This window comes from Ovis canadensis, chromosome 6 (genome assembly GCF_042477335.2).
Source record: "Ovis canadensis isolate MfBH-ARS-UI-01 breed Bighorn chromosome 6, ARS-UI_OviCan_v2, whole genome shotgun sequence".
Taxonomy (NCBI): Eukaryota; Metazoa; Chordata; class Mammalia; order Artiodactyla; family Bovidae; genus Ovis; species Ovis canadensis.
This window is the reverse complement of record NC_091250.1, coordinates 44,921,898-44,993,986: the sequence shown is the minus strand read 5'-3', so window position 1 is coordinate 44,993,986 and position 72,089 is coordinate 44,921,898. Positions and strand designations below refer to the sequence as shown.

General features: G+C 36.6%; 1 protein-coding gene across 2 annotated transcripts; it reads left to right on the top strand.

The window, feature by feature from the left end:
* Window positions 1-36,766: 36,766 nt before the first annotated feature.
* PDHA2 (pyruvate dehydrogenase E1 subunit alpha 2) lies at window positions 36,767-37,942 on the top strand. Of its 2 annotated transcripts, XM_069595020.1 has the most exons (2): window positions 36,767-37,295; window positions 37,389-37,942. In XM_069595020.1, the coding sequence occupies exons 1-2, from the start codon at window positions 36,767-36,769 to the stop codon at window positions 37,940-37,942; spliced, it is 1,083 nt and encodes a 360-aa protein (XP_069451121.1). The 2 variants fall into 2 exon arrangements, with proteins under 2 accessions (XP_069451121.1, XP_069451120.1); XM_069595019.1 differs by having other exon boundaries at window positions 36,767-37,942.
* The last annotated feature ends 34,147 nt before the right edge of the window (window positions 37,943-72,089 follow it).

The window sequence follows — 72,089 nt, the reverse complement described above, 5'->3', positions numbered from 1 at the left end:
CTTTAATCTTCTAATGACTAATGGAGTAATCCTCTGGCTATTTTTTATGTTTGATGAAGCATTTTTTATTTTATCTTTTTGGTTTTGCTGCATTTTCCTTTCAGCCCTTGATGTTCATTCTCTCTCATGTAATTTTATTTCTTTTTATTAAAATTGGCATGTAAAGAGAAGACCATTAAGATACACTCTGTACCTGTCCATCAGTGGACCCAGAAAGTTTCTAAATGATAATTGTTGATTCAGCATATTAGCTTGTTGGCATTATCTGTATGGCAGAGATGTCAGTATATTGTTTCCAAGCTCGACTTCTACATGCAGGGAGTAGCAGAGCATGTCCCTGCTTCTTTTATATTCCACAGGAGAGCAACCAAGTGGCATAATCAATTCTTCCAGCCTTTGTATTTTACCTGATGTTTACTTTGCACATTGCTTTAAGATGTGCCCTTATTTCACCTCTTTAAAATCTATTTGCCTTTTCTTTTAATCTTGTTGGAAAAATAAGATTATCTTACTGCAAGGTTATGGTGCATTTCATTAAACACTCATAATATTTTTTCTTTTCTCAGCACCCACAGAGCAGTGAAAAACTACCCTAATTACTAAAAGATTGTCAGGTTCTCTATATACAAAGAATAACCTTCTCTTATCAGGTACTGAGGGAATTGGAACTGTGCAGATGGCTTTGACACAGTAGCTTTACTGGTCAGTGACATTTATTATTGTAACTAAGAGAGATCAAACATAAGCGTCACATCTTTTGTGCTATGAATATTGAAATAAAGAAAGCATAGATTTGGTCTTTAATGCATGAAAATAACTCTGTGTTCCTTAAGAGAATTCAAAGGCAAAAAATTCTGTTTTTCATAAATGACCAAGCTGGCTTTTTCCTTTGGGTTCTCTGTGTATGTTTTCAGGTTACTTAATTAACAAGATCAGGATACCAGTCCTGGGTGTTAAAGGTCACATTAAGAAACCCCAAGCCTTTTCTTTATATTGCTGTGTTTTAGCAGCCAATACGTCACCTGGAGGAATGGCCACTATTGGGCCATGGCTTCTTTGGCAGTGACATTTGCTCAATAAAGTTTTTCATGGTAATAATTGAAAAAAGTAAAAATGGTGTGAAGAAGTAAATGTCATGTTCCCACAATGCAATATAAATGAAATTCATAAAGGTTCAGTGACTCACAAGACAGGTTAATTAAAGCTTCCATGTGGCACATGGAAGTTAGCACAAAATTTGCTTGACCATATTCTTTTCTGACTGCATAGAATGAGTCCTTTATTAGAATGCCTAGCAAAGTCTGTGATCTAGTATTAAATATAATCTATATTATTGCTACTTATTTTCTTCCAGATTGTTTTAATCCATTTCCCATTGTCAGTGATAATATTTTAAGGGCTAGTTTTTAATATAAAAAATTGTGTTGGAAAAAGTCAGTACAATCCTGCTCATAGAAGTTTTTCAGACTATATCAGGAATGGCATGTGAGTTCCACAGTGTAAAGAAGAAAAAGCAACTGGTACTGGGAAGGAAAAACGTCTCATGGAGTTGGAAAACCATGTTGTCTTTTAAGCATGATGATTGCTAATCTCTCATCCTTACATGTTCCCTACAGGGCTGTAATAAAATGCACCCTGATATCTGGAATTGGCTTGTCTGCTTTCTTAAGTCTAACAAGCAAATCGCAATAAGCAATAAATATCTCCAAAAGAGAAAGTATTTAGAAGAATTTGGGGCCATATTGAATCACTGGGCAAGCAGAGCAGCAACGCATATTATGTCAGCTGCTAGGAGTAACTGGCTGTTTTAGGGGTTCTGCCCACAGACTCTCTGGACAGCTCAAAGAAGGCAAGGGTAGGAAGAGGAGGGATGGTCTTTTTGAGCCTTTCACTGAGCCTTCTCACTGCAGGCAGCTTATCTGCATAGCATAGATGATAACATTACTGTTCATATATTCTGCCGAGACAGGCAGATAAGTGAAAACAATATAAAGTATTTTAAAACAAGTTGGAGACTTTCATTTGTTTCAAAGAAAAAGTAGTTGAATCTTAATAACAGCTTATTTCATTATAACCCAAATTATGAAATAATGTCCAATTTTAAATCCTGAAGTTATATAGCTTCCAAGTTATCTGTATAGCTATATCTATCTATCTATCTATCTATCTATCTATCTATCTATATATATATATATACACACACACATACATACTACTGTCTGAGCCATGAGGGTAGCCCTAAATGCATGTATGTATATATGTGTGCATATATGTATATATGTGTGTGGATATATAAACACACATGCACCTATAACATTATATATATTATCTATAATATACATAACACAAAAGAAAAACTGTATTTTTATCTATATTTATCTATCTATATTTGTCCGCATATTTCTTTGCATCAGAAACCACGGATTTCCTTTCCTGGTGCCCTTTCTTTATATATCTTTAGCCTGGCACACAGTTATGCAAAATATGAATGACTTGTCTCCATGCACAGCCAGAAGAGTAAATGAAAACTTGCTACTGCCTCTAAAACTGAAACCAGTGGCCCTTCTAGCCAAGGACTGTCATGAACAGACTTTTCTTCTATCTTAAGCCATTAATATTACATATTTTTCTGTTACTCCCAGTGAGGCAGAATCTCACTGTTAGATCATCATGAAACGATTAGGATGCTGTGTGAAGTATTCTGGATCCATAGTCAGAAGTTCAGGTCTGATTCTTGTCTTCGCCTCTTGCCAGCTGTGTGTCTTTGGGCAACTCACTTCATCTCAGTTGCTCCATTTGTAATATGAGGTGGTAGTTCCTACTTGACTGACTAAAGAATATACGAAATAGTGAAATTTTGAGGATAAGCAATTCCATTTCTACAAAATGATCAAATATCAACTAGCATGCAAATAACCCTCTGAGACATCTACCTAGACATTTAATAAGGGGGAAAAAAGCACTTTATCTAAAAACATCTTCATCTAAACATTTATGTAAGTAGATTTGAGTTGTTTTATAATATAAGATTAATATATATCATCAAGGACTAACATAAGAAAACTATCTTCAACTTAATTATCTTTTGGGAGATATGATTAATATTGAGGAGGTATTGGAAGAAATAGTAAACATTTCTAAAGTATTGTAGTTCATAAAAGACACATAAATTACATATCAAAAACTAATGTTTCCTATATGTTAAAGGTATTGCTTAGCATTAAGAGCTTCTAAAAAGACTGAAAAATCCTTCTTTAGTAATTCTTATTTATCACTATTGGTTTGTGTTTTATACATAATAAAAGGATGAGGCAAATTAGAATGGACAAACATCCCTGATGATGTACTCTGCATATAAGTTAAATAAGCAGGGTGACAATATATAGCCTTGCTGTACTCCTTTTCCTATTTGGAACCAGTCTGTTGTTCCATGTCCAGTTCTAACTGTTGCTTCCTGACCTGCATACAGATTTCTCAAGAGGCAGGTTAGGTGGTCTGGTATTCCCATCTCTTGAAGAATTGTCCACAGTTGATTGTGATCCACACAGTCAAAGGCTTTGGCATAGTCAATAGAGAAGAAAGAGATGTTTTTCTGGAACTCTGTTGCTTTTTCCATGATCCAGCAGATGTTGGCAATTTGATCGCTCATTCCTCTGCCTTTTCTAAAACCAGCTTGAACATCAGGGACTTTGCGGTTCATGTATTGCTGAAGCCTGGCTTGGAGAATTTTGAGCATTACTTTACTAGCGTGTGAGATGAGTGCAATTGTGCAGTAGTTTGAGCATTCTTTGGCATTGCCTTTCTTTGGAATTGGAGTGAAAACTGAGAAATATCAATAACCTCAGATATGCAGATGACACCACCCTTATGGTAGAAAATGAAGAGGAACTAAAAAGCCTCTTGATGAAAGTAAAAGAGGAGAGTGAAAAAGTTGGCTTAAAGCTCAACATTCAGAAACAAAGATCATGGCATCTGGTCCCATCACTTCATGGGAAATAGATGGGGAAACAGTGGAGACAGTGTCAGACTTTATTTTTTGGGGCTCCAAAATCACTGCAGATGGTGATTGCAGCCATGAAATTAAAAGACACTTACTCCTTGGAAGAAAAGTTATGACCTACCTAGATAGCATATTCAAAAGCAGAGACATTACTTTGCCAAGTAAGGTCCGCCTAGTCAAGGCTATGGTTTTTCCAGTAGTCATGTATGGATTTGAGAGTTGGACTGTGAAGAAGGCTGAGCACAAAGAATTGATGCTTTTGAATTCTGGTGTTGGAGAAGACTGTTGAGAGTCCCTTGGACTGCAAGGAGATCCAACCAGTCCATTCTGAAGGAGATCAGCCCTGGGATTTCTTTGGAAGGAATGATACTAAAGCTGAAACTCCGGTACTTTGGCCACCTGGTGCGAAGAGTTGACTCATTGGAAAAGATTCTGATGCTGGGAGGGATTGGGGGCAGGAGGAAAAGGGGATGACCCAGGATGAGATGGCTGGATGGAATCACTGACTCAATGGGCATGAGTCTGAGTGAACTCCAGGAGTTGGTGATGGACAGGGAGGCCCGGCATGCTGCAATTAATGGGGTCGCAAAGAGTTGGACATGACTGAGTGACTGAACTGAACTGAGCATCCCTGATGAGTTTTGATCACATCTTCCCTAGAAAGAGATTTTACTTTAGTTAGATATTCTTAGTCTGTTACCTAGGACTGTGAAAAAAATTAGGAAAAGATATATTCATTTCAAATTATAGGCATTGTCACTTTCTACACGCTGCACGGAAATATGCTTAGAAATCATTAATCCTGACTGTAAAATGATTTTAAATGACTCTTCTGCTCAGTTATCCTACTCTCCTTTTATTCTTCCTTTTCTGGCAACCTCCTCTAAATTTTGTCTGATTTTAATACTGTTATGTTTTAACTCATTTAGTCTTATATGACCTGGCTTCTGCCCCAAACATTTTATTAGATTTATTCTTTTGGAAAATATTCATCATCTCCTAGTAACCCAATAAAATCTTTCTCACTTCTTATCCTCCTAGACTGTTTTGCTATATGTGAGGTTGATAACTATCTGTTCTTTCTTGTCAAAAATATTTTCTAGGAACAAGTATCCATTCATTTATTAATATTTATTAGGACATTCATTCACTTTCATAAAAAGGTACTCTTTGGGTTTTGACCAGCTAGGCACAATGTTCAGAGGAAGTGATTGCATTGGCCCATTGGGCAAGGCATTGACTTCCACATACTCTGGATTTATGCCTGTTTCTATGATAATCACGTTTATATCGACTTATTAGATAAATATTTATGGAGCATTAATTATGTGCCAGAGGACTCCATGCTAGAGACAAAATGATGAGCATTCAAAATCTACTTGCTGCAGTGAATTCTTGAGGATTCATATAAACGTTCATTCATGCAGTCATTCACAAATATAATTTACAGAATGTGGATTATGTGTCAGGAACTCGTTTAGGCGCTGGATATATGGTGGTGAAGACAAAATGTCCCAACCTTCATGGAGTTTATATTCGGATAGGGAAGACAGACAATAAAATAAATGGGCAATATAATATAAAGAAGGTTATGCATGCTGTGAAGACTATCGACTGAAGATAAGGTTTAGAGGGTGAGAGACATGGATTTTTAGGTAGAGTATCTAGAAAAGGCCTGTTTAAAAGAGGTGTTTTGAAATGAGTTTGATGGAAATGAGGCAGTAAAGAATGTGAACACATGGAGAACACCATTTCTAGCAGGTGGGACATGAAGTGTGAAGTCTTCGTGTGAGCCTGTGTCTTGTGCATTTCACATACAAGGAAGTTACTGAACTAGATTGAGGAGTGAGGGAGCAAATGATGCAGAGTTAGAACCCGGTAAATCTCGGAGACTTACAGGTCATGGTAGGGATTCTTTATTTTAATTGTAGTGGCAAGCCACTGGAGAGTTTTGTGTATGCCTTTAACTGCCACACAGACTGTGGACAGTAGAAGAGTGAGAAAGGATGCAAAGGAACCAGTTGAAACCAATACATTAAGTAATCCAAGGAAGACATGAAGGTGGCTTACCTAGGGCAGTGGCAATAGCAGTTGGAAGACTTCTTATTCTGGGTACATTAACTAGGTAGGTTAGTGGCTGGTGGTTTGGGATAGTATTAATAAAGAACACAACTATGATCCTGGGGGTGGTTACCCAAGTGAGTGAAGAAGACTGAGAAAGACCAGATTTACTCATTCTATTTGCTAAAGTAAAAAGACTAAGAACAAACAGGTTTAGGGTAGGAAACCAAGAATTTGGGTTTGTTCATATTCAGTATATCAGGTATACTAGGTATCTGATGCAGCTATTTAGTGGGTTGTTGGGTATATTGCACTGGAGCTCAGAGGGAAGCTGAACATAAGAAATCTGTGTTTGAGAGTGGTCAGTCATGGGCCTGACTGAGAGCACCAAGGGAGTAAATGTTGATAGAAAAATCCAAACTGAGTTCTGGGCACTCTGACATTTAAAAATCTGTGGTAGGAAGAAAGGTAAGGAAGATAAAATGAGATAATAAAGAAGGAACAAAGTCAGGAATGCATGGTATCTGGGGATCTGAGTTAAGAAAGTATTTCAAGAGGAAGTCAGTCATCACCTCTTTCTAACACTGTGGAAAAGTTGAGTTAATTGTGTCTGGAGAATTGTTCATCAGGTTTAGCAATATGGAGGTCACTGGCACTCTTATTGTAAATGTTTTCATAGAAGTATGGATAATAAAATGAATGGGGAGGGTTTTAAAATTGGGAAGGAGGAAACAGATATAGCTAATATAGATAACACTATTAAAGAGTTTTTCTATAAAGTGGATCTTAGAAAAGGATTGATAGCTGGAGAAGAACGTTGGGTAAAAGGAAAAATAGGCATTTTTTAAGTAGAAAAAGTGATAGGATAATTTATGCTCTGAGAAATATTCTGGAGAGAGGATGAAATAGAGCACATAAGTATGTAAAGATAGTGCTATTGGTCACGGCAAACCCCACAGCAGTCTACCATCAAATCTCAGAGTGTTGGAGTTGATGAGATGACTGGAAATTATTTATATATCCCCCTGCAAAGACCTGTCTGTCCTAGAGTAAGTCTCTATATTAGTTATCTGCTGCTGCATAACAAATCATCCTAAAACTTATGACTTAAAACAACAGCAATCATTTGCTATCTCATAAGGTTGGGATAGTAGGCTAGGAATTTGCCAGTAGCTGATTTGGGTAGCTCTGGCTCAAGGTCTTTTATAAGATGTACTCAGATGTCAACTGGGCTAGCACTCATCTGAAGTTTGGAGTGGGCTGGAGAAATCTTTTCTTAAGTGGTTCGTGCACATAGAGGGCTAATTGGTTCTGACAGAGTGGATGCTTTCTACGGAGTTTCTTGGGTGTTCTTACAACATGGTGACTGGGTTTATGTGCAGAAAGTGATCTAAGAGATCAAACTAAAACCTTCAGTGCCTTTATAACCCAGCTTTGAATATTATATATCATCACATCTACCATATTATCTTGGCTTTAGAGGTAAGCTTTGATTCAGTATGAGAGGGGATTAAACAATGGCATAAATGCTAGAAGATAAGGATCATTCATGGCCATCTTGTAGGATAACTACCCTAATCATTAATGGTCTTTGAACTTAACTTTTCATTATCTTTCCTGTTAAATATGGAGATTTTACCATATGAGCTCAAGTTCCCTTCTAATTCTAAAATTTCATGATTTTATTCTTCACCTAGGCCTATGGCTCTCAAAGCATATGAAGGAGAGCAGGTTTAGTCAGCTGGAATCTTGTTTCCTAGCCTCCTACCCACTTCTGTTCAATATGATGGCTCTGCATATTCCAAATTGAAACAAGTAGTTTTTTGAACAGTAAAATGCTGATCAGCTGGTTAATAAAGTAGACTTGGCCATGTTTAAAAACAAAATAACCACTCCCACCAAAGCAAAAATCTCCCTACCATATACAAGTTGATTTGCTGAATCCTGATTAGGAAGCACAGTCTAAGGAATCCTCTAGGAACAATATTGTTCTTGTTCAGTCACTCGGTCGTGTCCGACTCTTTGCGACCCCATGGACTGAAGCATGCCAGGCTTTCCTGTCCTTCACCATCTCCCAGAGCTTGCTCAAACTCATGTCCATTGAGTCAGTGATGCAATCCAACCATCTCATGTCTGTCACCTCATTCTCCTGTCTTCAATCTTTCCCAGCATCAGGGTCTTTTCCACTGAGTTGGCTCTTCACATCAGGTGGCCAAAATATTGGAGCTTCAGCTTCAGTATCAGTCCTTCCAATGAATATTCAGGGTTGATTTCCTTTAGGATTGACTAGTTTGATCTCCTTGCCATCGAAGAGACTCTCAGGAGTCTTCTCAGGGCAATATTAGGATATCAAAAAAGAGAGTATAGGCCAGGAAAACAACCATTGGTGGTCTAATGGGAGGACCAAATACTTGAATTCTAGCTCTGTCTTAATGATCAGTCTTTAGCAATCATCTAATCTCTATGAACTTCAGCTTCTTAATATGTAAACAGGATGGTAACGGCTATTTCACAAGATTTTTTGGAAGAATTAGCCATGCTAACTTTGTAAAGTGACTATGACCATGTCTTTCTCATAGTAGGTGTGTAATAATTATTTTTTTCCTCTGGCCTATACATTTCCCCCTAACCTTATTTTTTTCCTCTAGCCTATATGTTTTTCCCTAACCTTATTAGGTACTCAGGCAGCACCATCATTGAAATAAGTATGTTTATAATGTATAAAAGCAAGGAACTTTTGCAAAAGGACCTTAAAGTATCTGCTCCATCAGATATGTAAGCCCCAAGACAGAATTGATGAGTGAAGTTTTCTTTCCTGATTCATATCTGACCATTTGCTATTCGGTCATACGACCAGGGACTAGATATATTCTGTCACAACCAGTGACTGAACTCCTCTTTAGTTTCCCTTCAAGACTAGAGTGGCTAAAGTGCTGAGACAGTATAAAACGAAATTCTCACCTGTGTCCTTCTTGCAGGAGAATTATGCTTCTCTACCTGTTCAACTCAAGTGCATCCACATCACTTTTTTCTGCAGGATAATGAGACTAGTATGTGCAGTGCCATGTTCAATGTTCCCTCTGCCCCTGAAGCTCTCAATGCTCTTGGTGGTGATTGGACTGTCAGTCCGCAGAGTGACGATGATGTCAGCGCAGACTAGAGCCTTGACTGATGATCACACAACAGGGAACAGGTAGAAACCTTTCTTTCTTTAAGCCACTGAGCTTTGGTGGTTATTTTTTATTTCTTGACTGACACATATGCCATGTATATTTAACAGGTAAGTAAAAATGGGACATTTTTTGCCTCATTTTTGACAGTAGCTCCAGTTTGAGGGGCCAACTTAAAGAGACAAAGTAACTTGGATAGAATTTTAAAGGCATTCAAGAGCTTCATGCTTTTGAATCCTATATCCATCTGGAAAATCTAAAATATCATTATCACAAAATAATTATTTTGTGAAGTGATCAATGAAGAGATTTATTTGGAGACAGTGGTTGCATTTCTGTGCTTCCTCACTATTCTTGTGCATTTTTGGGTAAGAGGAGGGAGATTTAGCTATCTTCTAGTGCTAAGGCTAGCTAGAAGGATTCAGAAAGGGATGCTTAGAGAACTTTGAAATGTATTCCTTGAAGTTGGCAGGCACAGAGGTTTGGAGCATGAATCCTGACTCTGAAATTTGAGATGGACTGTAGATTGGGATCTGACTTTTGCCTGGGAAATTTAGAGGGCAAGAAAAGTAAGTGCTTGATAGCTAAGTGAGGAGGGTGCTGCTTCACTGGGATCTGGTGGTCTGAAGTCCTACAGTTTGTCTAGGCAAGAGATGCATATATTTTTCTGGACCATAAGAGAGAGCCACCTAGAAGAAGCATGGGGGAGCCATTGTGCATCCCGCCTAGGAGGGCTTCATGGAGGGGCAAGAAGACCTCAGCAGAAAAAGGGTGGAGACCCTGGCATTCAAATGGCCACACAGAATAGAAAACATCTGGCAAGATTAAATGAACTTCAGGAGAAAGGGGCTCAGGATGGAACCTATTAAGGCCCCTGGAAACCTCACAAGAAGATGAGCCATCTTTTAACCATTATTGTGGTTGGAGTGAAGAGTTGCCCAGATAAATAAGAACTGTTTTACTCTTTACTGTTTTTCCTTTCTTCATATTTTTGACCTTTAAGAGAAACAGCTGCTAGTTTGTTGAGGGAAGAGAAGACTAGGAAGAAAGTGCATAGGAAAAGCACTCTGCCTCCATCTTCCTGCTATGGGAAGGACGCAGGGCCCAGCTATGTGATTATATGACTGTTCAGAGCTTACTCTCAACTTTGATCATAGTGTACTATAAATCCACTGAGTGGGTGAGATGAAGCTGAAACTGAGCCAGTGTTCCATTGGGCAAGCCCTGGCAGGGGATTCTGGTATGCTAAGAGAAAAGGGTATTTTTTACTGATTTCACAGAGATACCATACTGACTAACAGAGAGCCTGAAAAGTAGATTAATGGTAAACTAAGGTAAAATTTTTATTCATATCATGGACTTTATAATTTCCAAATTAGAACCCTGTTCTTGACTAACCATGACTATATGATGGTCTGTGAGACAAAAGGTAATTTGACACACACAAATTGTCATCAGAAGGAGGGGCAAGACTACCCCACTGAATAGAAAAGGACAGTGAAAGACAAACATAAAATGCAACTTTAATGTTATTTGTATTTCATGCTTTCTCACTGTAAACATAGAGAGATAGAAGGAAGAGAGAAGCATGCTTGGAGAGTCCTCTGCCCTACTGTCTTATTAACTCTTTTTTCCATATTCTGTCCCCTCTATCCACTGAAGACTTTTAGAACAATATGTTATCAAGTTAATCTGATGTTATCAGAGACAAGTGACCAGCATGAACGACGGAGAAGCTCTCTTGCCATTGTGTTTGGTGGTGCTTTTTCCTTTGTCGTGTGGGATATTTTGTTTTGTTTTTGGTATATTAGTTTTCCTGTGCTCAATCATGTCCCATTCTTTTGTGACTCCAAGGGCTGTAGTCCTCCACGCTCCCCTTTCCATGGGATTTCCCTGGCAGGAATACTAGTGTGGGCTGCCATTTCCTTCTCTAGAGGATCTCCCTCACCCAGGGATTGAACCCGTGTCTCCTCTATTGCAGGCAGATTATTTAGTGCTGTGCCAGCTGAGAAAACCTTGTGTTTGTCCCAGCTTGAAGAATGTAGGAATCCACCATTGCATCAGGTTGAATCCATAAGTTTATCACTCTAGCCTTGATTTCAAGGGATTGCAGCAGTATGGAATTATGGCAGAGGCCAGAGCAGAGGAGTTGCCAAAGAAAGTGGAATAGAGACCAAGGGAGAAATTGCTTCTAGGCACCCTTCCTAGTTGAATTTAGTCCAGATTCTAACCTGTGATCAATAACATTATTTTGCACAGTCCTTTGGATTGTGAGTTTGGCAGTGATCACCTGATGGATAAGATTGTTATTTCTGCTAATAAGCAGTAACTATTAATACATATTCTTCCCAATTTTTTGAAATATAGCTTTATCTATATGAGTGTAGATACATAAATACATACATACATATAAATGGAGATATAGTGATATATAAATGCAGACAGACACATAGATATATATTTCTAAGGAATTCATTTTATTTATATTTTCTCTACTGTATAAAGCAGTATTCATTTCAATTCTGTTCACCAGTGAGTTTGTAAAGGTGCTTCCATAAGAAAACAGCATAGATTAATAAAATGTGGTTAGTACTTTGGCTAACAATCACCTAAGCTGACCAATCAATTTCTCTGAGTCCAGGCCTATTTTTAAAAGGTAGACCCTCTGGAGAAAATTCTAGACTTTATCATGCCCAATGTTTATGGAGTAGAACTTGGTGATAGGAGAAAAACAATGATGATGTGTGCTGAAGTGTGAAGAAATGAAAAGTCTTCATATTTTTGATGGGAGAAGATTGTGAGGAATTGTCTGGGGGCTGAAATGAGGGAAGATGGAGATAAATTTTGAAGAAGGGCATTCTTTTACTGCTATATTAAGAGCTCATAATCTTAAATGATATGTATTTTTAGTAGGTATGACTTCAGGCTATCAATGGAGTAACCATGTTTATGTGTCCTGTTAGTTTGCTCTTTTAGCTAGTTCCTAATCTCTTATTAAAAACTCCAGTGGCTGACAATGGCATAGCCAGTGAAAGTGTTAGTCACTCGGACCTGTCTGACTCTTTGCAAACCCATGGACTGTAAGCCTTCCAGGCGCTTCTGTTCATGGAACTCTCCAGGCCAGAATACTGGAGTGGATTATCATTCCCTTCTCCTGGGGATCGTCCCTATTGAGAGATTAAACCTGGGTCTCCTGCATAGCAGGCAGATTCTTTGCAATCTGAGCTGCCAGGGAATATATTCTGGTATACATGTAGGCAATAAACTAGTAGTGCACATGGGGTAGTAGTGGAGGGCTACCTCACCTAGAGTACTGGCAAAGGTGTGAGGGTGCTGCCAAGTTAAATAATGGCTAATAAAGCAGAGTGGACTAGGGATCATCCAGGGTTATGTTATTAACCATGGCCTTCAATCTTGGAAGTTGGAATATGGGACTTTTTGACAGGAATCTCCTAACAACAGTGTCTCATTCTGAAGAAGCAGGAAGCCAGAACCTTTTTTTATTCCAGGAACTCTACTGTTCAAAGCAGACCCATAGGCATTGGCTATATATACAGGAAATAATCCCTATAGAAAAACTGGGACAAGAGTTAGGTTGTAAAAACCATAGCCAAAAAGTCTAAGCTTCATAGGATGGGTCTTATTGCGGCAGGAGATCAGTGAATGGGAGAGAAATCCACTCCTCTGGCAAGTCCTCATGACTGGGAGGCTGGGAGAAGGGAGGATAGATAATAGACCTCTGCAGCTTGCTGGGTTTGGAGTAGCCTGGGCTTGTTAGATTGTCAATTCCATCCACCCGCTGATGTCCTAAGCATGAATATGATTGCCTTTGAAAATTGAGATGGACAGAGGCTTGAGTTGGACAAGTTTGAGTAGTGAAATTCTCCAATACCTAGAGTTGAGACAGTCTAGAAAAAGCTGGATGATACAGGGTAAAGAAGGGTGGAATGAAAAAGAAAGTGGGAAAAATCCAAGGACATGTTCCCTATACTTTATGATGGAAGGCAAGGAAAAGAAGCCCAGTCCACACAAATCCTAAACCCAAATATTAAACATTGAACTTTGAAATGCTCTAGGGAAGAAATCCCTAAATGCATTATTTTCTAATGAAACAAATTCTCATTCTTAACTCTAGTCTCAGAAAGGGACTTAAATATCAGCAGTAGATGATAACACACCCCATCCTGGGAACTAAAAAACAGACCTTTTCCTATTTTTTCACAGTTAGACTCAGAAGTAGATTGACTGAAGTAGACAAATGCTTTCTCATTCTTTATCCTTCACCCACAGCCTTTATAAGGACCCTTTATAGAAATGAGCCCAGGATAAGTATCAGGCATTTTGAAATCAGACATGCATGTCTTAAAGGCTACCTATATTCCAAATTTTGTCTTTGCATATTTAGAATGCTTTAAAATTATGTTTAAAATATTTTCTTTCAGGAATATATCTAATTTGGTCCTTTTAAAATTTTTGAGGAAAAATATAGTAATAACAATAGCAAACCAGAAACCGTGACACCCATTTTAGTCCAATACTTTGTATCTCCAATCTCTGGAGAACTGAATGTGTTTTTAAACTTGGAAAATATGTTCTCCACTATTTAACCTAAATGCCACTATAATTATAACCATTTCAGACCTATTCCTATAATTCTTTCTGCAAGATATACAATTAGAATGAAGTGGTAATCTAAACAATGAAAATAAAATGGAAACCTACAATTACATAGTCAAACTTTTTTTCATGTTGAATGAAGAAAGGCATTATTTAATTAAAATACCAAATGCCAAAATCCATGAGAAAAACCAAGCATGACATAAGTACAGACGATCGAAGTTGATGTTAAAGACAAAAACCCCATGTCTAATATTTGGCATTATGTATGAACATGAATTATATTCCTATTCTCAGGGGTAACCATTAGTGACTGTATTTCATGTACATGATTTTTAAAGCATAGCATGCAGAAAGCAAATGTTGCCTGCATTTAAAGAGTAGCTCCTTCTTCTTCTTCAGCTGGACATGAGTTCCTGGTACACTGGTTTCATCCAGAGCCTGCTAAGTTACACCCAACCTGTTTTGCTCCTGTAACCAGTCATTTTGACATCAGAAGTTACAAACTTTGATTGCAACCCCATCTTAAAATGTCTTTTGTAGCTCCTTCACCCAAATCTAGAGTAACAGTGTTGAGAACCAAATAAGATCAAGAAGGAAACAGTCACTTGCAATCCTACTAACAATACTTTTAGGAATAACCCCTGCAGGTTTAAATATCTTATAAAAAGCAAAATGCAAGTACTTAGTTTAAAATGCTAATGAAGTTTACACTAAACATATTAGCTGACATTCTATTTTATATTATCAAGTGAGTCAGAAATTCCTGATTATCTGCAGGGAAGTCTGATCAAACAATTAGCAATTTGTAATTAATGTTTATTTAATAAGTAAGTAGGGAATATTCAGTTTCTAAAATTACCTTATTTGTACCATAAAATTAAAGAATACTCACATAGATGAATACAGGGAGTAAATGTGAAAAATCATAGTATAGCAATGAGGAGAATCACGTGTAATAAGAAACATTTAATGTAACTAGCCTACCCTGTCATGGATATACTGTGTATATTTTTCCAGGTTCAAGGGAAGATCCCCTGGAGAAGGAAATGGCAACTCATTCTAGTACTCTTGCCTGGAAAATCCCATGGACAGAGGAGCCTGATAGGTTACAGTCCATGGGGTCACAGAGAGTTGGACATGACTGAGCGACTTCACTCAAGGGTCAGAACTAATATATATATTATATTTATATGATATTATAGTTTATAATATTATATAATTATATATATGCAGGTTTAAAAGTCAGAAATTATTTTAATGCATTTATGCCACATAGGTAAAGTGTATATCATTAAGGTGTTTAAAAATGCTTGCCTTAAAGTGATGCAGACTATACTATACTTATCATCATTCAAAGTGATGATGATACATAATGTCCTAGGCATTCTGTGAGACAGAACAAAACCGTAAGAGAAGATGGAATTATAAATACAAAATTCTCCCTTAAGAAAAATTGACCCTGTCCTGCCTGTCCTCCCTATTGCATGGGACTGTGTCCATTCTTCTCCCTTTTTTTGATACTATCTTCTTTAGTTTGTAGAGCAACATATTCTTCAACATTTTTCAGCCCTCATTTTGTTTTTTGTCTTTTCTTCAGGATTCCTCTTCCCTTTCCTGCCCTTTTAATACTGGTTATCCCATTATTTCAGGTTTTTAGCTTCAGACTTCTTCTCTTGCTTATGGAACACACTTTTAGTAAGTGATCTAATTTTTCTTATAGTGTCAATGCCTATGCTGTTAAACCCTTGTTTATATTTCCAGCTCAAGTCATTGACATGCCCACAGTGTTAAAACTCAAATCTGTATTTCCAGCTCCGATCTTTATCCTGAGACATGAAGCACACCAAACAACCTAACTGCTTCATAGCACTTCAGATTTAACATATCTAAAATCAAATCCTTAATTTTTCTGACCTTATAGCTTGAAACTTTCTCTGCCCTTCTTGTTTCCTATCTCAATTAATGACACCACCACATACCTGGTTGAATAAGTTGGAAATCGAGATGTCCAGTTTGACATCTCCTGCCCCCACCACCACCCATTTTGGCACATTGTCTTGTCAGTTTTGCCTCTTTGACATTTCTCAGCAGTGTCCATCATTTTCTATCACTTTTACCAGGCTGTCTTAATTAAAGTCCATACTGTTTCTTATGTGCCTGGTTGAATATTCTAACTGATCTTTCACCTTCTGTCCTATCAAAGACATAATGAGGCCAAGATGAGCTCCCCAAAGTGCAAATATTATCATGTCATTTTGACTTAGTACCATGCAGCTGCTGTGCATAGTTGCTCAGCTATATCCAACTCTTTGTGACCCCATAGACTGTAGCCCACCAGGCTCCTCTGTCCATGGGGATTCTGCAGGCAAGAATACTGGAGTGTGTCACCAAGCCCTCCTCCAGAGGAGCTTTCCAACCCAGGGATCAAACCCAGGTCTTCCACTTGCAGGCAGATTCTTTACCATCTGAGCCACCAGGGAAGCCCAAGAATACTGGAGTGGGTAGCCTATCCCTTCTCCAGGGGATCTTCCCCACCCAGGAATTGAACTGGGTCTCCTGAATTGCAGGTGGATTCTTTACCAGCTGAGCTACCAGGGAAGACCTTTTAGTACTATATCACTCATCAAATCATTTAAGATTAGAATATTCCAAATTCCCTGGTATATAATAGAAGTTTCCTCACATATAGTTTGCAACTTTTGCCTGTTTTCCTGACACTCAGTTCTTGAAACTCTGAGCCCCCAGGGAAGCCCAAGTAAACGTTACATTGTACACTTACAGTCCTCCATGTCTTTGTGTACATTGTTCACTCTAAGACACTTTTCCTTTCTCACTTCCACTAACTTTCTCTCTCCCGCTCCTTCTTACCCTGCTTAACACCCACTCACACAAACACACATACTGCATTTGGATAAATAGGTTTTTTTTTTTTTTCAAAATCAGCCTGAATCTTGGAGAAGGTTTTCCCATGACAAAACCACTCAAAATATTAAGCTCCCACATGCTCTGATGAGTACCTCTTTTAAAGTCTTTTTACATTACATCTAAATAATCATTTTTTATTCTTTTTCTAAACTGAAAAGTCCTTGTTCATAGAATAGTTCTTGGCACATAGAAAGTGTTCAGATGGTAGTTTTAATTAATAAATAATATGCGGAGCACTTATTTAAAAATCCATCCTTCTTAAAATGTAGCTGTTACAAATCAAAGTTATGGTGTTTGTTACTCTTACTGGGAAAAAAAAGATTTAAAAAAATATTTTTGTCTAATTTCCTCCGTTAAATAGTAACAGAGTATAGTTCTCAGCATATTTTCAGCACAAAATGAAAATATCTAAGTACTATGATTAATTGTCTTTCAATTGTTATTAATTTACCTTTTATATTTACAGTTCACTATAAGTAACAATTTAAATATACTTAAGATATACTTCTTTTGAAATTTATTTTTTAATGAAGGATAATTGCTTCACAGCATTTGCTCTGTGGTCACTCTCCTGAAACTTTCTAGTAGACCCCATTTATTGCAAGTAAAATCCAAAGACTTTGCAGTCTAGAATCTCTCTCTGGTTACATCTTCTTCCATATAGATCCTCTCAATTAATATTATTGAGTGAACAAACTGTTGAATATGTTATATTTTCAGCATTCTCAGGAAAACAGTGTATGGAATTGCATTGAAGCATTCCTCAGACAAAATAATTGCTTATATTTTCCATGAATCTCACTTGCTGATGGTTTTAGCCATCTATTTAGCACAAGGCAGTTTTAGATATTTCCTTTACAATATAAAACCATCTTAAAATAAGAAATCCAAAGTGCATGTTTTGTTATGTTTTTACATGCTGTATAATTACTATGTAGAAAGCATATGTTGAGAATTAAAATACTTTAAGCTTAGACCCTAAATTTACTGCAAAATTATGTGTTTGGTTTCCTAGAAACTGATATAATGAACACTGAAGGCTCTGTCAGGTATTTATTTGAAAACAGCTTTGTACGTTTTGGGAAATTCTTTATTCTAATTCATCACTTAGGAGTAAAAGGAGGACTCTGAAAGTATAAAGGTATTATGGATAATTAGAATGAGTTAAGTTAAATAGAGGGAAAAAAAAGTAACCTTGAACTAGTTATGGTATACCAGGTATACTGAAATTATAGTCCCTCCATTGAACATAATGACTTACTTCTACAAGCAGCATTAAGTAGGACTTTTCCATGCATAGTGTGAGAGAAGTCTCTCAGTCGTGTCTGACTCTTTGTGACCCCATGGACTGTAGCACACCAGGTTCCTCCATCCATGGGATTTTCTAAGCAAGAGTACTGGAGTGGGTTTCCATTTTCTTCTCCACATGCATAGTGTATAAAGTTGTATATTGTTACTTGGTTAATCACCTTCTCTTGTCTTAAAAATAAACTGGATTTTTACCATTAAATGTTTAAATGAAGAAATGTAAAATGTTCAGTCTATTTCATCATAGTTTTGGGAGCAATTATGTCTTCTATGGAGAAGGCAATGGCAACCCACTCCAGTACTCTTGCCTGGAAAATCCCCTGGACAGAGGAGCCTGGTGGACTGCAGTCCATGGGGTCTCGAAGAGTCGGACACGACTGAGAGACTTCACTTTCACTTTTCACTTTCATGCATTGGAGAAGGAAATGGCAACCCACTCCAGTGTTCTTGCCTGGAGAATCTCAGGGATGGCGGAGCCTGGTGGGCTGCCATCTATGGGGCTGCACAGAGTTGGACATGACCGAAGCGACTTAGCAACAGCAGCAGCATATCTTCTATGATTTCTTTTTTCTCTTTTTGTCAGCACTTTAAAGGACCTGTCTATAGGGTGGGATTGTAGAAATGCACCATTAAGACAAGTCTTTATTACTTTGAAGAAGTGAAGAATTGAAGTCACTCAGTCGTGTCCAACTCTTTGCCACCCCATGGACTGTAGCATATCAGGATCCTCTGCCCATGGGGAGTAAAGAAGTAAAGAGGGAGTAAAGAAGAGATGTCCTTAACAAAAGGAAACTTCTCTTCACTCTGTTTGTTAATTAACTGAACACCTTCATCAGCAGATCTATGAAGCTTTCTCTCCTGAAGTTTTAAAGACTAAGCAATGTGAAAACGAGGTTCTTATGTGGTATGTGTTATGGAACAATTGGATTTATTTACATCTCATGTGCAATAACACGGTGTGAAATCAATGAAGAATGAAGGCGTGGGTAATTAAAAGATGCTTTGTCTTCATTTTATATAAAATGCTTTTATTCTTTGTGCAAAAGAAAATCCCATCAACAAATAAACAAAAAGTCATATATATACACAAAAGAAAAAAGTCCTGTGAATTAGAAAGGTGTTCAAGTTAGTGCAAACAGTGAGTATTAACTTAAAATGAACTTATTGTGAATGAAAATTATACAATAAAATGACTTTAAAACAGAAATCTCAACATGCCATTCCCTTATTAAACCACTGCATGTATTTTACACTAATGAAGACCCAATAAAGACATGGGTCCCTGCATGTATCACCAGCCTTCTTTGCAGCACTTCCCACACTGTCTCAACTCCAAGCTCAGAGGTGTTCTTTGAGTTCTTCAATATGCCCATGCTTCTCTAAGCCTCAGGGGCATCCGACATGTTTCCTCTGCTTGGAAAATAATTACTTTTCTCCAGTAATTCAATTTTTACTCATATTTTAGGACTCATAGTGGAGTCCTCTACTCTGAGAATTTTTATACATCACCTGTAGCAGGTGGGGGAGATGTTCCCACTTAGAAAATATTTAAGAACATGTAGAAGCATTTTTGATTGTACTAGTGAGTGATGCACTGAGCACTGCTGTCTTTTGGTGCTCAAGGACCAAGATGCTAAATGATCCACAATGTGAGATCAGTTTTACACACTGAAATATTGTCCCTCTCAAAATGCAAATATTGTCCCCAATTGAGAAATACTGATGGAGAAATAGTTCAAGTCCTTTAATTTTAAGTAAATAACTTTATTGGTTATTTAATATTTGGCCAAATAAAATTACTGGGTGAAGGGCAGGAATCTTTATTTCTGATGTATTCTTCTGAGTAGAGAGAATTAAAGAAATATGACTTCCTGACCTGTGAGTCAGCACTCAGAATGCTCCTTGACTCATTCTCCCTTATGGAAGATGAAAGGAGTCTTTGATTTGTAAATCTGGAAAATATAACCCAAGTATCTTGTTCAGTTTATTTCCTCCCTTGGGAATGGGCTGCCTACAACACTGCTCCTCCCTAGGGAAACTTCACAGCATTGCTCGTGTGTTGGTGAGTAAGTCTGACTAATTGTGAAATACAGTCCGTAAACCCACTTACTTTTGTCATGAAACTACATCTTCTACCAATAAGAATGATATTAACTTCCATCTGATACCTTTCCATACTTTTGACTTGTTAGACCCCCCCTTACTAAGGTCTGTCTAGTCAAGGCTATGGTTTTTCCCATGGTCATGTATGGATGTGAGAGTTGGACTGTGAAGAAGGCAGAGGCCGAAGAATTGATGGTTTTGAACTGTGGTGTTGGAGAAGACTCTTGAGAGTCCCTTGGACTGCAAGAAGATCCAATCAGTCCATTCTGAAGGAGATCAGCCCTGGGATTTCTTTGGAAGGAATGATGCTAAAGCTGAAACTCCAGTACTTTGGCCACCTCATGTGAAGAGTTGACTCATTGGAAAAGACTCTGATGCTGGGAGGGATTGGGGGCAGGAGGAGAAGGGGACGACAGAGGATGAAATGGCTGGATGGCATCACTGACTCGATGGACATGAATCTGAGTGAACTCCGGGAGTTGGTGATGGACAGGGAGGCCTGGCGTGCTGCGATTCATGGGGTCGAAAGGAGTCGGAAACGACTGAGCGACTGAACTTAACTGAACAAAATCCATCATTTCCTTCTTAGGCCAGACTTCCTTTTAAGAAAGAAGTTATATGGAGTAAAATTTTAGAAAGCAAAATGAATCAAGTATAAACAAAGAAACAAGGTTTTTCATATGGCCATGCCTTGGTTATGGACAAACAGAATATTTTGACTTGGGTTTTTCCAGTTGTGTGGTTGGATTTCAATTTCTGTTGCCTGTACAAAATGCTTTCACCCAGGCATGTGATCTTGCAAAGCAGTGCTTGAATGTTGGCTAGTGAGCAGACACAGGTAGGCCGGCAAGTAGAACTGAGGCTACAGGGACCTCAGTGAAGGCACCAGCCTGAGAAAGATTAGAGAATGAGGCAGAGCGTGAGCCTCACAAAACTACTGTGTCTTCCTGATGTAGATGGCTTCAGGCTTCAAGATTTGGCAAGCAGAGCTTTCCTGATCAGGTACAAGTGAGAAGAGGTTGCCTTTGAAAAAGAGAGTCTGTCCTGTTGTGGGTCTCTTGAACATCAGAGGAAGGAACTATGCTTTCTCAAATCTCAAGGGTGGGTAAGCTCGCTATATGCCAGAAAGCCCCAGGGAATCTCTAGATTCAAGTCATTAGACAGAAATCCAGGTAAGTAGCATGATGTCCACTGCCCAGATTCTATTCTAAATTCAGAATCACGAAAGAAAATCAGGAGGAGCATTGGAAACCACTCACTACTGGGTGTGAGTCAAGGTGATCTGGTCACTGTAACTCGGTCTGCAGGTTTTCCCCTTGCTCTAATAGAATATTCCCCCAAACTTTACGGATGCCAAAAATGGACAAATGGCCAACTCAGCAGAAGCACAAGCTTGTGGAATTGTTCCTTCCCAACCCCAGGGGCCCAGACTTCAAAACCTTCAATAGCAACTTCAGTTTGGAAAGGGAGTCACTGGCAGCAGCAACTGGGCACAGAACTTAAACTGTCTTTTCAGAAGAAATGGTTATAGCTGTATTACTAGACAAATCTCACCTGAATGCTGAACCAAATGCTAGGGACTCAGAGCTGGAGGGGTGGGTGGGGAAGACATTAAAAGAGTCTGGAATAAGTCAACTTAGAAAGAAAAGCAAATGTAAGATTGGGCAACTGTGTCTATCACTGCTTTGAAACTCTCAAGAGCCAGTTTCTGAGAGAGGATATGGTAGACATAGGAACCTTCCACCATCCTCCTCCCCTGATACGTTAAATGTACAGTACTAAAATTCACTTTTCCTAGAGGTTTCCCTATTAGTTCAGGTTCACGGGTCTTTTTTTTTTTTTTTTCTTTTTTTCCTGTCTGTATTGAATTTGTTACAACACTATTTCTGTTCCTTGTCTTGGCTTTTTGGCTGCAGCAAGGCACGTGGGATCCTAGCTTCCCAACTAGGGAAGCACACCCCCTCCCTACCCTGCATTGGGAGGCAAAGTCCCAAACACTGCACCACCAGGAAAGTCCCTGGTTCACAGATCTTAATTCTGTAAAAGTTACTGCATTCTGATGAGGCTAAACCGAAATACATTTTTTATACTTACTCCATTTCTTAGATTATCTTAAAGTACTTTCGTATTCTTTAGCTAAAATTGAGAGCAAGATTTTTTACTTTGTCCTCAAATTTGTTTGAGCTTTTCTTATCAGAATTTCTTATTATCTTTTTTCAGTCTCTTGCAAAAATCTCTGATATGGTATATTAGAAAAGTGCCTGAACATAATTTGGGACAATGAAATTTTAGCCTTTGTAACAGAATAGTCTTTAGTCTTAATTTAATTTATTCAGTGACAAAATAATAGGTACATATTCCAAAATCCATTCTTCTCTTCTTCTTTAGTAATTGCATCCTGTATTTTATGTACCTAATGAAAAGACTATTTTCCAGTTTCCTGCTATTCATTAAATATAGCCTTGTCATTAATTAAGGGCCAATGAATGTAAGTATAAAAATGTGTAATTTCAAGGAAAATTCCTTAGATGGTGCCCAGCATGTCCCCTTTACCTGTTTTTTGTTCTTTCTTCCTCTCCCTCCATACTGTTCCTTGAAAAGTAGATGTGGTGGCTGGAGATCTAGCAGCCAACTTAGAATATAAAAACAAGGGCTACATTCTAAAGAGCTGGAAGCAGAGCCTAAAAGAAGCAGCACAGGGTTGCTGATGAAGCTTTACTTGAGAGAACAGAAGTTTTTATATACAAGGATATTAGGGTTCTCTAGAGAGAAGGATCCATTAGGATAGATACGGATATCAAAACAATGAGATTTATTACAGGAGTGGGTCCAGGGTTATAGAAACTGAGAAGTCCCACTATCTGCTCTCTGTCACTTGCATAACCAGGAAAGCCAATTATTATTTTATTTTTTTTGGAAAGCCAATATTTCTGTCTTTGTGCCAGTACCATACTGTCTTGATGACTGTGGCTTTGTAGTAGAGCCTGAAGTCAAGCAGGTTGACTCCTCACAGGAGGAAAGCCAATTTTTAAAATGTTTCTTATTTTTTATATGTATTGCTTATGTATGAATCCTTTACTATATTCCCTTTCATTATTTGTCTTATTTTTAACTGGTTCTTTATATTCTAATTAGCCCTTTAAATCCCATGTATTGTACATACTTTGCAATTTTTCACCTCACCATAATTTTCCTGAACTTAAAATAATTATTTGGTAAAGTTTATTAGTTTTTCCACCTTCTTTGTTATTTTTAGGTTTTATGTCAACTTTCTTCCCCACTTATCACAGTTTCTTCTAGAATTTTTATATGATTATTTTTGGTAATTAAATATTTGTATCACTCTGAAGTTGTTTTTATATAAACAGCATGTTCAATTGACAAATTTATTTTTTAATTTAACTCTTCTTTGACTTAATGTATAGTTATTTGCCCAACATGTTCCAGTATCCTTATTTCTTTACAAATAATATTTTATCTCTTTCATGTACTAATCTCCATATATGTATGTATAGATGTAAATATGTATATATGAGACATCTATTTTTTTACCCTATCAACAATTGATCTTTCAGTCGATAAAGACCAAACACTTTGGTTACTTTTCATTTTTAAATATTTAAAATGTAGATCAGAGGTAATCCCTCTGTAATAATCTTTCATCAAGACATACCTGGAAATTTTCCTTTGCTTAATTTTTTAGTTTAATTTTTAAGCTTCACTTTTATTTTCTTATCTACCTTCTTAACCCCCCCCCAAGAAAGTCAAGTTATTTTGTTTTAGATAACATTTATTAAATTTAGAACTGATATAACCAAAATAATATTTGTGATTACCCCAAAACCAGATACATATTTCCATTTTTCATACATTTTAGGTTCTTTTGTTGGAAGTTTAGGATTCTACATAAAAGAATATTTCTCACTAAAAACTTTCCAAGCTGGTTTATTTTGTTAATATTATAAAAGGTATCCTTTCTTCCTTTATATTTTTAAATAAAATACCATGTAAAAGCTATTATGCATTATAAGCTCATTTCATGACTAATATTTGAATTCATTTTACTTTTCTCAAAAATTATTTGATTCACTCTTTTGTGTCTTTCAGGTACAAAACATTCAGTTCAGTTCAGTTCAGTCACTCAGTTGAGTCTTACTCTGCAACCCCATGAACTGCAGCATGCCAGGCCTCCCTGTCCATCACCAACTCCTGGAGTTTACTCAAACTCGTGTCTATTGAGTTGGCGATGCCATTCAACCATCCCATCCTCTGTCATCCCCTTCTCCTCCTGCCCTCAATCTTTCCCAGCATCAAGGTCTTTCCCAATGAGTCAGTTCTTCGAATCAGGTGGCCAAAATATTGGAGTTTCAGCTTCCGCACCAGTCCTTCCAGTGAATATTCAGAACTGACTTCCTTTAGGATTAACTGGTTTGATCTTCTTGCAGTGCAAGGGACTCTCAAGAGTCTTCTCCAACACTACCGTTCAAAAGCATCAATTCTTCTGTGCTCAGCTTTCTCTATAGCCCAATTCTCACATCCATACATGACCACTGGAAAAACCATATCCTTGACTAGACGGACATTTGTTGGCAAAGTAATGTCTCTGCTTTTTAATATGCTGTCTAGCTTGGTCATAACTTTCCTTCCAAGGAGTAAGCGTCTTTTAATTTCATGGCTGCAGTCACCATCTGCAGTGATTTTGGAGCCCAAAATAATAAAGTCTGCCATTGTTTCTACTGTTTCCCTATCTATTTGCCATGAAATGATGGGACCAGATGCCATGATCTTAGTTTTCTGAATGTTAAGCTTTAAGCCAGCTTTTTCAGTCTCCTCTTTCACTTTCATCAAGAGGCTCTTTAGTTCCTCTTCACTTTCTGCCGATAAGGGAAGTGTTATCTGCATATCTGAGGTTATAATATTTCCAAGTATCAATGTATTTCTTCTATTCCCACATCCACAGTTCACAGAGTTCATCATCAGCATTACCTGCCCACACTGAAGGAATCCAGTCATCCAATGAGGAAATGGAAGAAAAGAGAAACAATGTAACAAAAGGAGCAGGATGCATAATTTCCCAGTTGGGAAAAATAAATTAACTCGAGGGTGGCCAAGAAGGAGCAGTTAGGATAAGAGAGCAAGGAGAGGAAGAGAATTGGTACTTGTAATTGAATGGAACACTTCTTGGTTTTCTTCCTCCTTTCAATCAGTGACTTATCTAGATGGCAAAATTGGGAAATACAAATTAGACTAGACTCAATTCCTCTCTCTTCCTGTTGGGAATGAATATCCCACAAGCAGCAGAACTTCCTCTCTGCTCTTCTCATCCCATGACCCCAACATCTGGGTCCAGCATTGCCTGTTTCTGAGGGGGTAAGTCTGCTTATTCCTGGGTTGGGAGACCAAATTTATTTTCAAATTGAGATATTTTCCAAACTTTACAAAAATGATGATGTTTTTGGCCTCCATTTTGGAATCCTTTGTTTATATGCCAATTTATTTAGAATCCAGGCAGGAAAAATGTATAATTTTATTGGGCCTCTTGAGACTTGGACAAGAATTTAAGCTCCCTGAGGGCAGAGATCCTATCTCTTTTAGTGTCATTCTCTCTCCAGTGTACAGTGGTTAAGAGTGGTTCCAGAATTCTGGACTCAGACTAAATTGGTTTCACTATCTGGTTATACTATTTACAAACTCTATTGTGTGTGATAAACATCTTCAATAATCTCATTTTAACCATGAGAAATATGGTTAATTATATAATATCTAATAATACTATTATTATATAATAATATATGCTCATTAATAAAAGCCTGCTTCAAAATTAAACTGGCTAACCAATGATAAAGTTTAGATAATGAGCATTACATGCTAAGTGCTCAATAAAAGTTGACGATTATTATTATGACATATAGGTGGTAAATAATAAATATACCTTAAATGAATGAAATCTATCAAGAACAAAAATGGACTAGTCATTAGGAAACTTGAACTCTGGAATCCAGATTTGTGCAAGGACAAACATAATCTTCCAAAAAAGAAATGTCTCTAATAGAAAAGAGATTTTTGTGAAAATTAGGTTATTCAAGGAGAGTTGGTTATTAGGAAATCTAGAAATATAAATATAATATACATAAGAATTGTGACTCAGCTGGTAAAAAATCCATCTGCAATGCAGGAGACCTGGGTTTGATCCCTAGGTTGGGAAGACCCCCTGGAAAAGGGAAAAGCTACCCACTCCAATAGTCTGGCCTGGAAGAATTCCATAGACTGTATAGTCCATGAGGTTTCAAGGAGTCAGACACAAGTGTATGTATGTTTGTGTGTATATGGTATATATATATGTGTATATATATATCTCATATATCGTATATCTATCCATCCATCCATATAGTCTCTTGGGTGCCCTCTGACCCATCTATGTGGTTGATCAGATTCCCAGAGGAACTATAGATCATCTGCCTATGAGGTCATCCCTGGTCCCTGTGCCTGGGCATCAGAGCTATCTGAGTGACTTGGCAAGTAGACCACTCTGCTGACTGGCATGATGTGAACCAAACAAGCCTGTGTTGTCAGAATTGTACTGACACGCTGATTTTGTGTGACTTTCACTCACATGGGACACAGGACAAATTCACAGCCCACAGTTCAGCACCAATCCTTGGGTATGAGCACTGAGCAGGCACTGGCTCTTGTACATCAGGATTATGACCATGGTGCTGCCTCCAGTCTACAGCATCCCAAAGTGGTGAGGATAGAAATAGGCATTCTCTCCTAGAACTAGTCATCACTTGTATCCAGTCACTCACTCACTCTGGAAACTCCACTCCACCAGTCAGGCAGCCTTCCTGGGGTGGATGCTCCTATCTCTTCCTTGGACTTTGCAGCAGTTGCTCTACAATGCCATCAGACCCTTCTTACACACTTCCTCTTTTGTTTTGAATTGATGTTGTAACATTGTGTTCTCCTTGGTTGGTCTTAAGCTGTGCCACAGACAGCACAGCCATTCTTTGCATGAATATGATGGCTCATCTCACTTCTTCCGTGGCCCCTCTTGCTCCTGGCAATGAGTAGGTGACAGGAATGTAATCTACATGGAAAGAAATCACATTCTAGAAATGCAGTAATAACAGCCTAAACTACTCAAGAGAGGACGTGGTTGGAAGATAGTTCTATATTTATGCCATAAGTATCCGAAAGGTAAATTGAGCATGACTAGAAATAAATCTGGAGAAGGAAATGGCAACCCACTCCAGTATTCTTGCCTAGAGAATCCCGTGGACAGAGGAGCCTGGCGGGCTGCTGTCCATAGGGTCGCACAGAGCCAGACATGACTATAGTGACTTAGCAGTGGCAATAGCAGAAATAAACCCTCATTTACCTTTACCTGCATACTTTGGGTAAGACTTGTATTTATGGTAATCACCAATAAAGTACAGGAACAACTTTTGAGACGCTAGTGTTTATGTTAGTAGTTGGCAGGGTATATGCTCCAGCATCACAAGTAATGATGTAACCAGAATTAATTAAATGGTATTAAGGAACCATAGGACCAAGAAGATCTATATTATTTCAATACAGACAGATTCTGGAGAACCACTGCTTTGTGATTAACAACAGGTGCTACCTGTCTCTTGAAGAACCAAATAAGGAATTAGCTAGAAATGATGCACTTGGCAGTAAAGAACAGGAAGAGATGATTCTTGGACATGAACAAGAGTAGACTGTGCCTTTTTAACTCTATCGAGAATCTTCACAAGCTCTGATTAGACAATAAATATGGAATTACCTCTTCTCTACCCATTATTCTAAATGATCATTGATAAATCACTATCCTGCATGGACCCATGAATTTCGTAGTGCATTTTGGAAATCTGCAAAAGTGTATTTTTCTGGGATCCCACACACCACAGGGGTGGCCTTGAATGACAATGTACCAATAAGTCAAATAAAAAGATATGACGCTACTATTTCAAATAATATGAAAATATATTAAAAAATTTTTAAGTAACTTATTTGTTAAAAACAGAGTAAAAGTTGAATTTAGATTGTTTCCTTAACTAAACATCTGTTTCCATCTCAGAGTTATCATCATATTTTTTGACAAAAACATTAGAAACTTCGGAGTTAGACGATCTGGATTTGAGTCCAGTTTCTATCACTTATTGCATTTTGGTTCCTGAAAATATTTACTATTAAAGTCTACGTTTTCTTATCAGTTAAATTAAGTAAGGCAATCTTATCTATGTCACAAGATTGTTGTGACAGTGAAGTAAAATATTGTTTGCAATACACTTAGCAAAGTGCCTGGACATACTAAGAAGTCAATAAGTAACTGTCTATTAAAAACACCATCACCCAAGCTGAGAAACAACTTTACACACAATGGATAGAATATTCATAAGGAAAAGGAAAACCACATGATTCAGTCTGTTAAATTCTAAGTTGAGAGATGCATAGACTTGAATGGCAAAACTAAATATTGTAAAGATAGAGCTCTCTCCTATTCATTTAAAATGTTTATGGAATTCTATTCAAATACCAAATTATTTTAATTTAATATAATTAACCTAATATACATATGAAATAGTATGTAGGCTATAAAATCTTAATGGATTTTGAAAAAGATGTGTAATGATTAAGGATTGTTCTATCAAGAAGGTAATTATATTATGCTCTAATTAAAACAGGGAAGTGTTCACATGAGAATCAACCAAGTGATAATAAAGCTGAAGAGTTTAGAAATAAAATTTTTAACTTACAGAGATGTAGCCATACATATAGATCTATAGATAGATATGAAGTCAGCATCCCCAAATAATAAAAATATAGGCTATTAAATCTATCACTGTGGAAGAATGGAGTGGACAAAATAAAATTGGAATATCACCTCTCTGTATTGTCTGGTAACATCCAGATGTCTCAAACTCTAAATAATAAAATAAGCAGTTACTTACTCAAAGACTAAATAATAAGTAATAATAAACTCATTATTATGTGCAAAGAGTGAAACTATCACAAAGATTAATTCATTGAATATCTTACACTTTTGCGTTAAAAATTTTATGAACTAAGTTTTAAAAGCAGTACTTTCCTTAATACACAGTGCCAAGAAAATAGAATAAGCTCAGTAATAACACAAGTGTTCAGTCTTAGGGGAACATTTTAGTTAGTCATGGTTCATCCATATGATGGAGATTTTTTTGGCAGCCACTGAAATTGTCTTTTTAAATAGTTTTTGATTATTTTGAAAACAATTACACTATGGTACTAAGAAAAAATCTATAGATATAAAATGCACAGTGTGATCCTGATTATATCAGAAATAGAAAATAATAAAAAAGTAAATCAAAATTTGACAACAATTATCTTGAGATGATTTACATGTTTTATATTTGCACTTTTCTGCATATACAGGGCAGAATTTTTAAAAAGACAAAATAGTCAAAGTATATGATAAATTTATAAACCAGCAACAGGACTCTAATGAACACAATAAAAATGGGAAGGAAGATATTTTTATTCGAATGGGTAAAAAGTAAGAACTCTTTCATTTTAGAATTTTTTTGAATTTAAATAAGTACAGGGATTTCAGATACATTTTTTCCCCCTGGTAGATTAGAAAGGATGAAGGAGCGTTAATGTTGAAAATGTAACTGGCAGTGCTCGACTGGTGAGAATTAAACCAATAAATCACATACAACTCTGTGGATAATCATTTAACTGGCAAGAAAAAGAGTGTATGATATTAAACTTTAGACCTACATTTACTTTTTGGGTCAAGGTTGACATATCAGGAAATGAAGTCTGCAGCATAAGCAGCATAAGAACATGTTTTTTCAAGTTAGGGTAAGGGAATATCCATGGAGAAACACTTAAGTTATGTGGTAGAGCGTTCCAGAGAATGATACTGAAGTTGTCATTAAATTTAGCCAAGTCCTTGATGTGAGAAATTTCAGCTCATTGTTGATGACACAGATTGCAGAAGCATATGGAAGCAATTAGAGGAAAGTAAATGGAGACTGTGGGTATAGGCTACATGTTTGTGGAGCTTGACTAGATAAAAGGAACAATATAGGATGAGATCTAAAAGAGGCAATGGAGACTTGGGTGTCTTCTTTCAGAGTTGAGGAAATATGAGCATGAAAGAATTCCAAAGGAGAAGACAAAAATTGATGATTATCTGGTGGAGCGGCGGGGTGGGGAATAGACAAGTAAGAGCAGTGTCTCATTATGAGCCAGGAGTAGATTCTGTAGCAGGGGCTCAGGGGTTAGATTTCTAGATAAGAAGAAACCTCTTCTTCCACTAATATTAGTGGGAAGGAAGTTCTGATAGATGTAAAACTTCATCAGAAGATAAACAGCTAGGGTGGGAGGAGCAGTGAAGTATGTGAAGGCAAGGAGCACTGGATCAAATGAGCCTGGATCTCCATGAATGAGATGTACGATTTGAGACCTAATGTTTGCTGGACTTATTAACCTTGTTGAGTCTGCTTCTCCTTAAACCAATGGGGATATTATGCATTCCATATAATTTTCCATTTGAATTGGAAAAATTCTATAAAATATGGGAAATCCCTTAAAAAGTTGTAATGCAGAATCAGTAGAGTAATTTATCAGGAAATAAGGTAGAAGAGGACTAGATGAAGGCAGATAGAGATTAAGAGTTTTTGAAGAAATTCATCATAAATTTTAATGTAATGCTCATAGCCTAAGAGAATGGAAGAGCTAGTAGCCCTGACAGAAGCTTGTTAAATTCCTCTGACAATCCTCCAACAATCTTGCTTTCTGAATATGATACTTTTGATGAGTGCTTAATATGTCTGCATTTAAAAACTCTTCTTACACACTATCTTCATTTAGCAATGTGGATGGTGTTTGTTAGACGTCTCATTTAAAAACTATCTGAATCTTCTCTAATGGTAGCCTCTTAGACATACAGTACCGGGTACTATGGAAATATCTTAGAATCTAGAGGCACAGTGGGTCTGTGGGAACAGAGAGATTCTCACGCACAAGAAGCTCCATAAAACATCTACAGCATTGTCTTAGGTTGCTTGGAGAAACTGCATTCATATTCATAATGTATTGCATAATTATGAGATCCTGATTTTCATATTTCCCAGTGTACCTTTTCAGCTCTGCTGTATTACCAAATTAAAGGAGGTAACACAACTTTACAAAATTAGAGCATTCTGTTTTGTGTTACTGTTTGACAGTACTCTATTTTTAATTTGTTCATCTTTGATCCTAATAAAGACAAACTGTCATTGTAACCATTGCCCAGAATGCAATATATTAGTTTTATTGCCTCTATAACAGATGTCCATGCGTTGCTTCCTCTGTCATTCAGTGACGATGTGTCCTTTTCTATGTGCAATGCCAGAAAGAGCTCATAGCAGAACACCTCCATATAAACTGGATTAAGTAGAGGGAAATCTTACTGTGTTTCATCATTTTATTTCTGTTGCTTAGTACAGAAAAGGGACATATAAAAGGAAAGCACTTCATTATATGTGCTGAATAAGTAAAGAATTAATATTATACTTTTTGCTAACTTTGTAATTTTTGCCTTTCACCTAAACTCTCCAGGCTTAGTTTCCTCTTATAGAAATTGAGTATGATAAGAAATTGCCTTGATGTCTTTGTAAGAATCAAATGAGCAAACTTTGAATCCCCAGCAAAGATATGCAAGCTTATCATAAACCTGGGCAATGTTTATAGTAGTTCCTTAAATTTCAAACTAATGCATTTTACAGCTTCAAATTTCATGTTCATTATTTTTAAAAATATTATTGAGCTGAGAAAATTTTTGTTTTTATGACTGTATATAGTCACAGGGATCTCTAGACAGAGCCATGGAATGTGTTATGAGCTAAGCTGAGCAGGTGATGGGTAGCCCTGTGCATAAGCTTAGATAAGAAGAGGGCGCAGAAAAGCAGCGGTACAGCCAACACTAGGTTGTTAAAATGGGGTGTGAGATCTCAGACTCCTTTTCTCAAGATTTGTCTTTAACAGTCAGAAAGTTGTGCTGCTCAAACTTTCTTCTAGGGGGCAGCAGTGTCCTGGAGTTTTGCCAACATCCTTTGTTTCTTTAAACCTTAATTCAGTGGCTCAGATCTTCAAAGAAGCAAAGTCAAAGGAAATGAATGTGCTAATTATGTTATCACATAGTGATATTAGGAAAAGGTAATAGCCTACCAAAGTTGTTACAGGAAAGTGTTGTTGGAGGGCATTAATACAGAAAACATTATGAAATGGTACAGTTAAGAATTTAATATTTTACAAAAGACTTTTCAGAGGAAAGAAGCCATTATTTCACTATTAAATATATGTAAAGTTTATTTTTACTTATGTTTAATGTATACTTTATTGCTATTAAAGCTACTAAAGATAAATATATATATTTATTTATAGAACAAAAATATGAAATATGGCTTTTTAAGTATCTGAGAATTAAAATCTTCCGAACAAAAAATTTTTTTCTAAAAAGTGTAAATAATAATTTTTGGAAGCCTGACTTGGGCTTCTTGATAGCTTTGACTTGTCAGAAGCAGATATTGAACTTATGATTTTTACTTTGAAAGGGGTTTATGATTTTACAAAACAACTCCAAGTACTGAACAGAAATCACTTTACAGCTTTTGACCTCTGTACTAGTTCTCTCCTAGTTGAGACACTAGGCCATAGTAAATTTTGACAAAAAGTTACACATGAATTTTTATTTCTTATGTCAGTTAGCCCAGGTCAAATTCAGCTTGTTAAAATGTTTGGAAACTTTTACAGTTTTGTGTAATGACACCTTTTATCATTATCTTCTAGACCTTGGTCATAAACTCAAGGGATAAGTGTTGGGTATTGTGGGCATGATGACTCAGATAACTGCTCATCCAGCAGAAGAAGGTGGCTCCAATTAGTTGCCACTAAAAATTAACTCATAAGGTCTTTTCTTTCTTTATACCATCATTATTTGAGGGGAATTAGGAACACCTTCACGTTACCTCTAATTTTCAATTAAGTCTTCCTTCATGATAATTCACCTCAAATTTTTATTTAATGATACTTTAGAATTATGATGAGAGTGAGGAGAACAAAATACTGTTGTCTGCTCAGGGCTCTGAACTGTTCTGACATAAACTCACATATTATAACATTAATGAGGGACTTTGCTTGATTATCATTATTTTGCAGAATATATGATACTGACATTTTCCCTTTTCTCCAAGGGAAATAAATAGACCAATGGATAAAATCCTCCTCTGAGTTATATATAACTATTAATTTTTTTTACCAAATTCTCTTATTCATCACTCTTAATTGCCAAATCTTAGAGCTATGAAAAAAAAAATACATTGCCATTAATCATATAATGAGATCTGATATTATTTATGTAGAACATTCTTTAACAGCTTTCTTTATTTAACATTTGGTGAAAGTGTATAATTATTACTGGAGCAATTTAAATATCCTTCAGATATGTTGCTCTTTTTTAATATTTCTTGTTGCTTATTAAAAAAATTTTATATGCTATTGTTGCAATGGAGGTGACACATTTGATATAAATTCAGAAATCCTCCTGGAGAAACAACTATTACACATGGAATGTGAAATTCTGTCATAGTGACATTAATGACTGCTACTATAATCATTGACTCCCCTTTTATTAGTATTTTAATTAATTAATGTAAAATCTACCATTGGCCTTATAAAAGTGCTCATCTGTTTTCCTTTAATTTCAAATAGATTAAAAGTGAGATTTCATGTTAATTAAAAACTTTGAATTTATGAGGATTTTAATTGCAAACATTTCAGTGGTGACCATGTAGATGACTGACTTCTGTTTGTTAATAAATATGGTATCAAACAATTACAAGATAAAAAATACATCATTCACAGAAAAGTACAGCCTCTTTGACTCTATTGTCCATATGTGTTAAGTCCTGTCTAGTCAGGGGCAGATAAGAGGAGAGGCTCAGCAGCTCAGGATTTCCTTAGGGGTTTTAAATTTTTACCCTGTCTGGAAATGTTACTTTTACTTTGAAAATGTGGATGAGTTTTAGGAACACTAAAGGTAAAAATTAAAGAAAAATCATCAGGTTTAAAAAGTTTAATGGAAATAGTTTGACATCATGTTCTGCAAATATGATTTCATCTATCTTTAAGCTGAATTTAGGTTGCACAGTGTAACTGATGTCCAAAAGATCCCTACAAGTTTCACATTTAATTGTTCATTATCTTAACCAAAGCCTGTTGCAGTAAAAGGTCTGTCTTCCACGGCAACCTGTAGCATGGGTATTTTGCAGTTAGCACCTTTGCAGGTTTTCCTCTGGCATGAGTCAGGTTTAGCCTTGTCACACTGGGCTTTTAAGGGGAGCTCTATCTTTGCAGCCCAGGTTACACGTGACAAGATTAAATTGGTACACTTTACTGTATAACTCTTGTGTTTCTGGCAGTGCTAGCCTGGTTGATACCTCTGAGAGAAGGCTCAGCTGTCATTCAGTGACCCATTAACACTACTGTTCCATCATGCAGTGTCATTTTTCTCATTCTCATGGAGATAATGCTCCCTGGAGATCTCCAGTACCTGCAGGAATGAAAGAGAACAGCAGAGACAGACTAACTATCAAAGAAGGAGCAAACAGCACAGCAAGACCATGAATTCCAAAAGCAGAATTTTAAATTAAGTGAACAGATGAAGCCCATTTATGAAGGCTGGGTTGGAAAAGTGGGAGAAGGGTTGAGTTTTAAGAGATAACTTTTTAGCAAGCTATTTTCTTCTTCCTGCCTGAATACTAAAAGTATCCACAGTAATACTTATAACTAGATTAGAGAAGGCAGCTGCTTTGAACATGTCATAGAGATTTGAGTGAGAATTTATTTACAAATGGGGGTTTTTGTATTTTATTTATTTGCAAGCAGGTGGTAGATATGAAGGGGAAGTCTTCCCTGGTGGCTCAGTTGGTAAACAATCTGCCTGCAGTGCAAGAGACCAGGGTTTGATCCCTGGGTAGATACGAAACAGAGCATGCATTAAGGTGAGTTTTTTTAATAGTCTAAATAGAACAGGATCCCTCTGTATGGTTGGCTTATTGGAGTACAAAATTACCTTCCTAGTAAAAGCACGAAAGAGGAAAATGATATGTGATCTTTCTAACACTAGGCCTAAGACTTCTTTTCACCTATGTTTAAACCAACTGCTTAAGCAAACTCTGTTGCTCTTCAGTCCAAGCTATATACTGTTCAGTGGGTCACTTTATGGGAGAAGGCAATGGTCACTTTATGAGAAGTTATACTTTCTAATGGTTACTATATAAGGAGATGTTATAAGAATACACTTCTTAATTTCCCAGACTAAGACTGGTTCAGTTTAGATTGATATGAAAGCAAGAAACAAAGCCATCTGAATCTTGATTTTTTTTTTTTCCCTGAGAAAACCTGTTGGAGACATTATAGGAACAGACTGCTTCCCCCATAAAAAATTTAGTAAGGAAATAGGGATAAAACTGAACAGGATTCAGGATTACAATAAAGGGCAAGAAAAGTGCCACAGCAAAACTTGTTAGTTGCTACTTCAACCCAGATTGCCTCTGGAACACACAGAACATCCATCCCACCCACCTTTAGGCCATCTCAACCTTGATTTCAATTTTCTCACAACAGACAAAGCTTGCTGTTGTGTTTAAACTTCTAATCTCAGGTAAGTGTTTGTGTACCATCCCCTATCCTCCCTACCACCAATCAAATGATACAGGGGTTAAATCCATAGGATAAGTGTGCATATTCTTCTGGTGGACCAATTATTTCTTAAAAGTAATTTTTTAAAATAATTTGAAACTTTATTTTCAAAATACTCTGTAATTTGAATTCTTAAAGAAACATCATCTACTTTCCTTCCACACACATTTTGTCCTAATAGGCCCCATATGTGTGCTCAGTCACACCCAACTCTTTGTGACCCCTTGGACTATATAGCCCGCCAGGCTCCTCTGTCCATGGAATCTTCCAGGCAAGCATACTGGAGTGGGTTGCCATTTCCTACTCCATAAAAGTATTTTTTTTATTAAGCCACACATGATTTACATCTTTTACTTTAAGTATGATGTATTGTGGAATACGATATAATATTCATATATACTTAGATATTTTAAAAAATATTTTAAAGAAATATTGGTAAGAAGATCGCTGGTTTAACCTATCAGAACTCTTGTGTGCTTTAGAGATTATATTTTGTCTCTTCCATTTAATACCATGTTCAAGAAGGCGTTACTTAAGCGTTTAGCAGGGAAAAGAGACTCAGATTATGATGCAGCGATGGCGTTAACTAGAAGCATGGTTTACTTCAGCCACGTCTTCCAGGAAGAGAAACAACCTGTGTTCTTAATTTTACAGTTGGAAGGCACTGTAAATCAGTTGATGCAGGCTGCGGCCACGCGCAGCATGACTTCGCCTCTGTGGCCAGCGAGCGGTCATTGTGGCGCCACGTGCGTCCGACGTCCGTTCAGTGAGCAGGGGGCTCGGCTGGAGACTGGGGGCACAAGCGGTCCTGGTGGTTGGAGACTCATAAATGCCCTGACTGTGCTCCATGAAGAAAATGCTCACTGCTGCTGTCTCTCGCGTGCTGTCTGGTGTCACCCAGAAGCCCGCTAGCAGAGTGCTTGTTGCCTCCTGTAAATATTCAAACAATGCTACCTTCGAGATTAAGAAATGTGATCTTTATCGGTTGGAAGAGGGCCCCCCTGTCACCACCGTGCTCACCCGGGAGGATGGACTCAAATACTACAAGATGATGCAGACTATTCGTCGAATGGAACTGAAGGCAGATCAGTTGTATAAACAGAAATTTATTCGTGGTTTTTGTCACTTGTGTGATGGTCAGGAAGCTTGTTGTGTGGGTCTTGAGGCTGGGATAAATCCCACCGATCATGTCATTACATCCTATCGGGCTCACGGCTTATGTTATACGCGGGGACTTACTGTCCGATCAATTCTTTCAGAGCTGACAGGACGGAGAGGTGGTTGTGCTAAAGGAAAAGGAGGGTCCATGCATATGTATGCCAAGAACTTCTATGGGGGCAATGGCATTGTCGGCGCTCAGGGACCACTGGGAGCTGGTATTGCTCTTGCCTGTAAATACAAGGGGAACAACGAGGTGTGTTTGACTCTGTATGGTGATGGCGCTGCTAATCAGGGTCAGATATCTGAAGCTTACAATATGGCGGCTTTGTGGAATTTACCTTGCATTTTCATCTGTGAGAATAACCGCTATGGAATGGGAACATCTGTGGAGAGAGCTGCAGCCAGCACTGATTACTACAAGAGAGGCAATTTTATCCCTGGACTAAGAGTAGATGGAATGGATATTCTATGTGTTCGGGAGGCAACTAAGTTTGCAGCTGACTATTGTAGATCTGGAAAGGGGCCCATGCTGATGGAGCTGCTGACATACCGTTATCACGGACACAGTATGAGTGATCCTGGAATCAGTTACCGTACACGAGAAGAAATTCAGAGTGTAAGAAGTAAGAGTGATCCTATTATGCTTCTCAAAGATAAAATGGTAAACAGCAAGCTTGCTAGTGTTGAAGAACTGAAGGAAATTGATGCTGAAGTGAGGAAAGAAATTGATGATGCAGCTCAGTTTGCTATGACTGATCCAGAACCACCTTTGGAAGAATTAGGCCATCACATCTACAGCAGTAATCCACCTTTCGATATTCGTGGTGCAAATCAGTGGATCAAGTTTCAGTCAATCAGTTAAAAGGAGAATATACTCCTGGTCAAAGTTAAGAAGCTATGTACCCAATTTTGTTGAGGAATAAACCCATAAAACAAAAGTCTTTTAAACTTTTATTAAAGGGACTTGAGATGATTAAGAGGTTATGGAAAGAGATTAAAAGAGATCATAGAAGGATATACATTTGACTAAAATGGATATTACATTCAATTGTATTGCACTAAAAGATACTATTTAATCATTCAGTATTGTTAAAAGATAAACTGAGGCACATTACATTTTTCCAGAGTTTATTTGAGCATACATCAATCAGAATCAGGCCAAAGGTAGTGTGTTCCACCAATAGGAGCTGGGGGACAGGTTTATAGAGAAGCAGAGCAAGGAAATTATTTGATTGGTGATAGCTTAGTCAGTTGGAGAAGACAATGGCACCCCACTCCAGTACTCTTGCCTGGAAAATCCCATGGACGGAGGAGCCTGGTAGGCTGCAGTCCATGGGGTCGCGAAGAGTCGGACACGACTGAGAGACTTCACTTTGACTTTTCACTTTCATGCACTGGAGAAGGAAATGGCAACTCACTCCAGTATTCTTGCCTAGAGAATCCCAGGGATGGGGGAGCCCGGTTGGCTGCCATCTATGGGGTCACACAGAGTCGGACACGACCAAAGCGACTTAGCAGCAGCAGCAGCAGCAGCAGCAGCAGCAGCTTAGTCAGTTGCCTTATTTGGGAAAGCCTGTTAGTGATTGGTGGTTCTTAAGTTTCATTTACTTAGATTTGAGGGCATTGACTCTGGGTTACCTTTTGGTTTGCTTACATAGGCCATGCAGGCCTTAGGACCACCTTAGTCTGATTGCCTCTTTAATTATTTAGACGTTGTAGATATCTTAAGGATTATTTTAAATTTACACAAGTGTAAAATAGGAAAAACAGAGAAAGGATTATTTAACTTCCCACGTTATTTCCTATAATAGTTTTGCTTTTAGCTTTATATTATATAATTTTAGTAAATAGTCTGATTTAAAGGAAAAATAGTTCTATTCCTGTTCCACCCTGCCAGAGGTTTGAGTGTAAAGTTGCTATTCTGAAGTAGAGAGGTAATTTCAAACCATGTCAAATAGCAGGACCCCTACTGCAATGCCATTTAAAATAGTTTATCTAAATTAACCAATAACATATCCTACTAAATAGTATGCATCTGCAAATACATATGCATAAATATTTAATATTGATGCTAGAACCAGTTAGAATGACTATTTTTCCAAATAAAACATGATGTTTAACAGAGCAGGGGAAATATGTCAAAGTAATTTTTTCATGTACTTAATTGCAGTATTTTTAGTGTATCAATTTAAAGTAAAAATGTAAGCAAAGTTAAAATCTAAGGGAAAACTGCATTTTGCTGTACCCTTCAAGTTAATGTTACAGTTCACTTATACTATTATTCTGTATTTTAAAGAACTCTTAGTACATTTCAGAATGAAAATAATGAAAAGATATGGTGGCACCAAAGAAATTAGGCAGAAAAGGTGATATTAATAAAAAATTGCAAGTAAAATTGGCCTTGGCCAGTACTGAACATTCACAGGTAATTTTACCAAGAGAAAATCGAACTTGGATCATACAGATTTGGTTTTCTCTACAATAGTCCACTACTGTGTCAGTTAGCAGGTGATGACAGTGAAAACATCATTACTTGGTTATATTTAATGTCCTAGAATCCTATTGAGCATGATGTTTGGCATATCTTACTCCTTTGAGATAGATTCACTGAAATCAGAATTTGCCTGTGATTTAAGCTGGTTTGTAGACAATGCCAAAATAATCAGTTGTGAAAGGTCAAAATCCATCACAAGAAAAAAATAATTGTAACGGTGTATGATAATGGATGTTTAACTAGATTTACTGTGCTTATCATTTCATAATATATGCAGGTGTTGAACATTATGTTGTATACCTGAAAATAGTATCCTATTACATGCCAATTATATCTCAGTTTTTTTCAGAAAGGTTAAAACCTTTTGTTTACAGCTTCTACTTCTACAAAGAAAAGTGTAGATACTTTCTAAGAACTCTAACAGAAAACCACAATTTTAGCAGCCTGAGAGTACATGAACATATGAACACACATGTGGTGGCTTAATCTCCAAACCTTCAATTAAACAAGTTTTAAAAAGTAAGCCTAAACATTCTACATTCAGAAATCAAAGATAAGCATTGATTTGTTTATAAGTCAGTGATATTGCTAGGTAGTGTGTTTTGGTTATGCAGCTTCAGTCCACATATATCTTGTCTGAATCCCTTCCATTAAAAAAGTAATTCATCAGATGGTCAAAATAATCACATCCTTTGAATGAAAAAGAATTCTTATACCTTTTATTTATTTTAACATCTTATAATTCCATAAACTTGCAAGTGGAAGATAAAATGCTCAAAACTATTTTCTTTTTGTCTTTAAACTAGAATTTATTGGTATACAAAACTCCATTTTGTAGATAAAATGGCACACTTTTTGCAACTAATATTGCACTAAATATTAAAGATTAAAAACAAAAAAAAAGAAGCATTTGGTTTTGGAAACACTGCCAATAGCCTAGTACAGTACTTTGGTAAATAAACAAAATGGTTCAGAGCAACACGGGTTTCCTAGGTGGTGCTAGTAATAAAGAACCTGCCTCTCAATGCAGTAGATATAAGAGACTTGGGTTCAATCCTTGGGTCAGGAAGATCCTCTGGAGGAGGAAATGGCAACCCACTCCAGTATTCTTACCTGGAGAATCCCATGGACAGATTGCTTAGTGGGCTACAGTCCATGGGGTCACAGAATTGGATGCAACTCTGCAACTAAGCACTAGCACTCAGAGTAACACAATCTGAAGAAGAAATATCCTGGAGTAAATGAACTATGAACATCAGGAAATGATCACAATTCTCCCCATCTAGCTGCAAGGTGAGACTTGCTAAGTTTATGAGTCATGACCCCATGGAAGTCTTAGGCATCTCCAGACTGAAATGATAACAAGTATAGTGCTGGAAAAAAGTCCGATCTTACTATAGCAGAATAAAAAGATATGTTTATCACAATATACATTATCAAAGTCCATTAAGGCAAAGAGTTTTGAATGTTTTCTATATTAAAAAAAATTTATAGACATTTGTGTGTATAGTCATGATTGTAATTTAATCGTATCACTGGTTGCACATAATTCTGTAAGGATAAAAAAAAGTATAAACAAAAAATCCTGTTGTTTTGATTTAGGTCAAGCAATAAATTGATAATAACAGTTTATTTATCAAGATGTTGATCAAAGGGGTGTAGAAATGCAGCAGTTGGATGCTATTTCCTGTCTAAAGTATTATGCCCCTTAGACTATTTTATTCATATGTTAGAAGATATACCCCATGATGACCATAAAACTTAAACTGTCACAACAATGTGGAATATCTGAGAGAAGGAAGATTTCCTAGTGATACTCTGTAAAGCTAAGGGACAGTATGCATATCTGTGGAATAAGATGAGAAAGAAAGGAGGTTAAGTGGATAAAAGAAATACTTAGAACCTTAGAATTATTTTTTTTAATTGATATGTCTGACAATCTAGTATACAAAAAAAACAGAGCAGATATTACTGAAATTTAATCCGATATTTTGTGAGAAAGCTAGTTTTATAGAATGTGAAATATAAGTCATATGCCATAAAATTGATCCTTTTAAAAGTGTACAGTTCAGTGGCTTTTAGAAAATTCACAGAGTTGTGCAACCATTACCACTGTCTAACTCCAGAACATTTTATCACCCCAATGAGATAACCCACACCTATTATCAGTCGTTTCCAATTTCTATTCATCCTCTGGAAAGTCCAAGTCTGCTTTCTGTCTCTGGATTTGCCTCTTTTGGACATTTCCTATAAATCATACCACATGTGTTCTATTTTCTTTTTCTTCTTCCACTTAGCATAATGTTTACATTTTGCTATAGCATATATCAGTACTATAATATATTCCTCCCACTGAGAAGTGGGATTTGTGTTCCTTCCTCTTGAGTGTGGCAGGCTTATGGATGCTCTGCTTAATAGCAGCAGAAATGATGCTGTGCAGTGTCAGGGCCCAAGACATAAGAATCAAGCAGGTTTTGCTTCGTATCTCTTAGAACTTCTATCCAGGAGTTATGATTCTCCATTTAAGAAGTTCAAATACACTGAGAACTTCCTGCTAGAGACTGATTGCTAGTCCCAGCTGAGCTCAGCCTTCAGCCCAACCTGCAAAGACAAACAGATATGAGAGTGAAGGTCATCTTGGTCCCTCCAGATAGCCCATTTGCCAGCTGAAAGATCACAATGTCTTGGGGAACACTGGGATCACTAGTCAAACTCTGCCCAGATTCTTAATGTATAGAAGCACAAGAAAAACAACATGGTTCCATTAAATAGTTTAACTGTTGAGGTACTCTGTTACACAGCAATAGAATCAACAGAAATGAAAATTGCATTCAGTTCAGTCACTCAGTTGTATCCAACTCTTTGTGACCCCATGGACTGCAGCACACCAGGCCTCCCTGTCCATCACCAACTCCCTGAGTTTCTTCAAACTCATGTCCATTGAGTCAGTGATGCCATCCAACCACCTTATCCTCTGCCATCCCCTTCTCCTCCCACCTTTAGTCTTTCCCAGCATCAGGGTCTTTTCCAATAAGTCAGTTCTTCACATCAGGTGGCTAAAGTATTGGAGTTTCAGCCTTTCCAATGAATATTCAGGACTTATTTCCTTTAGGATGAACTGGTTGGATCTCCTTGCAGTCCAAGGGACTCAAGAGTCTCCTCCAACACCACAGTTCAAAACCATAAATTCTTCAGCCTCAGCTTTCTTTCTAGTCTAACTCTCATATCCATACATGACTGGAAAAAACCATAGCTTTGACCAGATGGACTTTGTTGGCAAAGTAATCTCTGCTTTTTAATATGCTGTCTAGGTTGGCCATAACTTTTCTTCCAAGGAGCAAGCATCTTTTAATTTAATGGCTGTAGTCACCATCTGCAGTGATTTTGGAGTCCAAAGAGTAAAGTCTTTCACTGTTTCCATCATTTCCCCATCTATTTGCCCTGAAGTAATGGGACCAGATGCCATGATCTTTGTTTTCTGAATGTTGAGCTTTAAGCCAACTTTCTCACTCTCCTCGTTCACTTTCATCAAGAGGCTTTTTAGTTCCTCTTCACTTTCTTCCATAAGGGTGGTGTCATCTGCATATCTGAGGTTATTGATATTTCTCCCAGCAATCTTGATTCCAGCTTGTGCTTCCTCCAGCCCAGCGTTTCTCATGATGTATTCTGCATATAAGTTAAATAAGCAGGGTGACAATATACAGCCTTGACGTGCTCCTTTCCTGATTTGGAGCCAGTCTGTTGTTCCATGTCCAGTTCTAACTGTTGCTTTTTGACCTGCATACAGATTTCTCAGGAAGCAGGTCAGGTAGTCTGGTATTCCCGTCTCTTTAAGAATTTTCCACAGTTTGTTGTGATCCACACAGTCAAAGGCTTTGGCACAGTCAATAAAGCAGAAATAAAGGTTTTTCTGGAACTCTCTTGCTTTTTTGATGATCCAGTGGATGTTGGCAATTTGATCTCTGATTCCTCTGCCTTTTCTAAATCTATCTTGAACATCTGGAAGTTCACGGTTCATGTACTGTTGAAGCCTGGCTTGGAGAATTTTGACCAATACTTTTCTAGTGTGTGAGAAGAGTGCATTTGTGCAGTAGTTTGCTTATTATTATTATATTGCTTAGTCCAGTTCAGGTGTGTCTGAGAACATGTAAGGATTAGTAAACCAAATCAGAATAAAATTCCATAGAATATATTAGTGCAAAGTTTCACAATTTGGAAGTAGCAAAGGAAATGGTATGAGTCTTCAATAGAAATAAAGTCTAGGAATAAAATTATTAATACAACTGTTTCCACTGTCAAGGATGATTTTCAGATAAACTAAAGTGTAACATTGGGTTTTGAAGATTTTACAGTAAAATATTGTCAATCTTTGTTCAATAAACACACTGCACTGAACCTGAAATTTCATCGACTGAGGTTGTCTAGAGTTCAGAAGGAAGTTTTCTGTTCATTTGTGAGTATTAGGCCTTGATGAGTCAAAGCCAGCACTTGAAATGCCAAAGCAATATGTGAGCTAGTTGTTATGAGTTCACAGCTATTCATGATGAGTCTAACCAATTAGAAGAATCCAGGAAGCTATGGGCTCAAGATGAACAGAGCCTAAGAGGCAAAGCTGCAATAAAGTCAGGACCTGAATCAGATTGGTAGGTACAGACAAGGAGAGAGACATTAGACTAAACCAGAGGCCAGGAAAAGGAGGTAGAATATGTAACAAATAAGTGAAAGGGAACTGTAAGTAGTGGGTTTGCACATTGGTGACCTTGTGTTATCATGGAAGTCAATATCCATTGGATGAACTGAGTCAGTAGCCTCTCATGTAATGACAGGCCATTTAGAACCTAATGCTGTCTGATCAGTATCACCTGGTCTTAAGGCAACCCTGTCTTTAAGTGACATGGAAATAAAGTCTGGACTTCAATGTCATTTACATCTGGGTTCAAATCACGGCACTGTCACCTATGAAACATGCTGCCTCAAGAAAATGACTTAACTCTGTACATCCACTTCTTCATCTGTAATAAGGTTGACTCATATGACTGTTGTAAAAGTTAAAGAAGCAAAGTAACATCTAACATGATTCCAGTTATACCCAAGATGATCAACAAATGGAAATTTCTGGTCCATAGAAACAGAAAAATATTCCCTGAGAAAAAAGACAAAAAGTTGAGTCACTCGACCTCATCTGAAACAAACTTTAAATCTTCAGTTTTATGCAGATAGCTAATTATAAAGATTGCAGTGATTAGAAGGAAACTAGAGCTGCATGTAGAGTACATTTTTGAAATTTTAGCCACTCTTTGTTACGTCATGACCCTCCCCCATTTGACAAACATTCTCCTTCAGCCAGCAGGACATGCGTGTGCGCTCAGTTGTTTCGGCCATATCTGACTCTGCGACCCATGGAAGTAGCCTGCCAGGCTCCTGTGACATCAGATTCTCCAGGCAAGAATACTGGAGTGGGTGCTATTTCCTACTCCAAGGGATCTTCACGACCCAGGGATCAAGCCCGTGTTGCAGCATTGCAGGTAGATTCTTGACCAACTGAGCCACCAGGGAAGCCCTCTGTAGTCATTTATATAACAGAGTGGCAAAATCTGTATTCCCCATGCCTGATTCTACCAAAGTAGTATCTTCATAGGTAGTTCAGTTGCTTAGTCATGTCCGACTCTTTGTGACCTCATGGAGCAAACCAGGCTTCCCTGTCCATCACCAACACCAAGAGCTTGCTCAAACTCATGTCCATTGAGTCGGTGATTCCATCCAACCATCTCATCCTCTGTAGGCCCCTTCTCCTTCTGTCTGCAATCTTTCCCAGCATCAGGGTCTTTTCAGTGAGTCACTTCTTCACATCAGGTGGCCAAAGTATTGGAGCTTCAGCTTCAGCATCAGTCTTGCCAATGAATATTCAGGCTTGACTTCCTTTAGGATGGACTGGTTTGATCTTCTTGCTGTTCAAGGGACTCTTGAAAGTCTTCTCCAATAGTACAGTTCAAAAGTATCAGCTCTTCAGTGCTCAGTTGTTTTTTTATGTTTCAACTCTCACATCCAAACATGACTACTGGAAAAGCCATATCTTTGACTATATGGACCTGTTTTACTATAATTAATAGAGCAATAGACTCCAATTCTGAAGACAGTTTGGGTGCAAACTGAGTAGTTCCGTTACTCCTACACAATTTTACTGTCGAAACTCTCTGGACCTTCATTACTATTTTCTATATCTACTGCTGGCTGAACCGGTAGCTCAGTGGTAAAAGAATCTGCCTGCAATGCAGGAGACCTAGGTTAGATCCCTGGGTCAGGAAGATTCCCTTGAGAAAGAAAGGGCAACCCACTCAAGTATTCCTTCCTGGAAAATCTCATGGACAGAGGAGTATGGCAGGCTACAGTCTGTGGGGTTGCAAGAGTTGGGTATGTCTTAGCAACTAAACCACCACCAATCTAATACTAGTGATTCCTTTAAAACTACCCCCACTCTTTCTATCATAGATTCCTTTTAAGAATGCTCCCAGATATTAATGAAAACAGTGATCTCATCAGGCTCGAAACAAAATCCAACCAAAATTCTCAATCAGCATTATAATTCTATCTCATTGACTTAATTCATGTCTATTTGATCCATGAGGCTGATGTGTATAGCAAAGAGCAAAGATGAGAGGTCTCTGTACTGGAATTTGAGAAAGAGAGATGGAAATTTTCTGCCAAGTTTTATGCACAGAATAGAACACAATCAAATTAGGAAATGGTGAAGAGCAACAAAGAGAGTTCATACAATACTTTCCTTTTGACAGGCCAATAAATACTCAAGCTGAATAATTTACCAAAAGAAAAAGAGCCCACTCAAACCTCCTGACCTTTTGAACAATGAGCAGGAGTTCAATTATCCACAAATGTTCTATTAGAAGGCAGCTTTCCAGCCTGCAGTGTTACTTCAGCAGTCATATGTTAGAATTATTAAAGAGGGAGAACATTGCTCATGTAGTTTCTGTGTCCCGTTATAGTTTATGTTACCTTCTCTTTAAAAACTTACTGCCATACAAAGCAGCACTTTGCCAAAAAAAAAAAAAAAGTAGGAGGAAGCAATTATTTGAATAATGTTTCTGGTGAGTTTGAGCGATTAGATTTCACTAGAACACATAAAGTGTTCTGCACATTGCTAGAGTGATACTGTCACTCTAGAAAGTATATAATTTGCTTCCATTAGAGACTTTGAGTAGCTTTCCAATCATACTCAGAGAATTTATCCTTCACCATCCACATGGACTGTTGTGCTGCTGGGTGAGCACCTCATTACTTCCTTGGGGCTATACCTGGGTTCCAAGAACTGGAGAGATTTACTTCACTGATATTTTCTAAAAACCTACAGCTTCTCTTACACAGAAGGCTTTAGAAATCATGTGGAGTATCGCATAATTTGGAACCAAATCACCAGAGTTTACTACCAGTATGAAAATACATTATGAACTCAGATCCTGTAGAGGTGACTTTTATAGTAATTTAAATTTATCTTCAAAAATCCTTTGTCAGTCTTTCACAATATCTTTTGATATTCTTCTTGATCCTTCATGTATTTTCCTATATCTTTCTGAATCATTGAGATTTCAACCAAAAATTCTCAAATATATCTGAGGTCAGACCCAACTGAGGTTAACTCTTGATGTTTCTGGCTGTGTCACCTTGGTTGAGTTATGTTCGTTTCTCAGACACTCTTTACTACTCTGTGGGAAAGGGAAGTATCACACTTGCTCTGTAGTGTTGTTGTGAAGATTGGAAATAACATCATAAAGTTTTTATAATCCTTGCCATGTATTAAGTGCTCCAAATGGTCTTTTATATTTTCCCTTCTCTTTTCCTTTTTCTTCTTCTTCTCTTGTCTTATGTTAAAAGCTTGATTTTTATCACACACCTTTATAAACACACACATATACATACACATATTGTTTGTCTCTTCTCTTTCACACATGTCATTTAGATTTTGAATGTGTCATTCCAAAAGTTTAGTCATGATTTTTATCCAGTGATTCCAGAAATTCACTAAGCTTTTCTCTTATTGCATTATGCAGGTTATCAGTGGAAAATTTAAATGTTATCTGGTCTCTAAATTGAGTTTATTGCATAATGTGTGTAAACATGTGCTGCTAAGAGTGTGGCTTGCCTATACTTATTATCTAGACTACTTATTCTCTTTGAACTGTTCTGTTTTCTTATAAACTTATTGCATTTTATTTTGTCAGATTTCAGTATGAAACATAGCACTTGTCATAAAGATTTTGTTAGCATGAGACCTTTCAAATCTTTAAAATGCTGTGAACCTTACATATATTAGCTAATTTAGAAATAAATTTGTCATATGCACAATAAGCTTTACGTATATGTCAGTGTTTCCTTAGAGAATAAATTTGTTCTTTTTATTCCTTAATAAGGATTTATTTTCATGTTCATCAAAAATATTAAAGAGCAGGTGGCAACATTCTGTCAAGTTAAAGGAGCAGCAGTGCAAACACTCTATTTATTAACATTATTCACAGTTTCTATCCTTAAACTACTTACTATTCACCATAAGGGTATAAAACACACATTGGAGCTTCAAAATCAATGACATGTTGCCCTCTCTCCAGTGCTGTTCTTTGGCAAAGAGAAGGAGCTGATCCTCAGACTCAGCATGCCTTTTTTTAATTCACACTTAAATTTCCACTTGAGGAGGCAAGCCAAAACAAACTAGTCCTCCCTGAGATGCACCCTGGGAATAAGCGCCCTCCCAACCTTAATAATTATCTGAGAAGAGTCTTTCTCCCACTCTCCTTTTCCATCTGAATAGGAGTTGCCTGTTAGGATCTGATTGTTTTCTACTCCTCTATTTACATAATTCACAGATGTCAACCTGCTGACTCTATTCTGTCCCATAGAATTATAGTCTTTGTTTGCTGAGTAAATTATCTCTCTGCAGCTATACTTAGGGAAACACTATAAAAGTTGTAAGATGAAATAACTTTCAGCATTTTGATAGGATAAAGAGACAGACATTACATTTTTAATCATATTCTGATTCAAGACTGCCTTTTCTTTTATAAATTAACCTATGTGCATGCTAGCAAAACAGTATGTGTATTTAGGATAGTTTTATTTATACATAGATGGCTTGAGGATATGTAAGCATCTGTTTTTGTCACCTCATTCACCTTTAAAAACACGCTATTGTAAAAGGAAGTATATCACTATTTACTTATAGAATCTGGTAATAGAAATGAGAAACTATGGTTTTTGTAGCCACACATAATAGTTTCTCAATGATTACATGGGTATTCAAGTAAAGTTTTTCTTTTCCCATTTGGTATTCTATGCAATTCAGCCTAATTCATCAAATAGCAAATGTTTTTAGTAATTGTTTTTTCATTTTCTTTACCAAAATTCCTAAGAAAATATTTTTCAGAATAAAGTGATATACAAAGGCCTTGTACTACAGTTAAAAGAAACACATTTGAATCACACAGGATTTGAAAGATGATCAAATATAGTATAATTGGGAGAAAATTCTGGTCAATATATTTATCTACAGTAGTATTTTAGGAAGCAGTATTTTTGGCTTCAATATATGCAAAAAAAATTTTGATTCACAAATATTTTGCTCAAGTAGGCTATTTCTGGAGTTTCATTATATGTGAAATTTTCTCTGTTCTTTCAATTTGCTGTAGGTTGGTCAACCCAATGATTGATGACTAGTTTTTGAACACTGAAACATAGGCAAACTTCACTGCATTGAAGTTGTCACTGAACTCAGGTATGACTGCTCAATGTCCAAAAGCCAATAATTCAAAAGGAAAATGTCAATAAAAAGAATAGATGCTTTACTCAGAAAAGCCAGGAATCTGGGGGAGAAGATGGACTCATGATGTTCTAAGACCAGCTCCAAAAGTTTTGCCCAGCCATGACAGTTTTTAAAGGGGAAAATGAGGTGAGGTGGAGAATCTCAGTGAATCATCCAGGTAGGATGGGGTCTGCATAGTTTTCCATTGCATATGGCTCTGTTTTGGCTCTCTCTTCAGATGTTATCTTGCCCAAGTGATCTGCATTCAGGATTGCTAAAGGGGTTGTGGGGGTAGGCAGCAAGCCACTCTTTAACTGCATTGTTCTTCATTTTCATTCTTTTCATCTAGGAAAAGAACCAGAAGGTTAGGCAAAGCGTGGTGTGCTTTCAGGAGTGAGTAAGTGAGGAGTTAGTTTAAACTTCCTAGTGATCTCATTTCTATAATTAGGTTCTTTTGGGGTCAAAGGGGGACAGAAATGGGAGAAACGGAAAGGGGCAAAAGAGTTGGTTTCAATGTGTAGGCAAAATTCATTGCATTTTTTTTTTCAACTTCATAACAATTTTGGATGAGGATTCATGGAAGTGTAACTTGACACTAATGACCATATGTCACAGCATGGTTTTGTAAACACAGTTAAATAATAGTGAACATTAATTCTTGATGTAAAACCAGTTTCTTTGGCTAGGATTCAGTAGCCTCTTAATTCATTTTTTAAAAGAATTTTTTTTTCTTAAACTATAATAAGTTTGGATTGAACTGCTATGTAAAAACAGGGTCTCTGATGTGAATGTGTGCAATCATAGTTACGGTTTCTTTCTCTCTCTCTCTCTTTTTTTTTTTTTTTTTTTTGAGGATAGCAAATATATACACAGTACAAACTAATCAGAATGTTGCCTTAGCTTACATTTAATACACATGTTAATCTTTTATATGTGCAAATAATACAGAAAGCGGGGTCAATAAAACTCTCTTACACTTGCAGAGAATTGAAATATCTGTATCTCTGTAGGAAAAATTCTCTTGGTTTTTATCTTGTGACTGGCCAATTATGATTTCCTTGGCCTTCTAGGGTACTGAACTGAAGATTTCTAAGGTTTCTTAGAAGGTGCACAATATTTGAACCAAGGTACCCAACTTAATTATATAAAGTAACAAGGAACATGAAATACTTTCAGAGTGGCCACATAGTTAAAAAAATGCAGTGGTTTGATTATATGTAATCATTGCTTTCCTCAATTTAACTGCAAATGAACCAAAGTTAATTATAATAGATGTTATGTGAGAACCAAATATAGCAAACTTGCTCATTATCCTCAGCACAGAACACATGGTATGTGCTCCATAAATAAAGAGTAAATAAAGAAAATATATAGTTTTACTAAAAAGGGAGGAAAACTGAATATGTAGGTTAGAAAAGGAGAAAAAAAAAAATGACTCAAGTGAAACTGGCTTTCTCCATCTGGCTTTTCCTAAAGAGTTCTAAAGAGGAATTGAGAATAGATTTTTATTTTCTTCCTATACTGGTAAAGGTGTATATTTTTTAAAGATGAAGAGAGAATCAAAGAAGTACCTAAGACTATTTTATTTTAACCATCATTAAAGAGATGTGGGTTTGATCCCTGGGTCAGGAAGATCCCCTGGAGAAGGAAATGGCAACCCACTCCAATATTCTTGCCTGGAGAATCCCATAGACAGAGGAGCCTGGCAGGCTATAGTCCATAGTAGTGGCAAAGAGCTGGACATGACTGAAGTGGGCAGGAGGAGAAGGGGGCGACAGAGGATGAGATGGCTGGATAGCATCACTGACTTGATGGATGGGAGTTTGAGTGAACTCCGGGAGTTGGTGATGGACAGGGAGGCCTGGTGTGCTGCGATTCATGGGGTCGCAAAGAGCTGGACACGACTGGGCAACTGAACTGAACTGAACTGAACTGAACTGACTGAGCATTCACTCATGCAGTACGTAACAGTACCAGAGGCAACTTGGCAAACCATATGCTAGAAAAGCATATATGTGTCAGGGGAGTGTGTAATTTTCTTGCTTCTGTCTTGTCACAACAAAAATTTGAAGCAATGGACCAGTGTTACAGCCCTCGGTGGACTAGTGTTATAGCTCCATGTTACAGCTCAGTTTTATTTAGAAAGTAAAGGAAAATACATCCTCAAGGCGTGCGGGCGTGCTGACCCAAAAGACACAAAGGGAAGAGAGAGAGGGAGAGAGAGACCCCTGGCTCTTTGGCTCCATTTTTCATATGTTTTTTTCTCCTCCCCCTGGGCCTGCCCTATGTAAATTGGGCCAGCCGGGAGTGCTGTTTGTTTTACCTGAAGTCCTCACTCTGGTCCTTGGATCTTCCTTTGTGTTTTTTTCACGGGCTTTTTCCTTACTTGTCTTTTAACCACTGCCATTCTGGACTCCTTTTTCTTATTCTAACTACCTAACATATAGAAAGTCACATTTTCTTTTTAGACAAAGATTTTTGAATGATTCCTTCATTTCAATGGTTGTCATTGGTACTGCTGCTGCTGCTGCTAAGTCACTTCAGTCGTGTCCAACTCTGTGCGACCCCATAGACAGCAGCCCACCAGGCTCCTGGGTCCCTGGGATTCTCCAGGCAAGAACACTGGAGTGGGTTGCCACTTCCTTCTCCAATGGATGAAAGTGAAAAGTGAAAGTGAAGTTGCTCAGTCATGTCCGACTCTTCACAACCCCATGGACTGCAGCCTACCAGGCTCCTCCATCCATGGGATTTTCCAGGCAAGAGTACTGGAGTGGGGTGCCATTGCCTTTCCCCAATCATTGGTACTAGGTGCTATCAATTTAAATTAAGCTTTCTTCCATTCTGATTTGAATGCAAAATTGAACAAACAAATAAACAGGCAAGCAAGAAGAATAGGTAAGTTTTCAGAGCAGAAAAACTCCAAATAATTTCTGTAGATACTCTACACTCAAGTGGGTAGACTATAATTCCCAATTTTGTAAATGTAGGCTATACATAGTGATTTCACTTTAAAAAGTATAGAATTATAAAAGGGAAGCATCATAACTTTACACTAGAGAAACTAAGGTGATCAAGGTCAACATCCACAAGGATTAATCATGTTGATAGTGTTTACCCTTCATACAATGTGATGGAAATGGCACTTTCATCCTGTGGTCGTCTTCTCAAAACTTGCAACACTAGTCTGATCATGAGAAAAACATCAAATTCCTTTTGAAGGACATTATGCAAAATGCCTGTCAGTATTACTCAAACCTATCAAAGTCATTCAAAACAAGGAATATCCGGTAATAGCCAAGAGTTGAATACAGAGACAGAATGACTTGTAACATGATATCCTGAATGGAAACCTGGAAAAGAAAAATGACATTAGATAAAAAATAAGGAAATCATAAAAAAGCACAAAAGCAAGTTAATAATGCTGTTTTAATACTGGTTCATTAATTGTGACCACACTAATGCAAGTTAAGAATATATACTAATAGATCAGTATTGATTCATTAATAGTATACCATATTAATGGAAGATATTACCAATGGGGGAAATTGAGTGAGGTATATAAGAACTTTACATACTACAGATCTTTTCTAGAAATCTAACACTGTTGTAAACAATGAAGTGTATAAAAATAACCAAAAATCTTTTAGAATGAATAAAATAATTGATTTCTACATTTAAGAAATCAACCTTTTTATTGAACTTTAAATCCAAAAATGTATTTTAGTGTTTATCCTAGTATTGAATTAATTCTCTCCCAAATATTCATTTATGATGTTGTATACTACACTTTTGAGGGTTGTTAAAGTAGAGGAAACATTGTCAGATTTATTGTTGTTCAGTCGCTCAGTCGTGTCCAACTCTTTGCAACCCCATGGACTACAGCACACCAGGCTTCCCTGTCCTTCACTATTTCCTGGAGTTTGCTCAAACTCTTGTCCATTGAGTTGGTGATGCTATCTAGCCATTTCATTATCAGATTTATAAGGCCTGTTACAAAGAGTGAGGAAGAAAATGCCAACTAAATAGAAATTTAAGATATTAAATAGTTTTTGATATTGAAGTATTAAATAGAACTGTATATAATGCTTGCCTATAATTCATCTATTTTGGGAAGGAATTAAGTTATTTTTGCATATAGTTTAAGTAAATAGGACCTTTGGTATAGGTGGTTGATTCAGACTAATATGATTTGACTTTTGTTTCTAATTGCATACAATAGTATAAGTTTTAAATAAGCAAAATATTAAACATTTGAAGTATTTAAACATTTATTATAAAAAGTAGCATGTTACTGTTTCAGTCTAACTATTTATCAGTAGCTTATGAGGTGCTCTCTCTTATTAACTGCAAGTTTATTTATTGTAAACACTCTGGCTAGTTAATTCCACCATTTAGTATCTATGCTGCCACATTGATAAATGTCTCAGGATGTACAATCAGAGCTTCTGTGTGTTCAGATGATGAATTTTCTAAATGATATATTTCATGTTTATATGAATTTTATATTGATAATATGTAGGATGAAACTTTTAAAAGTAAATTATCAGGAGAGGTTTTGAATATACCCACAGTGAAAACAAATGAAATTAACTTCTGTTTGAAAAAGTGCTGAATAAATTAGAATTTTAAAAAGTGAGTAGCTTGCCTTCCGACAGGCAATTTACCAATGATTGGATCATGAACATAGGAGAGGATTAAACATTGGAACATTAGAAAAAAATGAAAAAAGTATAGATAAATTATCAAATATTCTGTGGAGATATTTATCATTTATTTGTGAGAGGTAGAATTCAAATTCCAGGTCTTGGGTAAAACTGGATAGCTCTAGGTTATTTCTTTTCATACACATCTTTTGATATGGGGCTTCCCAGGTGGCTCAGACCGTAAAGTGACTGCCTGCAATGTGGGAGACCTGGGTTTGATCCCTGGATTAGGAAGATCCCCTGGAGAAGGAAATGGCAACCCACGCCAATACTCTTGACTGGAAAATTCTATGGATGGAGGAGCCTGGTAAGCTACAGTCCATGGGGTTGAAAAGAGTTGGACATGACTGAGTGACTTCACTTGATATGTACAAGAGATTCTCTTGAACAGAATCTGAGTTGCAGCATTTTATTTCCAGTCATGATCTGGGATGAGAGCAGAATGACATTTACAATATTTTAGTGGCAATTACAGCACAGTTAATTTATCAATTTAATTAAATTCCTATAGTGATTCATGACATAAAATATCAAAATAAGTTAACTTGCACAGAAACAGACAAAAGATCAATGCAGTGGGTAGTGGTATAATGAATTAAAGTATAACTTCCATCTACTTAAGGATTGTGTGCATAAGCAGATTTTTTTGGTAAAGCAATCTCTTAGAGAGATGTCCTTTAGGGAAGTTAGAAAAGATAGATCCCAGAAGTTTCCTAAAATTCCTAGAGTCAGTCTAAAAATATCATCTAAATTACTTTCTATCTTACTTTTAAGGAGGAATCCAAGAATTATGCTTGGATTAAAGAAACACAAGTGGAATTTTTTCTTACATCTTATGCATTTTACATTTTCAAATGTAATTTGCCACTAATTTTAACAGTGTTATTAGATAAACTGATTATCATTGAAATCCTTATCACAGTATAAAAGCTATATGTAAAATCAAGAACCCATGTGTCAAAGAGAGAATGTGAAACTGGTGGGTGAATTAATCAGGTTCTCTAATCTCCCCGCACTGAGAGCTAAGTAAAATCTGACAGCAGAATATGATCATGGAAAAGCGAAAGTGTTAGTCACTCAGTCGTTTCTGGTTCTTTGCAACCCCACGGACTGTAACCTGCCAGGCTTCTCTGTCCATGGAATTCTCCAGGCAGGCATACTGAAGTGGGTTGCCATTTCATTCTGCCCAGGATCTTCCTGACACAGGGATGGAATCTGGGTCTCCTGCATTGCAGGCAGATTCTTTACCATCTGAACCACCAGGGAAGCCCCAATCATGGAATTTTATAGCAATCTGGAAAAAAGGCTGATGATTTTCCTAACAAAGGCAGTAGGATCTTCAGTAATTAAATTAAAAAAGCAAGGAAATGTTATTCATTTAGTATTCCAAGCTGATACAGTGGTTCCTACTAGTTACAATAAGTGTGCTGGAGAATAATTGATGCTTTTTTTTAATTACTGCTTTATAAATACTTTTGTGATCTTGTAATGTTTATCTTGTGGCTCTAAGGATCTTCAACTGAAAATAAGAATAAGTTGAACTAGATGTTTGCCAAGACATCTTCTAATTCAAACATTTTATAGGTCTATAATAGAGAGGGTGACACCTAGCTCATTTCCTGTGCTAGGAATCTTAGTTTAGTTACTACTGGAATCATTATTAACTTAAAAATAGAAAGTATTTTGCTAACTGAACCAGGCAAAATAAGGTACTGTGCATGTATATGCAAATGAAGAGCTTCCCAGATGGGCTGAGTGGCAAAGAACCCACTTGCCAATGCAACGTGAGACATAAAAAGACTTGGGTTCAGTCTCTGGGTCTGGAAGATCCCCTGGAGGAGGGCATGGCAATCCACTCCAGTATTCTTGCCTGGAAACCCCATGGACAGAGAAGCCTGGTGGGCTACAGTCCACAGGGTCTTACTGAAGTGACTGAGTAATCGTGAATGCATGCCAATAAGAGTGTGAGTTAGTTCTGAAATATTCCTGTCAGTTAAAAAATATCAGTAGCTTTGCATGGACATGTGCTTTAGAAATAAGATTACCAAATATCCCAAGAAAATTTGAGTTACTACCCTCACTTCAGTATTAATTAACTATCTTGAGAATCTTCATGGGTAGTGCTAATAGAAAACCACTTATCCTAGGAAAAGATAACAAATCAATAGACAAAATAGAGTCCTGTTTCTTTAATAGCACTGCTGAGTCATTCTGAGTTAAAATTAGGTTCAATTATGAGTAACAGAAAATCTCAAATTATAGCTGCCTACTCAACAGAGAAATTTGTTTCACTCAAATAAATACCAGCAGACCATGACTAATAAGGTGGCCCTGTTCTCCTTAGGAAATGAAGCTTCTTTTGTATACTACCATCTTTTGCATGTGACTTCTACCTTGCTGTGCAAGAGATCTATTATAATTCTATATACTGTATCCACATACATATCTTCATAGAAGTTGTGTTACACTTCACTGGTTACATATCACTGCAAAAAATCATTTAGCAACTTGCTTACATTTTGCTTGCATTTCACTGGTCACATCTAACTGTAAAAAAAAAAAAAAAAAAAAAGCTAGCAAATAATGTATTTTTGCCAACCTCATTACCCAGCTTAAGTTCATGGGGCCTATTTCTGAGAAGAAAGTGAGAACGGATAGGAAGATAGCTGGTAGTGTTTACCACTAGTCTCCCCTTTAGTAAAACGTTCCTGCACGTGTAATACCCTGATCTCCCATTCTAACTATCTTCTAAAGTTAACCATGGACCAAAATACAAAATGTCTTCTCCCAGCACCAGTACGGAGCAGGATTAAGATGTGAATGTGTGTGTTAGTTGCTCAGTCACATCTGACTCTTTGTGACCCCATAGATGGTAGCCGGCTAGGCTCCTCTGTCCATGGAATTTTCTAGGCAAGAATATTGGAGTGGATTGCCATCCCCTTCTCCAGGGGATCTTCTCAACCCAGGGATTGAACCCGGGTCTCCTGCATTGTAGGTAGATATTTTACTGTCCTAGTCACAATAATCTCAATTAAAAAATTCTAGTGAGAAAAGGAAAAAAGAAATGTGAACTATCTAGCAGTTACTAATTCATTAGTAATTTTATGTACTTATCCAAGGTGACTTTCTATTACTGGATTTTCAGTGTCAGTGGTTTCCAATTACTGAGGAGAGCAAAGAACTTTTTAAAATGTAGGGTATGTCTATCAATATTTGTTGCTTTAGAAATTAAAACTGAAAAATTTTCAAAATCCTTATTGATTTGTTGACTTAAAATAATAAAAACCTGATGTCAACATAACATGTTTTTATGAAAAAAACTATATTTTCCAAAACAAAAATTAGTGAGAATGGCATTATTTAAATATTGTGAATCTTTTAAGGTCTGACAGCATAAGACAGCTGAATTATGACATCAGTGTACTGAAAGTTTGGTGAAGTAGATGAAGAAAATTTGGCTCCACCCAGATAGAAAGTTGGAAAAGAAGAATATTTTAGTAGCCTTTACAGAAAATTTTGGATATTCTTTTTTGATGCTACACCAAAACTTGACAAGTGGAAGTTTCTTAAAGGTTAGTTGCAGTGTAGAATCTGAAACCAAATTAATTGTTCATACTGTAACTTTAAAATCTGTCTTGTGTTTTGCATTTTGAATGACACTTTTACCTATGCATGAGTTGTTTTGAAAATATTGATTCCCTGAGTTATTAAGGTTTCACAATTTACATTTAGATATATAATATGAAAAAAAAAAACCCACATTTGTTAAAATCACCACACAAAAGTCTTTAAGTATGCAGAAGCTGTGAAGTTTTGCTGATGGATATAATTTTCCAAAATTCTGATTTTTGCTTGAAAGCTCAAATTCTATCATTGGCAACAAATAGTGTCAGTTGTTTTTCTTGAAGTGAGACTCCTGTTGTTCATTTTAGAAAAAAAAAAAATCTCCCCAATATTCAAGTCTGAATAGCTATAGTTCATCTGTTAGTCATTCTTTCTAGTAAAAATGATGTTCCATGAAATAAGGAGCTGGTTCAACTAATATAAGAACTTTTCCCTTAAGTCAACCATCATACTTCACTAGGCAACAGAAGTGCTTAGTGTGTACCTCATATTTCATTGTATAAAGTATTGTAACAAACATATTCAGTAAAGTTTTAATAAAATTAATCATTTTTAGTGCTTTATCAGGACATTATGAGTGAAACTCTATGTGTGTGTGTGTAACTGTGTGCATGATGGAGAAAAATAAAATGACTATTAGTAACATTTGTTGCTACTGCCTTTATTCTGGCTAAAGTGACAGCATTTTTACCCATCATTGCTCTTAAACTGTAAATGCATATGTTTACACAGTGAAAAAGGGCAAATGATATCTTAGTATTATGAAAAGTCTTTGATGTAACAAATCCCTTGAAAATATCCTTGGGGTCCCTTAGGGAACCTCAAACCACATATTGGAGAATCACTCTGTGAAGTTAAAGAGCATATACATTTAAAATATTTACAGATGCTGACTGGCTGAACAATTTTTATTTCTACCCAAATTTTTGGTGTGTCTGGTTTTGACATTCTGACCAATATTAGTATTAAAAGTATAAATTTTTGTCTATCTGAGAGATAAAAGTTCATCAGTTCAGTTCAGTCTTTCAGTCATGTCCGACTCTTTGTGACCCCATGAACTGCAGAATGCCAGGCCTCCCTGTCCATCACCAACTCCCGGAGTCGACCCAAACCCATGTCCACTGAGTCAGTGATGCCATCCAATCATCTCATCCTCTGTCGTCCCCTTCTCCTCCTGCCCTCAATCTTTCCCAGAATCAGGGTCTTTTCCAATGAGTCAGCTCTTCGCATCAGGTGGCCAAAGTATTGGAGTTTCAGCTTCAACATCAGTCCTTCCAAAGAACACCCAGGACTGATCTCCTTTAGAATGGACTGGTTGGATCTCCTTGCAGTCCAAGGGACTCTCAAGAGTCTTCTCCAGCACCACAGTTCAAAAGCATCAATTCTTCTGTGCTCAGCTTTCTTTATAGTCCAACTCTCACATCCATACATGACTACTGGAAAAACCATAGCCTTGACTAGACGGACCTTAGTCGGCAAAGTAATGTCTCTGCTTTTAAATATACTGTCATGGTTGGTCATAACTTTCCTTCCAAGGAGTAAGCGTCTTTTCATTTCATGGCTGCAGTCACCATCTGCAGTGATTTTGGAGCCCAGAAAAATAAAGTCAGCCACTGTTTCCACTGTTTCCCCATCTAGACCGGATGCCATGATCTTAGTTTTCTAAATGGTGAGCTTTAAGCCAGTTTTTTCACTCTCCTCCTTCACTTTCATCAGGAGCCTCTTTAGTTCTTCTTCACTTTCTGCCATAAGGGTGGTGTCTGAGGTTATTGATATTTCTCCCAGCAATCTTGATTCCAGCTTGTGTTTCTTCCAGCCCAGCGTTTCTTATGATGTACTCTGCAGCCTTGACGAACTCATTTTCCTATTTGGAACCAGTCTGTTGTTCCATGTCCAGTTCTAACTGTTGCTTCTGAACTGCATGCAGGTTTCTCAGTAGGCCAGTCAGGTGGTCTGGTATTCCCATCTCTTTTAGAATTTTCCACAGTTTATTGTGATCCACAGAGTCAAAGGCTTTGGTATAGTCAATAAAGCAGAAATAGATGTTTTTCTGGAACTCTCTTGCTTTTTTGATGATCCAGCAGATGTTGGCAATTTGATCTCTGGTTCCTCTTCCTTTTCTAAAACCAGCTTGAACATCTGGAAGTTCACGGTTCACTTATTGCTGAAGCCTGGCTTGGAGAATTTTGAGCATTACTTTACTAGTGTGTGAGATGACTGCAATTGTGTGGTAGTATATTTATCTTAATTTATTACCTTTTTACCATAACTGAAGGCAAAAATATTTCCATATTTTTACTGGTCAGTGTATTACTGGTGCAGGAATAGATTGACAGTTCCATGAGACAGAATAAAGACTTTATAAAGTGACCTCAACTCTTTTGGGAATGTAATTTATGACCAAATTTGGATTTCCTTAGAAGATTATCGTTGGGAAAGTGGTAGAAGCTTTAATAAATGATATTGGGATAACTGACTGACTCCTTGAAAGAGAAGTTGATTTATAATTGATTTTCATTTTGTATCAAAAATTCTGAATGAATAAAAATCAAATGCTTCACATATTCAACTTATAAAGTAGAAGAAAAGACTGGGCAAAACTTATTTTTTATTTTATGTTTGAAACATCTGTGAAAATATAGTGTAGGAAAACCAGAAGAAGGGAAATAAATGATATACATGATTATGTAAAATTATTTAAATTTTTAAATGGTAAAAGAGCACAAAATAAATTATGAGAAAAATAACAAATGAGGCATAAATATATTTAACAATTAATTACTAATTCTACTTTTAAATATATTAAGTTAATTATAAATGTGTAAGAAGAAATAAATAGGCCCTTAGAAAAATAAGTAGAGGCTATGGATGTAGGATCTTGAAGTAAATCATAAACAACTTTATAGCCAATAGTTAGTCAAATATTCCAAATTCTCTCATTTATAGATGAGGAAATTTCAGTCTAGAAACATAATAAACGTTAAATCTTTTTTCTCTCCTCTAAATGCTTTAAAAATTATGTTATTTATTCATCTGTTTCTACTAAGTAACTAAGTTACCCTGATCTGATTTGTTTTAAACTGTGTATAAATTTAAATATATGTCATATATATACATATATATCACTCTGTAACTACTCCATGAAAATTCAAATGACACAGAATGACCTTTAGCTATGTGCAACTGATAGACTTTTAAAAATAGATTAACATTATTCTTTTGAAATAGACACCATCTGTTCTTATTACACAGGACTAGATATCATGGTGAAGAACTCAGGCTCTCTTGCCCAACTGCTCCAACTGGAATTCTGGCTTTGTAACATACTGAGTAATCTGACCAATTTACTGAAACTCTGTGTCTCAGTTCCTGATTTACGTATCATCCTAGTTTCTAACGTTTTTTTAGAATTAGCTCATACTTATAAAGAGCTTATGATAAGGCATGGCGCACAGTAAATTATCATTTTCATCATCCTTTTGTAGGTGGGGGCACTTTTGGTGACCAATAACAGTCTTTTCTTCTGTGTATTGTTGCACTGTGGATTACAAGCATGTCTTATCTTGCTCTGTTACCACCACAGAAATGATCTGCATATAGAATTGATTTCTATACAAAGTCTGTAACTCAGTTATTTTCATAATGTATTAAATAGCATGATAAATGAATCCCAGATGTATACTGGCAGTAAGACATTGCTGAAAGGATTTAGAGTCATTTAGCATAATGGAAATTGAATGAATTTATTATTGTAACTTTTTGTATGAGGAAGAACTTGCAGAACATAGTTCCAAAATTCATGTGAGAGTGAAGAGAGAGTAAATGACACAAACAAGGGATACAAATCAGTTGATTTCAAATTCAGGTTATATTTACATGCCCTCTCTTTCATCCTGCTTGTATTTCTCATTGTGAGGCCGCTATCAACTTGACCTTGATGTTCTTTGTTCTTTGAAAACTATTCTGGAAACACTACAACAGCTGAAGGGATTTATCATAAGGTTAGATATGCAGTATTCTAATGTAGCCTGGAAACCAAATTGAACTGGAAATGATCTGTGCATACTAAGGCCAATGCCTGCCCATTCTAAATGGATCACTGGTGGCTTATCACTATTTCTTAGACACTCAGTGCTAAACTTAGATAGAAAAAAATTTGCAGGAGGCTTTCATTTTTCAGATTTTCTTCCCTTTGTCCTTTACGGTCCTGAACTCAATCAAACTGTCAGAGGGCTACCTCCCATCACAAGGACGATGGAAATGGGAATTTGGGTCTATTTATTTCTGAAAAGAAAGAGCCATGGGTACAAAAACCTCACCATTCAGCATTTTAGCAACATGCAGCACACAGAAACAATCAGAGTTTTCTTACATGAAATTCTTCTCTAAAGACACCAAACACCAAATAGAAAGTCCTTCTCTCTCTCAGGTGCATACTTTCTGAATTTCTAAATATTCTCATTCTAAGTAATTTAAGGGACACAGTTTGCTCAGTTATACTAGTGGATGACTATGTTTTCAGTGCCGACGAAGGGTTTATGACACACGATTCATTACTTATTTAGTCCATTTTGTAAAACATTCAGTATTTTAAAATTATGTCTCTCAGTCTTTATATTATAATTTCTTATTGTTTGGGGAGTTCTTTTTAAAATAGCATTATTAAGATATAGTTCATATACTGTAAAATGAACCAATTTAAAGTATGCATTTCGCTGATTTTCAGTATATGCACAGAGTTGCACAATCATAAATACAAGTTAATTTTAGGACATTTACTTCATGCCAAAAAGAAATCCCTCATGTTTTAGTGTCACTCCCATCCTCATTCTCTCCTTCAACCCTCAGTTCTAGGCAAGAACTAATTTGATCTCTAGATAAAGATTTGCCAATTTGGGGCTTTTCATATAAATGTAATCATATAAATATGTGGTCTTTGTGACTAGATTCTTTCAATTAGGATATTTTCAAGGCTCATCCATGTATAACATGCATTGAGAACCCATTCCTTTTTATTGCTTAATAATATTCCATTGTATGACTATACCATGTTATATTTGTCCATTCCCAGTTGACATTAAGTTGTATCCATTTTGGCTATTGCTACCAGGAACATTCATGTACTAGCGTGTTATAAGTATATGATTTTAGCTCTCTTGGGTATATGCCTAGAGTGAGTAGAATTGCAAAGTTCTTTGTAACTCCTTAGATAACTCTTCGAGAAACTGCCAGAGTTTTCCAAAGCAGTTGGGCCATTTTGCATTCCTATCAGAATTGTAGCAGGGCTCCATTTCTCCAAATTCTTCCAGCAATTCTAGTGAGTATGAAATAATCTATTATTGTGGGTTTAATTTGAATCTATAACCAGTGATGTTGGGGATATTTTCGTGTGGTTTTTGGTTATCTTTTTTGCGAGAAATGTTTATCCAAATATGTTTTCATTTTTCAATTGGGTTGTCTTTTATAATTAAGCTGTAAGAATTCTCTTTATATTCTTGATACAGGTTCCTTGTCAAATATATGATTTACAAATGTTTTCTCCTACTCTGAGTTTTTTCTCACTTTTTTGATGGTAGAATTTTCTATTTGTCATTACTTATTTTCTTCATATCTGTATTTTCAAATAAAATTTATATTTATCATGCTCTTTCCATTTTGAAGTCTATTATGACTCTTTTTCCCTCTTCTTGGTAAAATATGTATTTGGAAGGGATAAGAGATATATTACATATTTTATTATTTTTATGCTAACTTTTACATATTTTATGAGATTTTAAAAATTTATATTATTTTTGTATTTAATTAATATAACTTTTCTCAATGTTATTAACTTTCAAATGCTACTTGCTTCCATATTTAGCTTTACAAAAAATTCCATGGAATTATACCCTTGCTCATCTCTGTGATTATGAATTACAGATGGAATAAGAGCTACATCTATTAATTTTATACAGTCTATTTATATAAATTTCCTTAAACAAGATAGGATTATTGAATTTTATTAGAGTAAATTTACTGCAGTAAGTTTACATTACATCCTTTATTTACCTTATATCTTTTGCAAACAATTAGTGGGTGAATCATGGCCTAAGAACACTTATACAATTAATTATGCAGCAATAAAATCCTCAGTATGTATTATCATTTACAATTGTAATTTGCTAGATGGTACAGATGAGATGTAGCAATGAGTAACATAATTGCCTTTTTAATGCTGTGGTAGGTATACCATGGTCATTAATTATCAACTTGACTAATTATTATTGTTGGCAATTAATCTTTGCTCTAATAATTATTGCTGATGAATATGTTTCCCCCCTTACCTTTTGCAATGACATGAAGATGATATATGTGATTACTAAAGCACAGACTGTCTAAAACAGAGTTAAAAGATATGGTAAATATGTCTCTGAACTCAGATTTTCATTAAACTGTTGGCGTAAAAAGAAATATAGTGATTTTTTTCCAAATATTAAGGGTGCCTTATGCTCTACTCAGATATGTTTCTTTGTATTTTACATCTTACTGTGCACTAGTGGTAAAGAATCCACTTGCCAATGCAGGAGATGCAAGAGATCGGGTTCAGTCCCTGAGTCTGGGTGATCCCCTGGAGTAGGAAATGGCAACTCACTTCAGTGTTCTTGCCTAGAGAATTTCATGGACAGAGGAGCCCAGTGGGCTACAGTCCATGAGGTTGCAAAGAATCAGAAACGACTGAGCATGCACTCTTGCTTGCTTTCTTGTGCTAGATTCTGGGTTGCTGCCTTAAGTAAAAGAGTTGTTAAGGGCTTCCCTGGTGTCTCAAATAGTAAAGGATCTGCCTGCAAGGCGGGAGACCTAGGTTCAATCCTTGGGTTGGGAAGATCCCCTGGAGAAGGGAACGGTCCCCACCCCAGAATTCTTGCCTGGAGAATTCCACAGACAGAGGAGCCTGGTGAGCTATAGTCCATGGGGTTACAAAGAGTCAAACACAACTGAATGACTAACATACACCCACACGCACACACGTGCTTCTGTAGTGATTGTAATCGTTGCATTGGGGAAAATGTCATGAAATGATGACACTTAAAAACTCCTCATAGCAAATATTTACAAGTCTCTAACCATGAACAACATTGCATGTATAAGGAGAAGGAGACACCTTATATTTCCTGTATTCCCAGTATAAGGATAGTGCCTGGCATCCAGTAGATGCTCAGTAAAACAAACACTTGAATAGTGAAGTGAATTAAGAGTCTGGAAATAAGGAGAAACTGGTGTAAGTCAGTGGATAATCAACTAACTTTCAGAGGAAATTATTTTCTACGTCTTCACAGAAATAACTTATACTCTTATGCTTAGCATTCAAAGAAATGCAGAGAAATACATTAACATTTACTGAATCAGAAACAAAGGAAATTTGAAGCTGGTGATGCTTATTCTAAACAAAATTTTTGCTTCTTGGAACAACAGAGATTTACAGTTACTAGATGATTTATCAGAAATGGTTGTGTCATCAGAACAAACTTCAATGAACTATACTATTTTAAGAAATCTGAATCACTATAGTCTAAGCTACAATATTCTACTATGGTAATTATATGAGATGTTTGCTCTAAAATGTTTTTAAAAACAGGTATTTGTGTGTGATCATACTCATTTATTTTGGAGAGACAATTTAAACATATTTTATGTTTCAAAGTGGGTTTGGAGTAATGCAATTTTAATATATAATATTATGACTATGGGAAATAAGGATTTAACTTGAAGGGGCTTGTTTTATGACTGAATGACTATTGTCCTAGAAATAATTAAATAATACGGTGGTTCCTTTGAGAGAGTATGTAGATTGTGTGTGTATGTGTTATGAGTGTGTATGGTGAATGGTGTTTCCTATAAGCAATTCAGGAGAAGTATGTGAATACTCATTTATCTGAAGAATGCTGAGTCTATAGTCCAGCCCCTTAGTTTTTCTTATGGTCAGTATTTTCCTGGAAAATGTCACCATTTAAACAATATATAGGATAAAGAGATGGAAAGCAGCATAGTTAGGAGCAGGAGTTCTGAGTTCAGGAGATCCTGGTTTGGAGTCATACCTTGGCATTTACTATGAGTCTTGTTGCAACTTTCTTATTCATTCTTAATCTACTTTCATTAGCTTTAAAACACTGGCTATGAAAAGAAGATCAGGTCATGGGATTATTATGGGATTTCATGTGCATAAAGATCTTATGGTTATGATAATAGCACCTACCTCATAAAGTTATTGAGAGGATTAAATATAGAAAAAGTACTTAGTGTGCACATTCTCCAGGGGATCTTCCTGAACCAGGGATTGAACCTGGTTCACCCACATTGAAGGAAAATTCTTTATGGTCTGAGCCACCAGGAAACCCACTTAGTATATATAGCAATATCTAAATAAATATTATGCTATCTTACTATAATTATCACCAAGTAAACACACTTTAGATACTTCAAAAACATTTTAAAATCTCACATGAAGATGAATATAAATACTAACGCAATTTTTAGACAGTGTATTTTCAAAACCAACTATACAATATTAATCAAATAATTTGTCTTAAATAATTCATCAGTAAGCCTACTGAAAAGCATTTCTTTCTTTTCTGAGATATTCTCTTTAGCCTAATTGATATTCTCTGTCATGTAGTATGAGCAGAAAAGTGGCTCATAGCCAGTCACCATATTCCTCCAGGTCAAACTAGAGAGAATTCCATTGTGAATATCACATGGCATCTTTGGTACGAGTGGTTTATTTGGTCTGACTCTTTCTAAATAGATCCATACCAATAAATTATTCGAATTGTGATGTCCTTCAACACTTGGCCAAGAATAACTTCCTAGATTGGGGAAAAGTCTATAGTGGTGACAATATTAAAAAATGTTATATTCTAGTCCTGTCCCCTAAGACATGTTCTTTTAGCTATACTGAATACAAGCTCATGACTTGGCAAGTGTTAAAGATTTATCTATTTATTAACATTTTACTCACAAGGATAAAACTCTTGAAATATTACAGCTCATTTTCAAGAATGTCCTTGGGATGGAAAGCAGATATATTCTTTGTCACATTATATTTTCAGACCATGTAGGTCACTGTCATAAAGCAGTCACTAGAAAAGTTAAATGAATCTGCATTATGCAATGGATTTTTCCCCCATGTTTTAGATACATATATATTTATGTAATACCTGATTGTAAATTTTGGTGGTGGGGCTAAGAACTCTATGGTGCGATTACCAAGCTCTTAAGAAAGTAAACAATTTTTGGAATAGACAGACTTGAATTTTTTGTTGAAACGTGGCAAAATTTTCATGACTAACTTTTTGAGGAAATATTCCTTTTTTATTATGGTTAATAATTAAGTGACAAGTAAGAGTTTCCTGTTATTCCATCCATCCTCTCTGTTTTGCATACATTTTGCATAGAAGAGAATTAGGATTGGGAGATGTCAATGTGTTGAATGGGGAGCATCTTCAGTTTTCCAACCTAATTGGCTTCAGAATATTTGCTAGCTGTACTCAGCTGCTTTTGTGAGGGATGAACCAGGCACTAGTGTGTCTCACAGCATGGAGGTTCAAGGTGTAGAAATTGCAGCTGACCAAAGCTGGGTTTATGTCCAAGTCCCACTACTCAATAGCCTTATTTTTTAGTCTTCATGTCTCTGAAAGGGGTGTGATAATAGTGAAACTGTGTTTGGGTTGTTGTGAGAAAAAAAAATGTTAAGCACAAGCCCTAAACAAATCAGCATTTATAAAATGAAACTACCATAATTATTTACTTTTGTGATTATTAATTTTATTTTATGTATATATATGTATACACACACGCATATATATATTTCTGTGTATAGCCTATTGGTGCTATTTCTCTGGAAAATCCCAATATACCCCTCAAGTTATATCATTCCTTCAATAAATTGTTACATTTACTAAGAACTTATTTTATCCACCTGTTTTCCTTTCTTTATTTTTCAGCCTGATCCACTTCTTACCCAGAAGAGTAAATTATATAAGCACACTTCCAATGATTAACTTAATGCTTCCTGTGATTTTTTGTATTTCAGATTCATTGCAGCCTGAGGTGAAATTTTTCCCTAGTATGTGGGGGATTCATTCAATTGGTCAGTTCATACCAAACACACCAGTTATTGCACTAGGTGCCAGTTATTGCACTAGGAGCTGTGATCAAAACATGTGTGAGAGGGCTTCCCGGGTGGCTCAGTGGTAAAGAATCTGCCTACCAATGCCAGGGACACAGGTTCTATCCCTGATCTGGGAAGATCCCACATGGCATGGGGTAACTAAGCCCATGTGCCACAACTAATGAGTCTATGCTCTAGAGCCCTGGAGCTGCAACAGCCGACCCCATGTGCCATAACTCCTGAAGCCTGAGAGCCTAGCACCTATTTTCCACAAGAGAAGCCACTGTGATGAGAAGCCCGTGCACCTCATCTAGAGTGTAGCCCCTGTTCACCACTTGAGAAAAGCCTGAACAGCGATGAAGACCCACACAACCAAAATAAACAAATACATAAATAAAATTATTTTTTCAAATGTGTGAGGTTAGGAGACCCTGCCTTCACAGGGTCTCCAGTTTAGTGGCAATGAAAGACCTGCAAACAGGCACCTGCCTTGCCATATGTATTCTAATGGGATGCATACATGTGGCTATGGGAGCCCATGTTTGGTATTGGAGAAATAATATTTAAATATTAACATTAAATAAAGCATCTGCCTGCAATGCAGGAGACCCGGGTTCCATTCCCTCCATTCCTGGGTCGGGAAGATTCCCTGGAGAAGGAAATGGAAATCCACTCCAGCACTCTTGCCTGGAAAATCCCATGGATGGAGGAGCCTGATACACTACAGTCCATGGGGTCACAAAGAGTCGGACACAACTGAGTGACTTCACTCACTCATAATGTTTAAGCATTGAATTGAAGCTAATCAAGAAATATATGAAGAGAGAATTATTCCACACAGAAGAATCTCTAATGAAGAGTAAGCATGATGTGTTCAAGAAACTGAAATGGAGTATTTTTATTTTGGATAAGAAGACAGATGCTGGGAAAGACTGAAGGCAGGAGGAGAAGGGGACAGGACGACAGAGGATGAGATGGTTGGATGGCATCAGTGACTCAATGGACATGAGTTTGAGCAAGCTCCAGGAGATGGTGAAGGACAGGGCCGCCTGGTGTGCTGCAGTGCTTGGAGTCTCAAAGAGTCAGACACGACTGAGTGACTGAACAACAAAAAGAAGGCAGACTAGATTTTCAAAGGTAGCAAGAAATGAGGCTAGAAAAGTAAATTGAGGGAAGATCCATGAGTAGCATTTTATAACATTTTGAATATTGTTTATTTCATCCCAAGGGAGAAAGGAAGCCACTGAAGAGTATCAAGAAAGGTAAGGAATAATTATTACTTGTTCAGAAAGTGTAATTTGGAAGCAGAGGGAACCAAGGGAAGGAGGTCAAGACTAAAGACAAGAGAATTATGTAGAAGATTACTGCAGTAATGCAGGTAGAAAGGCATGGACATGTAGATCCAGCTAATGGCAGAAGGGAAGGGGAGAAGGAAATGGACCTGTCAGGTGTTTACTGATGAAAATTCCACAAAAATCTGGATGGTGTCTGTAGTAACAATAACAATATTGTTCTTCTTCTTCAAGATTGTCAAAATTGTGAGCAAAAACCATTCACAGTATTACTTTATTATCACTTTAATGATTGCAGAATGTACAGTTCAGTTCAGTTCAGTCACTCAGTCATGTCCGACTCTTTGCGACCCCATGAATCGCAGCACGCCAGGCCTCCCTGTCCATCACCAACTCCCGGAGTTCACTCAGACTCACGTCCATCGAGTCAGTGATGCCATCCAGCCATCTCATCCTCTGCCGTCCCCTTCTCCTCCTGCCCCCAATCCCTCCCAGCATCAGAGTCTTTTCCAGTGAGTCAACTCTTCAAATGAGCTGGCCAAAGTACTGGAGTTTCAGCTTTAGCATCATTCCTTCCAAGGAAATCCCAGGTCTGATCTCCTTCAGAATGGACTGGTTGGGTCTCCTTGCAGTGATATCCCCTATTTCATTCCTGATTTGGGAGATTTGTGTCTTCTTTTTATTTTTGTCTTTGTTGTTAAGGGTTTTCTTGATTTCTTAGATTAAAAAACAAAACAAAACACTTTTTCCTCTGCAATGACTTTTTCTACTGTATTGTTATCTTCATTTTCTTTGATTTCTGCTACTGTCTTTTTTTGTTTTCTTGTTTCTACTTGTTTTGGGTTTATTTTGCTCTTTATTTTTCTAGTTTCCTAAGGCAGAAACATAGGTTTCTAATTTAGGATCTTTAAAAATGTTTCATGTATGTTTTGCTGTAAATTTCTCTTTCAGTACTGCTTTAGCTATATATAATATAATAAGTTGTATAATAAGTAGTACTTTTGTTTTTATTTTATTCTACGTATTTTTAATTTCCTTTGCAACTTCCTCTTTGATCTATGTATTATTTAGAAGTGATTGCATTGTTTAATTTCCAGGTGTCTGTTTTCTTTCTGTTATGAATTCTAATTTTATTCTATTATGATCATATTCTGCATGCTTGCTTTTCTTTTAAACTTGCTGAAGTTTGTTTTATGTCTCAGGATATGGTCTGTACTGGTGAGTGTTTGTCTCATGAGTGCCTGAAAAAAGTGTATTTTACTATTATTAAATGAATTGTTCTATGATTGATTACATGATTTGAATCTTCTTTTTTCTTACTGATTTTCTGTTTGGTAATTTTGTCTATTCTTGAGATAGAGAGCTGTGTAAGTCCCTAACTATAACTGTGGGTTAGTTTCTTCTTTCAGCAATATTAGTTTTTGCTTCCTGTATTTTCAGACTCTTTTGTTCGATTCATTCTAGTAGATTGATATTTTGATATTATTCATTATATTTTTATATTTATATGCTTATATATATAAGTCCATATTTGTCCCCAGTAATTCTCTTTGCTCTTAAGTTTACTCTATCTGATATTAATACAGCCCCTATTGCCTTTTGTTGATTGGTGTTTACCCATAAACATATATTTTTTGTCTTTTTACTTATGTTAAATTTGAAGAGTTTTTACAAGCAGCATAAGATTGAATTGTGTTTATTTATCCACTGTGACAATCTCTGTGTTTAGATTAGTGCCCTAATCTATTTACTTGTAAAATAATTATTGATATGTTGCTGCTTTAATATTTGTTTTCTAGGTATCTTGTTTGGTTCTCATTCATTTTGTCATATCTCCTTTCCTGGCTTCCTGTTGGTTACTTGAATTTTGATTTATCTGTAGTTTTTTTAAGTGTATCTCTTTGTACAGATTTTATTGGAGTTGCTCTAAGCATTACTATGCACACATATACACAGGCATGACTTACAATCTACTTTTATAAACTTGTAACTACTTCTAGTGAAGGGTGGAAATATTTTTTCCAATTAACTGCCTTTATTTCCCAGTGTTAAATATCAATGCCTTGAGTTTCAGATATAATTTTTAAAAATTAGAAAATATGATTATAAAACTTATGAGGAAAGGATTATCTATGTGTGCATCTTTCTTTTCTTTGCATTGACCTTTCTTCCTTCTTGATGTTCTAAAATTCTTTATTTTGTTATTTTATTTTTCCTTGAAGAACTTTTGGCCAGTCTTTAAGGGCAGATTTGCTAGTGATAAATTCTTTAGTTTTCTTTCATTTGAGAATGTCTTTATTTCTTTTTTGTTCTTGCAGGGTAATTTTGCCATATATAGAATTTGTGGTTTACAGCTTTTTCTTTTAGTACTAAAAAAAATGTACTCCCATTGGCCTCCAAAATTTCAGATAAGAAATTTACCATCATCTAAATTGATATTCCTGTATAATTAGTGTTGCATATCTTTCTCTTTGCTTTCAATGTTTTTGTCTTTTCTTTTTTTTTTTTTAAGTTTAAGATATGTCTTGGCATGAATTTCTTTGGATTTGTTTTGTTGGAGTTTGCTCAACTTCTTGGATCTGTAGGTTTGCATCTTTTGCCAGATCTGGGAGGTTTTTAGTCATTACTTTTTCAAGTACTGTTTTAGACTCCCTCTCTTTCTTTTCTTCTAGAACTCTGATGATATGAATATTGCATCTTTTGAATTGTCACACAGGCCCTGAATCTCTGCTCAACTTTTTTAGTCGATTTTTTTCTTTGTTGTTCAGATTGGGAGAATTCTATGATCTGTCCTCAATAATCTCTGCTCTACTACTGTACCCATCCAGTGAGGGGTTTTTTTTTTTTTTTTAACACGATGTTTTTTATTTCTATAGTTTTCATTTTAAAAAAAAATCTCTCATGTGCATGGTCTATCTCTTTCTTTTGCTATGATACTTCATTT

Excerpts from the sequence above, each read along its gene's own strand:
- PDHA2 (XM_069595019.1), top strand. The coding sequence starts at position 36,767 with ATGAAGAAAATGCTCACTGCTGCTGTCTCTCGCGTGCTGTCTGGTGTC.